Source organism: Hemicordylus capensis, chromosome 2 (assembly GCF_027244095.1).
Source record: "Hemicordylus capensis ecotype Gifberg chromosome 2, rHemCap1.1.pri, whole genome shotgun sequence".
NCBI classification, from domain to species: Eukaryota; Metazoa; Chordata; class Lepidosauria; order Squamata; family Cordylidae; genus Hemicordylus; species Hemicordylus capensis.
The window spans coordinates 268,076,049-268,148,137 of NC_069658.1; the positions used below are offsets into that span (position 1 = coordinate 268,076,049).

Below are 72,089 nucleotides of genomic sequence, written 5' to 3' on the forward strand. Positions count from 1 at the left end.
ATGTGGACTATAACCCTCAGACTAGTAGCCATTAATAGACCTCTCCTTCATGAGGTTATCCAAATCCCTCATAAAGCCATCCAGGTAGTTGGCTGTCACATCTTGTGGCAGAGAATTCCACATGTTGAATATGCATTGTGTGAAAAAGTACTTCCCTTTGTTGGTCCTAAATTTCTTGGCAATCAATTTCATGGGATGACTCCTGGTTCTAATGCTATGTGTGAGAGAGATAAATCTCTATCAACTTTTTCCACACCATGCATGATTTTATAGACCTATTATGTCTCCTTGCAGTCATCTTTTTTCTAAACTAAAAAGCCCCAGGTGTTGTAGCCTTGCCTCATAAGGAAGGTGCTCTAGGCCCTTGATCATCTTGGTTGCCCTCTTCTGCACCTTTTCCAGTTCTACAATGTCCTTTTTGAGATGTGGTGACCAGAATTGTACGCAGTACTCCAAGTGTGGCCGCACCATAGTTTTGTATAAGGGCATTATAATATTAGCCGTTTTATTTTCAATCCCCTTCCTAATGATCCCTAGCATGGAATTGGCCTGTTTCACAGCTGTCGCACATTGAGTCGACACTTTCAACGAGCTGTCCACCATGACCCCGAGATCCCTCTCCTGGTCAGTCACTGACAGCTTGGATCCCATCATCGTATATGTGAAGTTGCGGGTTTTTGCCCCAATATGCATCACTTTACACTTGCCAACATTGAACCACATTTGCCATATTGTTGCCCACTTACCCAATTTGGAGAGATCCTTTTGGAGCTCCTCACAATCTGATTTGGATTTCACTACCCTAAATAGTTGAGTGTCATCTGCAAATTTGGCCATCTCACTGCTTACCCCAACTTTTAGATCATTTATGAATACATTAAAAAGCACCGGTTCCAGTACAGAGCCCTGGGGGACCCCACTTCTTACTTCAGTAAGAAGTAAGTTTCAAATCAGTAATGATGCACATTGAGTTTGACTGAATAATGAAACAAATCAAACTTTTAATAATAAAAACAAATGGAGAAATAATTTTTTTTTTCTTACACACTCGTAGATGGGGTCCAGGTAATAATAGTGACTCTTTAACACTGCCCTCCAGTCATGTAAATCTTCCAGCTTCCTGTTTTTGCAGACCCAAGATAGCAACAACAAAACCAGAAGGTTTATTAAACCCCTGCCAATCCCAAGTGATAAGCAGTATTTGACTTGTGGTCACAAGTTGTGCAGGCTTCTGTTCAATAAATGTTTAATAGAAGTAGTAATAACCCTAAACAAAGAGTAAATCATTCTAGCTAGAAGGGGTATAAAACCATCATCTGAAGGAAATTTAAACATGGGTGAAACTCAAACAACAAAGAAGACTGACTTAAATAAACAAGAAATTGTATAGTTAAATTCCCCTTCTTATCTAAAGAACCACGTAAAGGGACACACAATGTATTGAGAACTCACTGTGCTATGAATGTTCCATGATTTCTGTTTTCATGTTAATGTCTGTCTTTAGCATGTCAATGAACTGAATGCTGATAGGTTAGTCTTCCCTTCCCTGCAGACTCATCTGCATAGCCACTACTGCTGCTGCCAATTCCTCTTCCTCTGGCTTTGAAACAAAGCGCCTGCAACCAGATAAACTGAGGCTTCACCTAGATGTGCAGTGGAATGAGGTGGTTGGAGGCTGAGACAGTGGGGTGTCCTGTACCACCTCAGGCTGCAGGTGGGAGATACCACATTGTACATTTCCACCGCAATACAAAAAATGCAATGCTAGTAGAAAATTAGCTCATAAGGCATAAAAAGTCCTTTGCCTGCTGTGCGGGTTTTCTATTTGCAGTGAGTTTTTAATATAAGGCAGCATTTTAAAAAATGTGTCTCCATCAGCAACCTGTAAGCGGTGCATCCAATTCCACCAACTCCTGTCTTAGGCACCCAGCTCTAGGATGCGTGGATTCCCAGACAGAGGAGGAGGAGGAGGTGTTGGTGGCAGCCATAGCAGCTGAGCAGGAAGAGGAGAGACCTAAATATCAGTGCTTGATTCATCAGTACTCTAAGAGACAGATGTCAGTATAAAAACAGAGTTTACTGTACATTCTTAGCCCAGTGGGTTCACTCTCTAGATTGTGTGTGTCTTCAGCCAAAGCAGCTCTCCAAGGCTGAAAATGTCTTGCTTTTCATAGGTCTTGGAGCTTCCTGACCATGGGTCTTTTGCCTCCTCTCAGAAGTGCTAGACAAGCTGAAAGCAGAATGCTTTTTACCAGGCTTGCTTCTCCTCCTCCTCCTCCTCCTCCATAGAACCCATTATTAACATGGACAGAACAGTGCACTTAAATCCTATGGGCCACAAGCTACTCCTTTTTGTAATCGCATTTGAAATCAGCACGGCAGCTTGTACTGTATGTTCAAAGGCTTGTAGGAACGAGGGTTGAACCACCAGGAATGACACCCCCCCCCTCCCCAGCCACACCCAAGCAAAGAGAAAAGTCCATTAGTTAAAGCCACTGGTGTCTGTTGCTCTGAATTTAGCTCATTGCTAGTCCAGCTTCTTAGGTACACAGCCCTCCATTTCTAGAATTTCAGGCCAGCCGTCATATTTGTTTGTCTCTCTGTCGTTTTTCAAGTACTGTAGAAACAAAAAAGAGACATAGTTAACTGTGTGATAGTTATAGTGGGAGCTGCTGAACACACACAGCTGCCTTATACTCGGTAGAAGCCAGTAAAGGTGTAGCTGGGGGAGAACAAAAGAACAGCCCTGCTGGATCGGGCCCAAGGCCCATCTAGTCCAGCATCTTGTTACACACAGTGGCCCACCAGATGCCTCTGAGGAGGCCACAGGCAGGATTTGAGGGCATGCCCTCTCTCCTGCTGTTACTGCGAGGCATGGAGAATGAGTCACAGTTGCCACTCATCTTGCCCCATCCCGCCTGCCCCAGTATAGTACTAAACTGGAAATGTGACTGTCCGGTGCGTGCCCCTGTGTGCCCCTGTCCGGTGAGTGACCCCGGTGTGAGACCCCGCGGGAAGCGCCGCCAGCCTTACTGGCTCCAGCTGAGGCGTGACCGTGAAGGAGGACGCCACGCGAGACACGATGTTTGGGTCTGGAGGATGGCTGACCAGGGAGCTGGGAGGTTGGACAGCTCTGACTGGACCTCCACTGGCGGCGGGAGGAAGGGAGTTGCCTCGCAATGACATCAGAGAGGCGACATGGAGCGACGGGTGCGGCCAGGAGGGAGATCAGGGAAGGGAGACACAGCTGTACCTGCTCAGGGAGAGATGGGGCTAATAAAGCAGGGTGACGGCTGCCTCACCTGCCAAGGGCTATTTAGGGAGTGAGTTGCTGGGGATGAGGGGTGTGTTGGGTGAGTGGAGAGCTCTGCAGGTGCCAGAGACCAGACCATGGCCACCCCTAAGCCAGGAGGAGGGGGAATCAGGTGAAAAACCAACCCACTCCCCTCTGAGGCCTCGTGTCAAGGTGGCAGGACCTCCACGGGGTGCTGGGACAGTGACAAGCAGAACCAACAAGAGAAATGCAAAGTTTTGTAGCTTTTATACACAGTGGTGGTCCAAAACCTCTGGGCACCTGAGGGAGGCTGTCCAAGGCAAATCCCTCCCCATCACCTCCTCCTCCTCCTCACCTGCTGCCCTCCCTCTGCTTATTGTTGCTGTCTGCTGTACAAGGGTTGCCAGCTATTCCTGGAGATTCCCACCATCACCACATTTTCCACAGTATCAAGCTATACAAATCTCCAGGATTGTTTTTAACAGACACCTGGAGATTGATGCTGGTTTCTGGAGATTCCAAGGCAATCCTGGAGGGTTGGCAACCCTATGCTCTGTACTTCCTCCTTGGCACACTGCTGTATTTGAAAAGGTGGAGGGAATGGAAGTATGGGGAGGGGAGGGGCGGAGAGATGCTTTAGCTACAGAGTTTCCCCCACCACTCTTCAGTGTTCCACTTCCTTGCCATTTTCATATCCAGTGGTCTGGAGGAAGAGGAGGACTTCAAGCAGTGATGCGGGAGGGAGAGAGGAAGGCAGATGAGACAGTGGAGGTAGCAGTGAGCATTTTGCCACCACCACGATAATCTGCCACTGGAGACGACTGCCTCACTGTACCTGTTCAAATGGGCTTTTGTTTTTGAGCCCCTTCCCACCAAGTAATATCCAGTTGTCCCGAAAATTCAGTTTGACAGCGTAGCTGCTTCCTAGTTCACTGAATATCGCCCGTGCTTCGTCATTTAGCCTGAGAAAAAGAAAAGCTTTATTCTACTTATTGTAATTTTTTATTTTAAAATTTTCTACACTACTTTTCATAAAACCTTCCAAAACTGTCAGCAATAATAGACATTTTATAATAGACAAGACCTATTAAAACAATTATAAGTACTGTATACTTATTTTTCCAAGCATGGAGAAATAAGGATTTGTTTTGGGGATGCTGAATGATATGTGGTGTTGCTTTGATGGCTTCTGGGAGGTGGGGGGAACAACACTCCTGGCTCACAGGGGGGGATACCGTTTCCCCCCAGAGGCCTTTGTCACAACAAGACAATGTCATTTTGTAGTATCATTCTAGGCAGTTTCTGGGGTGGAAATGGCCTCTGTGAGTTACAGGCTGTGGGAAGAAGTGCCACCACTCAGGGCGTAGCCACCATTGGGCAACGAGGTTCAAAGAACTCGGGCCGCTGCCCCTCAGGGGCCGCACCTTGCGGCCCTGACACCCCCACCCCCGGCTCTGAAGTCAGACGTGGTGGGTGGTTTAGCTCCTGAGCAGGACTGCACGGCCCCATTCAGGAGTTAAATGGCCAGTGCTGCATTTGCAGTGTGGCCAGGAGTGGCTCTTCCCTGCCTTAAAGGCAGGGAGAGCTGCTTCTGGCCACACTGCAAATGCAGCGCTGGCCCTGCTCTAGCTCCCAAATGGGTTGCACAGCCCTGTTTGGGAGCCAGACCACGCCCCCTGCATCTGACGTCAGACGGGGGGGCGTGGCAAACCTCAGCATCTGACATCAGACGTAGGGGGCAGGGTGAGCAGGGCTGCCACGGTGGCTGGACACGGGCTGCCCACGGTCTGGCTCCACTAGTGACACCATTGCAAAATGATTTCATCCTCACAGGCACCCGGCATTTCAAGCCATCGGTTTTCATGAGAAAATGTTTGGTTCCTCCGTCTTAATTCTGACTCAGTGTTAACTGTCAAATCAGTAATCATACTCTAGAGCGGGGCTGCATAACTTGAGCCCTCCTGAAGATGCTCGACTACAACTCCCACCACCCCTGACTATTGGCCACTATGGCTGAGGATGATGGGAGTTGTAGTGCAAAACCAGCTGGAGGGCTGAAGTTGTGCAGCCCTACTTTAGAGACATGGAAGAGTCAATTCTTATAAAAACATGTGAATGATTAATGAAAAGCGGAATGGTGAGCAGACACTGTCATATTAAGCTGTATCATATGCTAATAGCAACTGATAGTCAATTCTTAGACTATTGAACAACTTAGCCTCTTTTTCAGTCTCCCCAAGTGCCTTTAAATGTTTGTTGCCTCCTTTGGAAGGCAGGCTTCTTTCAAATCCCCGTCTCTATTCTCATCGGTCTACTGGGATGCTAGCTACTTAAATGGGTTACAGAAGCAAACATAATCAGATAACAGCTAATTGTATATTGTAAATAATTGTAATTGTATAGGGAATAGCTCAGCAGCAAAAGAAATCAATCAGTAAACTCAGAGCCTTCTTGAACAGGAAAGGTCTTCACCTTCTTTTGAAAAGAAAGCAGCAGTGGCATAGCCACCATTGGACTGGGGGAGACAAACATCCCTGGGTCGCTAGGGGCCTTTGCCCGCCCCCAGAGCACCCAGCTGGCAAACTGACCACTCACTGCTTGGGAGACGTTGACAGGCAGTGCCTCTCTGTTCCAATGCCGGACACGTCCTTATGCCACTATCAGAAGCACATTGATGCCGGGGGAGTGGCCAGCCCTGGGCCATGCACACACTGCCCGTTGCCACCTCTCTCCCAGCTGCTGAGCACTTTGATCATCGGTTGGGGGCTTTTTTCCTCTACCTCACTCTGAGCCTGGGAGGAGGGAAAGAACCACCCAGCTGGTGAAGGAACCACTCACTGACTGGGAGAGGGCAACAGGTGGCCTGACCATGCTCCAGCCATGTCCCCCTGTGTCAATGTACTTCTGACACCAGTGTAAGGGGAGTGGCCAGTATTGTAACATGGAAGCAGATTGCTTAGGTAGGTCTAGCTTGGCCAATAAGACTCTGGCACCTGGATTTGCCTATATTTTGTCCTTCTCCATGCCAAGGGAGAAATTGTCTCTGAGAAAGAGGCTTTGAAGTCACCCTTTCAATCTGGCTAAAAACTATGATCCATTTACCAAATGGGTCCAATCTTCCAGCTACCATCAATCTGAAAGAACTCATATTCAGTTCAACAAACCTCATCTCACGCTCCATGAAATAGCATCTCTGATACAGAAATTATCTTGTATATCAGAAGTTAATACAGAAGTTAACAAATCAGTTACATTTCTTAGATGTTTTGGGGTCATTCAAGTAATACTAGCTGAAATTGGTTGATGTTCAGTGAAAATGGGAAAATATAGAACACAATGACATCGCCTCCTACAGGAGAGGCAGGTTTTTGGTTTCAGTGGCAGCCATGTTTCTCCTGCAGCAAGCATCCCACCATGGCCAGAGAAGGAAATCTTCCCTGGCTGTCCAAAGAATTGGCATCTGGATTTCCAGACAGAGTTGGTTGCATCCAACCCCACTTTCTCCCAGATCAAATCCAAAGACACCAAGAGTATGGACACAAAATAAACTAAAATTTTGTATCCATCAGTAAAATGCATGTTAAATCACTGTTTTGTTTTGGTGAGGTTTTTATTTTTATTTTTATAAAAAATGATTCATTTTGAACCCTATATTTGTAGTTGTCAATATCTGCAACATATTTAAAATAGTCTTTTGTGGTGGGGGAGCAGTGATGTTCTAGCCAAAAGAAATAATTCCTATCTATTTCTTTTTCATAAAAAACACTTCCCTTCTCTCCATTGCTTCCACATTAAGTTTTGAAAGCACTGTATACATTAAAGGTAAAGTATGCCGTCAAGTCGATTTCGACTCCTGGCACCCACAGAGCCCTGTGGTTTTCTTTGGTAGAATACAGGAGGGTTTTATCATGGCCTCCTCCCGTGCAGTATGAGATGATGCCTTTCAGCATCTTCCTATATCGCTGCTGCCCAATATAGGTACCAGCGGGGATTCAAACCGGCAACCTTCTGCTTGTTTTCTGCATTTTCCCACTGCGCCACTTAAGGTGACATTACTGCTCTCTTTTTTTAATCGTCATTAAAAATATTTATACCACTTGCAAATGTATGTCCTATTCTATTAACAAGAGCAGCTAGCTAATGACAACAATTAAAAAGTTAATACAGTATCTCAGTAATCTTTACAACAGCCCTGGAAGGAGGGATGGTATAATCTCCCCATCACAGGGACTGAGGCCACCATGTGAATTCCTTGTTGAGGGGGAGATTTAAACTGGGGATCAGCCAATGCACAGTTCACCTATTATGTCATTGTTTGAGAAATTCAAACCTTGTACTTCAGTAGTTTACTTACTTTGTTGCTGGGTCATCATAAGAGGCTACAAGCACTAGAGCACCTCTGTCAATGCCTTTTAGAAAGTCCAATAAACTCTTAATATCTAAATTAAAGGGCGGGGGAGGAAAGCATGAGAGTTATTTTCCTTCTTATCCTGCCATCTAGTGGTCATGCTGTGATTGCAGCTTCTGCACTATCCAAACTGCTCAAAATATGTGCAAAATAACAGACAAGGAAAAAACAACAGCTTGCAGCTTCTGGGCAGAGACAGACAGACTGGATGAGAGATAGCAACAAGAGCTGATTAGAAGGCACTTTGGGGTGAAAGGGTGTGTCTCTGGTGATCTAAGATGAGGCTGTTTGCTTCCAGCTCATGCTCAATGCATATATTTGTAAATAAGCCAAATATTACAAAGACACCATAAGTCTCCAGTAGAGCAAGGAAGCCAAAATCCAGGTAGTGCTGCCTGTGGAACTTTTCATCGCTTGGGAAGTGAGAAGCATGCATTTATTTAAAAAATAAAATAAAATAAATAAAGGTTTTAATTTGTGGGTGATTTTTAAAACGTTAAATTGTTTTACGTTTTTGTATATATTTTAGCTTGTTTATGCTATTGTTAACCACCCAGAGACGAATGCTGGGGCAGTGTACAAATTTGATAAACAAACAAACAAACAAACAAACAAACCTACACAATTAGAATCACATTTCATCACACTACAGTTTTTACAAGTTTGTCTGCCCAGGCATGCCTCTTCTGGTCATTTGCGGCTCATCAATAACCCAAAAGAAAAGAAGAACCAACTCTCTTTCCCATTCCATGCTACTGATAAGCCCCATTTCTTCCAGGCTGGAGTTTAAGGCAGCAAAGATGGGATTCTCAGGCAGTCTCCCAACCAGGCACTAGTTAGAGACCTGTTTAGTTTTTGGCAAGGCTAATGCCTCAACTGCCTTCAGACCACACCCTGGGACCAGTTTATGGAAGTTTCTCTGTCTGTTGGCCACTGAGATAAAGGCATCAATTTGATTATGTTAGCCCTTTAAAAAAACCAACCCAACTTCCTAGTTCCAGTGGAGGAAGGATTGGGGTGTGTGTAGATTTTGCTTCCAGGGATTCATCAGCCAGTATGTTTCACCCCTCTTCCTCCCCAGTCCTGCCCCATGTTACAAAGTCTCAGACACTACATAAAAGAAACAGGCATTCTGCAGCCAATATAGATTCAGACTGGAGTCAGAACAAAAGAACATAAAAATACTCCTGCTGGATCAGGCCCAAGGCCTATCTAATCCAGCATCCTGTTTTACACAGTGGCCCACCAGATGCCTCTGGGAAGTCCACAGGCAAGAAGTGAGGGCATGTCCTCTCTCCTGCTGTTACTCCCCTGCAACTGGTATTCAGAGGCATTTTGCCTCTGAGGCTGGAGGTGGCTTATAGCCACCAGCTAGTAGCCAATGATAGACCTGTCCTCTATGAATTTGCCCAAGCCCTTTTTAAAGCCATTCAAGCTAGTGGACATTACCATATCCTTTGGCAGAGAATTTCATGGGTTAATTAGGTGCTGCATGAAAAAGTACTTCCTTTTGTCGGTCCTAAATTTCCTGGCCATCAGTTTCATGGGGTGACCCCTGGTTCTAGTGTTGTGAGAGAGGGAGAAAAATTTCCATGCAGGCGCCAGATCTCTGTGTCTACATCCTAATGAACTCTTTATCTCTCTCTGCAGTTTTCGGTACTTTGGCCAGATAGAGAATACCTTCCAAATGCGATTTTTGAGGTGCTACCTGCCAGCCAACACTTACCTTTTCAACTGAGACAGGAATGAAAGGAGATAAGAAAGGAAGCACTGACCTATAGGGGAAGAATGGCAGTTCAGTCTCCAAATAGCAAAGCAAAACCAGTTTGGTGAGAAAGCAGCAAAGCAAGAGGGCTTGAGACAGTTCTTTAGTATTGAAGAACTACAAGGATTTATATAAAGAAAAGGTTACAAACAAATGTGGAAAAGCCTGCAGCTTAATTTCAGCTGTAGCTCATGGCTGAAGAGACAGACCAAAACAAAGAGCCATCTCTGGAAAGATAAAATGGAGACTAACACTGGAAGAACAAAGAGGGAAGGAGTCGTCCAGCACTTTTATCCATGACCCTAAACCCTCCCCCCCCCATTGGTCACTATGAGACATTGCAGCTGAGAGTTGATGCTGCCAGGGTCCTAGCTCCAACCTGGCCAACAGGCAATGTTCAAAAAATAGCCAAGGGAGGTGCTCCACATCTGGCTGAAGCACCAAAAATAGTAGAGAGAGAACAAATTTCTTCAGAAGTGGACACAAATTTCTGAAGCCTGCACAAATGTCCATCATTAACTGAGATGGGAGCTTTAAAAATACTCGATAAAAATATCTGGAAATGTCCTAAGCTGGGAGGGATTTCAGGATGGCAGGGAAAGCAGTGGGCAGGGAACCGTTGCCCATCCCTTGCAAACTGCCTCTTGTTGGATGATGAGCATGGGCTTGGGTAGCCCATGCTTTGCTGCACGACATCTAGTTCTGGACTTTAGAAGCAGGGAAGAAGAAAACAACCAAAGTAGCACAAAAACCAAAAAGAGGAATACTCAGAACAACCCCCCCCCCCCGATTCCGGCTTTCAGTAACTCATATTATATTCTAAGTGCTGAACAATGTGCTGCATGTCACTACCAAGTGAAGAAAACGACCTACCTCCAGAATACATATCAAAGGAAGCTGTTTTGATGAGTTTCGCATTGGTTCCTAGATATTTGAGAACACAACTTTGAATGAAACCAATTTATATTTATACATTGCTCAAATCTCCCACCCACCCACCCAACACTTTTGCTACAATTGCACTTCAAAATTCTGTGGTTCAGAATAGTCACAAAAATTACTTGTAAGAGAGATGAAAGGTAATCTATCATTAATTCCTGTAATGTACACACTTGTGTGTTTGTCCCACTATCGATACTGCTCAAACAAGTTTTACAGTTTTTGAAGTGCAGCCAAAACTGGAGAAGAGATTAGAAAGCAGGATAAGTGTGCACACCATGGGGAAGGATGCCTCCGTTATCACACTTTCAAGGGGTTTATCTGGATAGAAATTTATTCCAACACAGACACAAATTCTGACAGGAGAGTTTAAAGGGTATCTACACACCATTTAAACACATTGGGGCCATATGACTGAGGGAGTGAGGATGTAGGAAAGCTGTTCCAACTCACCTTCCCCCCAGATGATCACAGAAATGTTGCTGGGAGCACAGACTGTGCTCCCAGACGATCCACATAGTGCCATGCAGCGTGGCACTCCAGATAGGATTCCCCATCAATCGGAATCGGTGGGCAATCTAGGCTCCACACAGTCCGAGGAGACACACGATTCCGGCAACCAGGTTAAGTGGGTGCTTCCTCCCTTAATCTTGGCTAAGAGACGGCTTAGGAGCGAGGCTGGGCAGGAGCACTGGGATCTGTGTGGATCTCAGCACTTCACACGAACAACCTAGTCAAGGCTAGGCTGCCCTACCTTAGCTCATGAGCACAGCCTCACTTGTGATTTCTTAGAGCCATCTGCTGACAATTTGTGAAAACCCCATGCCTTTTCCAAGTCAGAATAAAAGTTGTACTGAAAAGGCATGGACATTTCCACCGGTTGCCAGCAGATGGCACTAAGCAATTACAAGACATGTTTAACATTCTGTAGATACCCTGCAAAATTTCCCGTTGGAATTTGTATTCATGTTGGAAATACTTGCTCTGTAGACAGACACAATGATTCAGGTGGCTGATACTCTACAGGGATGGGGTTATAATTCAGTGGTAGAGTGCCTGCTTTGCGGGTTCAGCCGCAGGCATCTTCAGGCAGGGCTCAGAAAGACTCCTGTCTGAAACCCTGGAGAGCTACTGCCAATCAGCGGGTGGGCCAAGAATCTGACTTGGTATAAGGCAGCTTCATAGGTCCATGTGATAGATTTTCCAGAGAGCTGAAGGCACTTTGGAAGAAGTACTGATTGCTGCTTGTGATGCATTGATTGATTAAGTACCGTCATACAGCTTCCCATTTTTGCCTCTGAACAGGGTCAGTCAAAAGAGGGGGAAGGAGGGCCATTGGGCTTGGGCCTCAAGCTCAAAGTGGGCCTCAGAGACTCGTTTATTTTTTGACATTTGATAATATGTGACATATTACAGCTCTCCACTTAGAGCTGTAAATCTAAGCAAATAAGAGATGTGATTTGGTCAAAGTTATAATTGCCATTGCATTGTGCATTTTGGTCAGTTTGCCTGCATCAGTGCCTTCCAGTGTACTGAATCAGGTAAAGAACTATCACCATTCAGCCATTGTATAAGGGCATTTGGATGGGCTCACCAGGTTTAATGTCATTTGTGACAGTGCACAAAAGCTAGATTTTTCCTCAATAATTAGTGCATTTGCACAGAAAACGGCTAGAAAAACATTTGTTAAATATAAATATCCAATATGTCTCACTCTTTTTTTGGCGCCTTCTTTTGTTTCCATGTGTTATCATTTTTAAATTTTTATTATGGCTAGGGGTCTCAAAAGCTGGAAGTGCCCTGGGCCTCTCTGAACTTCTGAGAGGGACCGCCTCTGAACAAGGAGGACTGCAGATTTTGGTATTGTTCCAAACATCTGTAAAACCTGTTTGACCAAAGGCAACATTGGGACAAACAAAACATTCTTGTAGGTATGATGGGAAGTGATGCCTCCTGAAGTCACATGCATTCAACACTCTGAAAAATGCAATGCTATATATTTTGTCTCCATCCTTAGTGCTCAGTTACCATAAACCATCCCATTATTTTAATCTTCCAGGCATCTGAATTTACTGCTTCCTGAAAATTACATCCTCCTAGTGCAACCCAACATAAATTTGGGGCATTGGGAATAGAAAAAGTAAACAAGGGTCTTCCTCTTTATTTCCCCACTCTAGTTCTCTCTCTCTCTGCTCTGGCTTCTGATTGGTAGATTGATACTCTCCCTCCTCTTTGTACTTGCTTGTTGCATTTTACCTTCCTTCCTTGTTCTGCTCTCACACTATGCAGACATACATCTCAGGGACACAGGCTTTCTATCCAAGTATGTAACTTCCTTAATAAACCTTTACAAGTATTTGGACCTTAAATGTCTGCCTCAAAATACTCTTAATGGGCTTGGTTCTTCTCTCACACACTTGCTCTGTTATAAATGAGATCATTGAAATATTTTAACTACATTAGTGATTCAACGCTCAAATTCTATACCGGACAGTGCCAGCAATTCTAATTTTTCCTAATTAAGCCTTGACTGTCTACTTGGTGGATCATCAACAAGAACATAAGAACACAACCCTACTGGATCAGGCCCAAGGCCCATCTAGTCCAGCATCCTGTTTTGCACAGTGGCCCACCAGATGCCTCTGAGAAGCCCACAGGCATGAGGTGAGGGCATGGCCTCTCTCCTGCTGATGCTCCCCTGCAACTGGTATTCAGAGGCGTCTTGTATAATGATTATACGACAATGATCACTCCCCCCGACCACCTAGGTTTTTCCTAGCTCATAGTCAGAAATTGGAAATGCACATAGCTCTCAAAGCTGTGTAGGATGCTTGTCTTACTCTCTTAATGATCACGTGAACTGCCTTAATATTAAGGAAACTGGCTGCCATTAGCAGCAGAAAGGAAACTGCTTGTATCCTCTTCTCCTATGCTCTCATGCAGTCCATGATAGGCCACCATTTCTTCTCTTTGAATGCACTAAAAGAAGTAGGTGTTCCAAAGAGTGTATTCTCAGTGTATCCAATGCAAGAGAAAGCAACAAGGAAGACGAAACAGGTAACATTTATGCACAAGGGAAAGACACCGTGGAAAGCTCACCATTGACAAGAGCAATGTTTAAACCTCGGCCAACGTTATTTTTCACGCTGCTCATCAACCTGCAAAAAAGTAATAAAACAAGACAGATCAGTCAGCAAAGGCTGGTACATAAAATGCCATCAATTACACATGAAGAAGCATGTATCATCAACCTGTACTGTGCCATGCATGGTTTATAGAACTTACATCATGTCCTCAAAGCACATGGAAGGTCCAACGACATTGGCTGCACCACTGATTATTCTGAAGGAAAAGGTATTGTCAGGGCAGCTATTTTTGGAGTTGCACTTGTTTCGGACTGCGTGTGGTTCTGACAAGAAGAACAAAAGAAAGAAAATCCAGACTGTACAACATTACCAGTATTAGTTTGTATTGCAGGTATGTGCCACAACAAAAACCCAGGCACTGAACTTTTTAGGGCTGATTCAAAGTTGTTGTCAGCCTTTGAGCGATGCCCCTACTCTTTCAATTGCTTTCAGTTTTTGCTTTCCAGAGGGCACCTCTCAGCTGGGAGGCATGTGGCAGAGAGAAAAGCAGGAGGACATTTAACTTGGAAGGTTCCCGCTTTCCAGCCTCTCCAACTGGACCACACCTATTTCTGAGTGTTCAGGGCAAAGGCTCCATCTTCACTCCTTCGGCAGCTCAGGCTCTCTCTGTCCTGGCAAGTGGTGATGGCAGTGGCAGGACCATGCTCACTCACTGGCTCCCTCTCCCTCCTTGGGGCTGAGCATTTGCCCTCGCAGGCCCCCTCCTCCCACGACGCACGCAGGCAGCCAGCCAAGGAGTATAGCCGAGCACAGCTCTGGCGGGCGGCGTGGGGCTGGGGCTTGTCCTACCCCTGCCCCCTCTGCTGCACTGCCCCAGCTACCAGCTGTTGGGGGTTGTTAATTTTACCCCCAGTAGGTAAAACAGCAGAGCACAAAGGAATGAGCACACTCTCCAGTTACAGAGTAGGTAGCAGAGGACGGTTTAGTTGTTGCAGCTATTTAGAGAAAACGCATGGTTTTCCTGTAGAACTAAATACTAAGTATTTATTGGTTGAGTATACTTGGATAGGAAAGACCTAAACCTAATCTAAAGAGCTACATAATGAATAGGTAGTTTAAACCTCATCCCAGGAAAAGTGAAACCCAGCAGGAAAAGCCCAAATTTGGTGCTTCCAAAGACATCAAATTGACCTTGGTGGGAATCTGGCTGTAGTGAGAACACACACCCTCCCTTCCAGAGGAGATTTGGGGTAAAGCTCCTGAGTGAAAAAGCTCCTGCTGGTCTGGTGGCCACAGGGGGGCAGGCCTTCTCTATTGCCACGCAAGACTCTGAAATGAGCTCCCTGCCAAGATAAGAGCCTCCCCATCTCTGACAACTTTTTAGAAGTGCCTAAAAACTTCTCTCTTCATCCAAGCTTTTTAATTTTTCTGTGGTTTTTAATTGTTTTAAGGTTTTTATTTTCTGTGTTTTCTCTTGTTTTATGGTGTTGTAAACCACCCAGAGACAAAGGTTTGGGGCGGTATACAAACTTGACAAACAAATAAATAATGTCTGTACTTAAAGGTACAGCTGTACCTTTATACAGGTACAGCTATGCCTTTGTACCTATATACAGCTGTACTTAAAGTATAAAGCTATAAAGGGATGATTCATAAATTGACAACTTCAGTTAAATGACGATGACCTAGATATGTGGGTTTGCAGAAGTCTTCCTTCCCCTCCTCTATCAAAGAGTTTAGCAGAATGTCAGGGAGTCATTCTGCCATAGTTCCTAGAGCAAGTGGAAGAAAGAGACACGCACATAGGAAGCTGCCATATACCGAGAGACCATTGGTCTATCTAGCTCAGTATTGTCTTCACAGACTGGCAGCGGCTTCTCCAAGGTTGCAGGCAGGAATCTCTCTCAGCTCTATCTGGAGATGCCAGGGAGGGAACTTGGAACCTTCCGCCTGCAAGCATGCAGATGCTCTTCCCAGAGAGGCCCCATCCCCAAAAGGGAATACCTTACAGCAGAGATCCTCAACACTGGGCCCCCAGATGTTCTTGGACTTCAACTCCCATAATCCCCAGCCAAAGGCCACTGGGCCTGGGAATTATGGGAGTTGAAGTCCAAGAACATCTGGGGGCCCAACGTTGAGGATCCCTGCCTTACAGTGCTCACATGAAGTCTCCTGTACAAACCAAGGCAGATTCTGCTCAGCAAAGGGGACAATTCATGCCTGCTACCACAAGACCATATATTTCCCAGACTATGGGAAACACCTATATTGGGCAGCAGTGATATAGGAAGATGCTGAAAGGCATCATCTCATACCATGTGCGACATGGCAATGGTAAACCCCTCCTGCATTCTACCAAAGACAAGCACAGGGCTCTGTGGTCGCCAGGAGTCAACACCGACTCTACGGCACACTTTAAAGACCAGCTCTCCTGGACAGATAAAGGCAGAACTGCAGTAGCTACCTCCCCTTCTTCTTCGTGTACATGCCACAGTAAGGGGAAAGGGAAATGGCAGATGCCCAGTATTTGGGGCTGGGGGAAGGACACTAACTGGAGCTGGGGGGTCGGGGGAGGATCCATGATAGGATGCGCCAATTTATTTATTTATTTATTTATTGTTAAATTTATATACCGCCTTTCATTAAAAACAATCTCAAGGTGGTTTACAAAAGTTAAAAAACATACAATACATACATACATTCCCTCAAGAGATGCAAATGAAGGACTGAAATCCCAAATAGGGGCTGCACAGCAGTGCCAGATCATCATTGGTCAAAAAGGTGTCGTAAAAAGGTCCAATCAGAAGTCTGAGTTAAAAGCCCAATCCATAAAAGACCTGATGAGAAGGGTTTTGGGACACAGGTGTATAAAAAGGGTCTGACTTTTGGCCATGTAATTGAGGCATCCAGAAAAAAGTCAGCACAGAAGGCAGAGGATCAGAACAACCCAGCAGAGAAGCAAGAGAGTTTCAAGAATAGCAGCTAAGAGAGATGTCCCTTGAAGCGATGGGAGAAGTAGCGATGTGCATGGAACTGGGCAGGGGAAATCTGAAGGCGGGGTTGAAGGTTGACTTTAAGGGCGGAGGAGGGTGCACTTACCCCTCCCTCCGCTTTCTCCCCACCGGCCCTCCGCTAGAAAAGGGTCCATCAGGGCAGCAGCGCACCTCCCCGCCGCCCCGTCCCCCTTTGGACCCCACGTCACCAGAAATTGGCGATTCGGCTGTCCGGATCGCAGGTATCTCCCTTGCTGGCCATGCAAATGGTCATGGTGCATGCACAGAGGCCATGTGTGAGCCGGCACCTGGGAGATGCCCCACCGGCATGGGGGCAGAGCTGGAGGGTGCGCTGGGATAGCAACAATGGCGGCGAGTAGTGGAGGAGCAGGTACCAGCCTACTCTCCTCCGCTTTAAAGAGGCTGTGCAAGCCCTCGAATTTAAAGGGAGGTGCTAGAGATTCGGACAGCCAAATTGCATTTGGGCACTTTCCTAGTCCATGATGTTTGTCCTCTCTGTGGCCCAACATTTCTTCTCAGCAGGCCTAGGTCTGTTGATGAATATTCAAACATCTAACTACAGATCTCTGTAAAATTGGTACACTATTAAACGGCTGCCATGCTATAAAATAGAATACTAATGATAAAATCAGTATACTCACTCGTTGGTGTTTTGGGTGCAGACCCTGTGTAAGCAAGAAGAAAAAACAGAATGAAGTATCCAGGCTTGATCGTTTCATAAACATATTCATAAAGAGTAACAAATCTGTGACAGGTAGAAGGGGCCCTACGGGGCTGGGGTTGAGCAGTATGGCACTTGCTTTGCACACAGGAGGGACAATCCCTGGCATTGCCAGGTCGGCCTGGGAAAGACTCCTGTCTGAAACTCTGGACAGTCACTGCCAGTCAGTGTAGGCAGTATAGACTAGATGGATCAATCGTCTGACTCAGTATAAGGCAGCTTCCTGTGTGCGCTGGAAGCTTGTAGCACCCCTGGCTGCACTCAGGCATACCCTTTGCAAGCTGGGTACAAACAGCTTATTCTTCAGGATTTCTGACTATTTGCCTCCATTCCAGGACCTCAACACGTAATCCATAGAAAAATTATTTTGTAGAAGGCACAATGAAATTACAGAGAGCAGCAAAGAGCACTATTGGTCCCATTCATTTCCAGTGAAGATTGTGCATGGAGATTTCCTGCTGGATTGTGTCCTTAGTTTCTGCAGCATAAGGTGGGTCTCCTCAACAACTTGCCGCAGTTGCCACAGGAGGAGTGAACCCCCCTCCCAAATTCCAGTTTGTTTGGGCTACAAAAGAGAAGACATTGGCCCAGTTCAGATGTCTTGGCCAAGAGCTGCTCAGGTTCATACACAAAGGATTCCCCCCACACTTCCTGATTTGAATCACTTCCTGATTGGATACTAGCTCCTCCTTCCTCACACTGAACCATCAATTGTTTGCGAAGAAGAGGAGGAAGAGGCAGCTAGCGGGGAAAGGCACCATTGCTATCTTCCAGTTCTGGTTTGGAGGCAAACTGGTTTGTGGTAACCACAGTTTGCCTGATCTGGGTGCAATGGCCTGTTTTATTTATGGTGAACCAGGAAGTGAGGGAGGAATCAGAGTGCACAGTGGGAGGAGAAAGCATGAGGAATAGCTCTAATGGACAAGTCCGTTTGGCCATGTTGTTTGAACCAGACCATTGACTCTGTACCCCCTAGTTATATTGCTGATCAATGCTGCTGGGGACCTCTGGGACACCTTGCTATGTGGGGCGGGGGGGGGGGGGCACTGCTTGTATTCCATAGCTGGAGATAAGAGGGGAGAGTTGTCGAGTCACAACCGGCATTCTAACCCTTTTGCTGCACAGCAGGTGGCTGACAGGACTCCAAGGGCCTAGATGAGCCCAGCATGAGATGTCAAATGCAGCACTGGCCCCGACAGTTTTCCATTTTCTTTGTTAAGTAACAACCAGATTGAAACCCTACAGACTGGGATGATCATGGTAGGAGGTAGGGGCACTTTAGTCCTACCCCATCCCTGCTGCCACAGACCTAATCCCCACCCTGCCTTTGACTTCAGGGCCAAAGTCCAGGGCCTCCACACCCTCTGGGGCTCCCCAAATCCTCTTTACTCTGTCCTGGTAGTCTGTGGTCGCCGCTGGCCTGCACTGCCCCACCAGGGCAGCTGTGTGATTATGATCTGTGCTGGGTGCTTTAGAGACAGAGTGGGGAGTGGGGAAAGACCTATGTGGGATGGGAGTATGTTAAGTTGCATGTTGAAATGTTTCTGCTAATGCATATTTGCATGAATATACCTGTTTCACATTCTTACATTCTTGTGAGTTCAGTTGCTGTTTGTGCCCTCAAGAACCTACGTGTGTGTGTGTGTGTGGGTGTGTAGGGGAATGATGCTTAACTTGCAGGGGGAGGGTGGCTCTAGCAAGGGGGGCAGGATCCAAAGGCCTCTAGGACCAGGCTCCAAAATTACCTCCAAAGTGCACCTCTGCCCCTGCCCCACCCCCCGCCGCTGGCTGTTATTTGCTGAGGAATAAAAGCTTCCATTGTGGGAACTTCTTTTCCTTGGCAAACAGGAGCTGTGGTGTGTGTGTTTGTGTGTGATCTGGATCAGGACTGTGGTGAGAGTAGCCTCCTACCTCTACCACAGGGGCCCCAGTTTGGCTACTGCTAATGTGCTGAACGTTATACGATTTCAGCCAATTTTACTTGAATAAGCCAAGCATCCAATAAAGTTTAAATGATCTTTTTAACGTCTGACATGCAAGATAATTTGTGTATCCGAGATGCCATTTCATGGGGTGTAGGTAGCGAGGCTTGGAGATTGGTGGTGAACTCTTTCAGACTGATGAAGGCTGGAGCTTAAATTCATTAGTGCTGGAGCTCGAACTTACTAGCACTGGAGCTTGAACTTATTAAGTAAAAGAATCATCGTTCAGCTGGAGATTACAGGTCTCTTCCTGTCTTTCTTAGAGAAGACATTTTCCCCACTACAGGTAGGATCAGCAGGGAGAAAGCGAATAACAAGGCAAAGGAGGCACCAGCATTTTCATTGGCTCGCAGACTGAGACATAACAACCATCATGAAACCAGTCTCCAATCATAACCAAGATTTGGAATGAAAAGTATTCTATTAGGGTCAAAGCATAGCTGTGTTTTGATCTTTTCTTTTGCAAATAAACAGCAGCCACTCTTAAAAAAAATAGCAGAACTGAACTACAACATGGGGGCCACAGGTTTAACTCTTCCCCCTATGCTGCAGTCCTCCGTAGCTCCTCTCTGCCCCAGGAGGGAAGCTGCTATTGGCACCAGTGGCAACTTCTCTCTGAGGGCAAACAGCAACTTCAGGATTATGATTGCTGTTGAGACTGTAGAAGATCTGAACCCCATATAGCTAACGCTGGAGAAGGGGGTGGGGTGAGGGAAGAGGGCCCATCACACATACATTTTGCAATGGTTCCTTTAGCTTCTCTGTAACCTTCTAAACAAAGCGTTTTGAATCGTAGGGCTGGGGAAGTAGGGATTCTTAATGAAATCCACAAGGCTCTCCTGTAGCCTTCCGGGCAGTCATGATATGGCTAAAATTTAGAACAGTTAGGGGTTAGGGTGAGGATTTCGTTAAGGACCCTTACTTCCCACATGGTGCCCGCTCATGGGTTCTTGGGGGCAGTGCCATTGCAGCAGGAGGCTACATGTGGCGGCGGAGGGCAGGTAAGGACCTGCTAAACTGTTCTCTATGCATTGGTTCTAAACAGGCTCTACTTACTGTTCTCTGCTTACATAATCAGCACAGCTTCTACTTAATTCAATGACATAAGACTAAATAAATCTCCTAGAGTTTCATAGACCAACAGGAACAGACCAGCAATATTAATCTGGATTACTGCTTTGCATGCATACTAAACCCATGATGCTGTTGAGGCTGCACAGCTATTTCCCAAACTAAACTGAAGTATGTTAGGGCCAGAGACACATGTCACGTCACATGTAGTCTGGCCCAGGCTAAGACGACTTCCTGGCTGCTAAGGAGACGGAACAGTCCTCTAGATTGTGACCTGGGAATCATGTGGAGATATCCTGTGCTAACCCCTGGCATACTTCCCATACTTCCAGTGTCAGTCTGGGCTGGGACTGTGGGAACCTGAGAGAGATCCTTTCCCTCCGGCTGCTTTTTCATGTGTAAAGCCAGGGAAACTTGGCAGGCAAAGGAAAAGAAAAGACAAAGCGGGGCGGGGGGGTGGGGTGGGGGAGAAGAACAATAATTAATCACAACTTACCCAGCCAGCTCCTCAGGCTGACAGATTTCAGGCTTGTGTGGCTGAAGTAGGCACTGGCAAATAGCCAGGTTGTGACTAAAGTGAAGAGCACCGCTAGGAGCCTCAGCACACCTGTGACAGCAGGGAGGAAGGGTCAGCTGGAGGCAAGAGCGGGTGAGAAGTAAATACTGTAGATTGCAATGCATCAGGACACAGCTAGGTGTGTAACGTCATAAAACTAATAAAGTAGGAGCCCAGCCCTGAATTTAAATTTAACCAGCAGTTCAACTAAATGATCCTGTGTATTTCTGAACTCTGCAATCAGATAGAGAGAGAGACCAGATGGAAACAAGAGAACAGAGACTCCAGTACCTTTAATAGCTGTGCAAAGGCAGAAAGTTCAGCAAAGTCAGGGCCAGTTCCAGATTTCAAAAGGCCTCTGAGAAGCGTTTCATTTAGGGGCCCACTCCTACCTGGATGGGCCTCAAGAGAGTCACTTTGTTACCGCTCATTCAAAGGGGCTAAGGGCACTAAAGTGGTCTCAGGGATCAGCAGTGGGCCCTTCTGTGGGTCCCGAGCAGCTGCCTTTCATGCCAGCAATTCCCACTCTGGAACAGTATTTCCTGCAGGATATGCCACACCTTCACAAACGCCATCTTCTGCACATCTCTTGTTAAAGATACAGGAGGTTCTGTCCTCTGTCCCTTCCCCAACTCTACCTCTGGGCAACTGAAGGGAGTTCAGCCCTGAATGGAGGAGAGAAAAGGCAGAAGAGCCTGGTGAGCTCCCTACCATCAAGCTCCTGCCGTTCCAACGGAAATGACTCCTCCCTGCCACAACTGCCATCCAAAGCCTACTGAAGAGCCATGTGGCTCTGAGCGGAGAAGAGACTGAACCTGATTTAAAAGTGCATCATGAAAAGATCTGGCTTTTAAAAAGGTTTTCTGTCAGTTGTCTTTGATGTTTCCTTTTTTAAAAAAAAGATGGTTACTGTTAAAATAATTTTATGTCAACTGCTTTGAGAGGTTGGTCTGAAAAGTGGTATTTAAATACCTTAAATGAGTTTTCAGATGGCTGTCCTATGGAATTACCATGAAGCCATAACAACCACCATGAATCCAGCATTTTCATTGGCTCGCAGACTGAGACATAACAACCATCATGAAACCAGTCTCCAATCATAACCAAGATTTGGAATGAAAAGTATTCTATTAGGGTCAAAGCATAGCTGTGTTTTGGTCTTGTCTTTTTTTTTTAAATAAACAGCAGCCACTCTTTAAAAAATAGCCGAGCTGGACCGCAGCATGGGGGAGGGGCACAGGTTTAACTCTTCCCCCTACACTGCAGTCCTCTTTAGCTTCTCTTTGCCCCAAGACGGAAGCTGCTATAGGCACCAATGGCAACTCCTCTCTGAGGGCAAACAGCAGCTTCAGGAGAATGATTGCTGTTGAGACTGTAGAAGATCTGAGCCCCATGTAGCTAACTTCAGAGACGTGGGGCGGGGTGGGGGAAGTTGTCACTGGTGTCCTCAGAGAGAAGTTGCCATTGGTGCCAATAGCAGCTTCCCTCCTGGGGCAAAGAGGAGCTAAGGAGGACTGCAGCGTAGGGGGAAGAGTTAAACCTGTGCGTGCCCCCCCGCCCCCATGCTGTGGTTTTTAGGTCTGCTGTTTTTTTTAAAGAGTGGCGGCTTTCCCTTCCCTCTCCTCTAGTAAGGAAGTGCACAGATAAAGGGAGCCGAGTTAAAACACCTGGGAGGAGGCCCAGTCAGGGGCAGCCCTTCTATGCGGCAAGGAAGGCCGTTGCCTCAGGCAGCAGATTATTGGGGATCCAGCAAGGCAGCAAGATGCCCTTCCGCCCCCACTCTTTAAAAAAAAAGGGGGAAAGAGAGGGAGGAGGGTGTCAGCTAGGGGGCAGCATTTGGAGCCCGCCTCAGGTGCACAGAGGGATTGAGCTGCTGCTGCTGCTGCTGGGCATGGTTGCCTCATCTCTCACTTCAGAAGATTTAACAGTATGGAGGGCATCTTCCCTCCAGCCTAAATGCCCTGCCTGTTTCTTCCTTCCCTGGGTCTTTCAGATATGCTGCCAAGAGACCTAACCCTTGATCCATACAAGCAGAGGTTTGCCTGTGGAACTGGGCTGTAAAGCTGCGCAAAACTGCAGACCTTCACAGTTGCAGAGCTATGTATTGATTCATTCTTTATTTATTTAAAATATGTATACCCCACCCCTCCGGTGCACTATTGCAAACTGGCTGTTGCAGCAGTGAGTCCCCAATTGCCACACTCTGGATGGATCTCAAAAGTGTGCTCACTGGACCCAAATGAATGCGCAGCCATTAAGAGGAAAGTGACTGATGAAAGCAGCAGCAGGGCTTGTTTGGGCACATTGTTCCTTTTCTTTCACAGAGGAGGCCGGATTTAAGGAAGGATTTATGCTTGCCTGTTGTGAAAGCATAAAGGGAACTCTCCCCATCTGGGCACGAAGCAACCTTTGGACATAAGGGCACCATTCTTGCATTTTCAGGAGCAGTCAGGATGGCGCTTGGGAAACAATGGACCTTTACATCCATCTCAGCCGAAGATAAGCAGGACACTACCATTCCATGGGAGCACAGGGAAAAAATGCACAGCTGGGTTTCAACTTCAACTTCCTGAAGAAGGATTCAACTTCATAGGAATCTTGGCAATCAAATATTATGTTTCTAGTCCTTATGGCGGAAAATATATGCTTGAAAGGGTGTTGGCCACAGCTGCTGAAATCTGACAAATGGGTGGGATGAGGGGATGAGGAAGATTTCCAGAGCTCTGTATAGTTCCTTGTCCCACTAGTGGGGAAGGTCACAAAACCAGAGTATGTTTTTTCTCACAGAACCAGAGTAAAATCATACAAAATAGTAAAAACTGCAGAATAATGCCCAGTAAGAAAAATCATGCAAATAATTTGCATAATTTATCCAGATTGTAGAATCCAGACTTGTCTTTGTGCAGATGACTGTGGCATTCAGTATGTGACCAACCAACAGCAATGGAGTTCCATTTATGTGTGGCACCTTTGTAACAAAATAAACAACTGTCCAACCAACCAAAAACAAAATTAAACAAAGGCAGCTGGAATCTTACAACATGATGGCAGGACTGTTGCCTTGATGCTCTGTGGGTGAGCTTCTCAAAAGCATCTGTTTAGTCACTTTTGGAAACGGCAGACTTTTGGTCCAATCCAGCAGGGCTTTTTTATGTTCATCTGAAACCTGCTCACAGATAATGGATTGAAAACAGTCTGAGAAGCAAAGAGCCAGACCGTTTCAGATGTAACTATGACTCAAGGCAGCTGAAATTTGTTAATGATGACCCAAACTACTTAGAACCATACTTGGGGCTTTTTCACACATTGGGCTTAAAGTGGCTATTGCATCAATTGCTTTGTAAGGCAAATGCAACGCCTTCATTGACAATTTGTTTGTATTACAATGCCACTCCATCACACTGAGAAAAAGAAAGGGCATGTGTACTACAAATGAGCATTTTGGTTTGCATTTGCCTTATAAACCCAATGAAGCAAGATAAATTTTGGTGATTTGAGCCTTATATGTGAAAAAGAATGAAACTATCTACATGTCTGAACCTTAGATTTTTCATTCATCATCTTTGAGTGGGTGTACGAAATGAGATGCTGTTGTTGGGATGAGCTGCAAGAATATAAAGAAGCGAGCAAAGAAACTGGTTTTTTGCCATGGAAAGTCTCCTCTTTTCTTACCTGACACTCTCATCCTTTTGCTTGAGTGTAGTGAAATAAACACAGAGGCCTGTCAAAGGTCACTCACCAGCCTGTTGAAAGCAAAAAGGCCAAGAATCTTAATTTAATTCAGTTTTTAAAATAGTGGTAGTAGATTTAAGTGCTATAAAGCAGATTTTTTTGTGTGTGCAAAAGAATAAAAACCAACCAACCAATCATTTGTGTAATTGACCCAGCACAAGCAACGGGGGAAAGGTTATTGCCTGAGAGCCTAATGCCAAGAGGCAGTACATTAATAAGATGATGGAATGTGGCCATTTGAATGTTCTTTATAATCTCCTGTCAAACAGCTCTTGCTACACTCTCCAGCAAAATCCTTGAGAAAACAAAATCCTGAAAGGGGATGTTAGGACTTACTTTTGATACACCTTGTTGCCATGCCATTATTGGGTTTGGCACCATACAATGGGTGGAATCATCTCTCAATTTTTGCTTCCTGATAAACACTTTGCAAGTGCTTTTGCAAAGTCTAGGACTGCAGGTGAAACCATACATAATATATATGAGACCTCTGACTAGTCTTTATTAACATGTAGCAGCTAGAGGCTTTGAATCTGACTGAAGCAGCTTAATCCTTCCCCTAACAGGCCGTTTTCTGGTCAAAAGCTTTCCTCCCTCACCCACACCATTTTTGGAAGGGTGGTATAGAAATCAATCAATCAATCAATCAAATAAATAAATAAATGTTTTCCCACTCATGGGGGAAATGTCTGTTTTCCAACTCATGGGAAGAGTCCCTATCCTTACTCACACCCCCTGTAGGTGGGGAGCAAGTTGGAAGGGCAGGGGTGGAGCTACCAATGTTCAAGGGTGCCCCTTGAACATGGGCCCAGTCTCCGGTAGGGGCCCATCCACAACTGTCTCCCACTACCCCCCTATAGCCTGTCAGTCTCCTCCTCTTTCCCGCCCCTCCTCCTTTGCCTGAGCAACGCTTAGAAGCACTTCCAAGTATCATGTGGGCAGAGGAGGCGGAGAGGGAAAGAGTCTCCTCACCCCGTCTGTCTCCTCCTCTTTCCCCCTTCTCCTTCTACCTGGGCAACGCTTGAAAGTGCTTCCAGGCATCACACTGGCAGAGAAGGAGGAGAGGGAAAGAGGAGAAGTCAGATAGAGAGAGGGGAGGTGGCAGCAGGTGGAGGTGGAGGCAGGTGGGCCATAGAGGTGCCGGAAGGTAAGTGGGCCCCACTGTTGCGGTGAGTGCGAGGCACATGCTTTGCACGCACCACTGGTGAGCCATTAATATAGGGAGTGTTATAACAGCCCTGTAATGCAATTGACCCCGTTATTATCATTTTGCAATGGGTGCTCAGACTAAGTGAAAAGTGGAGAGGGGGAATGGGTTCAATGGGGTAACTTCTAAATTTGAAGTAATACTTCTAAGCTGAAGTATAGTATAGAGGTTTCTGATGCCCTTGGCAGGAAAGACTTTATTGTGACTCTTTCCAAGAATACATCGGGAAGACAGCAGACTACAGTGGAAGTTAACTGTCTTATTGCCTTACAGATTTCAACATGGATGTGCCATAGACACGAAAACATGGGCAACATGATATTTCTTTATGATCTCTGGTTAAAATAATCAAGAATTCAATAATAACACATTAACTATACACCAGCATTTTAGCTGTGGGATGATTTAAATCTATTCCCTAACAGTGATGGTGTCAGGCTTTTAAAAAAATACTGAAGATTGTATTTTCACCCTAACAACAACAAAACCAATAAGAACATGCCATGTGGGCAAATACTGACAATGTATCCATCCTAGTCTGCCTGCACACATTCAAAACTACTTAAGCAAAAAGCCCTGTTCTTGAAGAAGTGGTTTAGAAAAAGAAGAGCAGAACTTACACAAGCTATGCCAAAATGCACAAGATGTGGGTCTCTCTCTCTCTCTCTCTCTCTCTCTCACACACACACAGAGAAACTGCTGTCCTTTCCTCCAACCTGCTTCCTCTAGCAGCTACAAGCCTCTTTCTCTATCTTCCGGTGGCCATCTTATTTAGAGAAAAGGCCCCGCGCAGAAGAGTCAAACTGGGCCGTGAACATAGGTTGCACTCAGGGGCGTAGCAAGGTTGGAGTGGGCCCAGGGACAAGATTTTAAAATGTCCCGCCTCACTGAAGCTCAGCTCATGAAGTAAAGAAATCTTAAATGAGGCTGAACAGTGGTAACAAAAAGCATAGTAAAATTTTTATATATATATCACCTTTGTGCCACAATAGAACATCATCCTAAATTATTTGTTAAAAGGTTTTGTAAATTGTGGACAATGCAAGTCATTTAATGGTACTAGAGAAAGACATGCTGTTCTGGTAGCTCCAGGTCTTAACTCTCCTATCAATTTCGGACGATAAATACAATTGAAGGAAGCCCCGGCGGGTGCGCGGCTGGGGGAGTCAGTCATGTGACTTGCCTCTGGGGGGGCCCCCAAGGCAGAGGGCCCCCAGACAACTGTCTCCCCTTGCCCTCTTATAGTTAGGCCCCTGCACTAGTTGTCAGTGCTAGAAAAGTATTAACTTACATTGCCTTTTAAAAAGCTAATAACTTGAGAAATACAAATTGGATTGTAATCAAAACAGCAGGGGCAAGTCCTCCACTATTGTCACATTTCAAGGGACAACCCTGCACACACCAGTAGTATGATATGGGTGGGCAACAAGATCACATAGAGGAGAAAATGCACAAAAAGAGAAATTTTGAGAATGGCTGTGTCTCAGCCACTTATTTATTTTATTTTATTTTATTTATTGTTAAATTTATATACCGCCTTTTATTAAAAACAATCCCAAGGCGGTTTACAAAAGTTAAAAAACATATAATTAAAATGACAGTTAAAAGTATTACGCTAAAAATATAAAAACAAATCTAATTTAAAATATATAAAATACAAACACAAAAACTGTACACAGATAAAAACACACAGAAGCAGCAATAAAACAATCATGTAGAGGCCTGAAATTTAGCCAGATTATGACATCCATCATCTAGATGCTCCATGACAAATTTCAGACAGTTTGGACACATGAGCCCTATTCAGACATTATGTTCAACACTTGTGAGTGTACACTGTACACAGGTAAATGTATTCATACGTTATATTGAATACAGGTACATCAGTACACTTCCTATGTGTAGCATGCATTTGTGGGACCTGTACCCAGATTTACTTCTAAAATGAATGCAGGTACAGTCATTCACACAAAAACATGTACGAGTGCACAGACATTGCTGCTGGAGAGAGATCATTTCATAATTTCAAACTAAGTAACAAAATACCATGGAAAGCCAATCCGTTTCATCACTGTCGTTTCTCAGCATTATTTATTATTTATTAAAATTTCTCAGCATTATTTATTATTTATTAAACCAAGCATTAGAACTTGGTTCTAGCCAACAAATAAATCCTGCCCCCAAGAATTCCCAATCCAAATGAAATATTACCTTCCCCAATTGTTTTTGTTCTAAATATGTTCTGAACTTTGCCATACCCAACTGTTTTATGGTTGTATTAACTGCTTTGAGGTGTCCATCAAGAGCTGCATGCGCACATTCTTTTAGCTTGGATTCAAACAGTAAAAACCAAACAGGTTCTCCCTCTTTAGCAAAGGACTAATGAAAATGTCATCCTCTAAAACACTTGACATTTTTTTTTATCCAGGCACAACGAGCTGAACAGTAACTTTGAGCTATGCTTCTCAAACTTCCAGTTCTGAGGGTAACACTTTCCCCCTGAATTAAAACCGTAGGCAATTAATTCTCACCCTACAAAACACTTACTTTTAGAGCCTCAGAGTATGTCACCAATGTGATGTGTAATGGTTCTGGCTAGTGGGTCAAACCAGACATGACATTAAATGCATCAGTAGAGCTTCAGTCTCTCCCCCCTGCCCCCCCCCCCCCACTATTTCTTTCATATAAGAGCAGCCATGGGGTGACAGAATAGGGGAGCTGATCAGGATCAGCCGGAAAGGAAGAGGTTCCTACAGTCCCTAAGAAATGACATCCTTGTTGCTATTTGCTTCAGGAGGGCAGATACCAGTGGTGACCATGGGAACTTCCCTTCCAAGACTAATAGCAACTTCAATGGGGTGGGTGAGGTCTTTATTGGAGCTGCAGTGTGAGAGGAAAAAGTTAAAAATAGTCTCTCCATATGACCAGATCCTGAATGCCCCATTCCAATGCAGCTACCAGTGTGTGTGTGTGTGTGTGTGTGTGTGTGTCCAAATCTGTAATGATGCTTCTAACATTACATGACCCTAGGACAAGGAAGACCTGAATTCAAATTCCTACTCAGTCATGGAGTTTATTGGGTGACCCTAGGCCAATCACTAGAGCCGTGTTCCAACATTAGTCCGAGCACTTAGAGATTAGATCCCAGGTACTGGCTCCATCCCATATGCATGTTTGGCTGAATGTCTGAAAGAATCTACATGTTTAGGCATTCCAATAGTGCAACTGGAAACCTTGTCTGTACAAAGGCTGGATTGCATGTGCAGTATCTAGAGCTGAGTTTTCAAGTGGGGATTTGCAGGTCAAAGAAACCCTATTCATATGTTATGTTCAACACTTGTACAACTGTACCCAGTGCAACTGTACCTTGTACAACTGTACCCAGATTCCCCTCAGGGGATGGAGCCGCTCTGGGAAGAGCAGGAGGTTCCAAGTTCCCTCCCTGCCTTCTCCAAGATAGGGCTGAGAGAGATTCCTGCCTGCAACCTTGGAGAAGCCGCTGCCAGTCTGTGTAGACAATACTGAGACGGACCTATGGTCTGACTCAGTATATTGCAGCTTCCTATGTTCCTATGCGGGGGGGAGGCTTTGTTTTACTCACCTTCCCCCCAGATGATGGCCAAAATGTTGGTGGAAGCGCTGTCCACACTCCCACATGGTATGTGTTCAGAGAGTCAGGATGATGCGTCCTGGCCTCCGGGAATCCCACAGTGCACCGCATGCCAAGCACAGGGCATTGGGGGATTCCTCCAGGAGACAGGCACTCTAGAAGCCCATCTCTTTGTGTGTACATCTCTTTGTGTGTACAGCTGGGTTGGAAGCAGCCCGGGCTCGCACATGAGCAGCAAGCCCAGATTAAAGGAGCGCCCACTCCCTTAACCTTGGGTAATGGCCGGGCTAAAAAGCTGTGCTAGGTGGCACTGCCCCCGCTGAGATTGGGCCTGATCCCGGCGGTCTCATGTGCAGCCTAACCCAGGCCAGGCTTCTCTAGCCTGGGTTAGGCTGCATGTGAGAACAGCCTCGTTATGTTGAACACAGGTACAGCAGTACACTTCTTATCTGTACTATAAATTGGAGGGCCCTGTATCTTCACTTTTAGAATGAACACAGGTACAGTCATTCACACAAACACATGTACAATTGTACAGACATTTGTATACTCGTATATGTCTGAATAGTGCTAGATATATCCACTATACTGCACCTGCTTCTTATAGTGTTGGAATAATCCCTCACCACATGGTCTACAATTATGGTAGCCAAGTTTCAAGCAGGCTGCCTCTGAACATGTGCAGTGTGCCTTTCTGTAAAAAATAAAATAAAATAACTGGCACTGGAATATACAGTCTGCCTCACCAGCCAAACCAGCACTCATTAATGAAAGAATCAATCAACACATACTTAGCACAACCAGTGACATACATCTTCAATCAGAAGGACTTGCAGGAAAGATTGAGACTGCTAGAAAAATGCCAAATGGGGGTTGGCTGATGAAGGGAGTTTAAAGTTGCAGTCTTTTCCTGAGTATTTGAAGACTGCCTGTAGCACTGGACACACAGTAATCAAGTTCATTCTCTCCTTGTGCCCATTACAGATCAACTTGAGGCTGGTTTGGATGATACTTCAGCTGCTGGCCCTTACACATGCAATAAGGACGTGTGTGTGTGTGTGTGTATGTGTGATGTGTGTGTGTTTGTGTGTGTGTGTGCCATGAGCACAGGAACATAGGAAGCTGCCATATACTGAGTCAGACCATTGGTCTATCTAGCTCAGTATTGTCTTCACAGACTGGCAGCGGTGTCTCCAAGGTTGCAGGCAGGAATCTCTCTCAGCTTTATCTTGGAGAAGGCAGGGAGGGAACTTGGAACCTTCTGCTCTTCCCAGAGCGGCTTCATCCCCTGAGGGGAATCTCTTGCAGTGCTCAGACTTCTAGTTTCCTATTCAGATGCAACCAGGGTAGACCCTGCTTAGCTAAGGGCACAAGTCATGTTTGCTACCACAAGACCAGCTCTCCTCATGCATGTCCTTCCACCGTCTCAGTGTGTCAGGGAACATTTCCCTAATTGCATCCCATTACATACATTACAGATTATAGTACAGGCCAAACCTGCCCTTGGCAAATTCAAAAGTCTCAGGTTTCAAAGCTTCATTCTTATGTACTCTGACATAGGAGCAAGTCCCATTGGACTAAATGGAACCTGCTTCTGGGTAAAGGTGCTTAGCAGCATTCTGACGTTTACAGGCCTTTTCTGTGGTTCTACTTTCTGTGACATCAGAGGCTCTCAGATTATATCAGGGTTGCCTACCACTCACCATGAAAGCCACCCCCCCCCCACCACCATCAGTTCATTTCTCCCCCACCCGCTCCTTGTCTTAAATTATTTCCAATTATTTCCTCCTGTTCATTTCCACCTCCGCTTTCCTCTCACCCTTAGCCAAATTAATTTATTTCCCGCCATTTTTCTGCTCTGATATATTTCCTTTATTCCTCCCTCCCACCCCATTCATTTATTCTCCCCCATCTACCAAATTAATTTATCTTGGCACCCCCTTTCCCACATTTTTGGGGGTAATATTTGTCTGGTAATTATATACATGAAATACCTTTTCTAAGATGCTGCTGTTGAGCTAGGATCCATTTAATTATTGTCTCAGACAGTCAGTGAGGCCTAGCAGACAGTGAAGCCTAAACACCAGAGTATCCAGTGCTCTCCAAAAGATTTACACAAACAACGCAGCAAGATTTTCTTTTCTTTTTCAAAAGCTGACCTACCACACACTAGTCAAATCAGCAATCACTCTTGTCACTTAAAGGTACTGCTTGCTTCAGTCGCGAGTGGCAGCACTAAAGGAGGACTGTCTATTACTGCCTGATAAACCCTCTCCACACACCTAACCACACACACAGCCCCAGCCCCCTGGCAAGCTTACTGGCATTCCCAGATGCTGTTGACTACAACTCCCAGAATCCCCAGCTGCAATGGCTTTTGCTTGGGGATTATGGGAGTTGTAGTCAACAGCATCTGGGAATCCCTCTTAGAGGGTACACTGGTGCCACCCTGGGTCAGGGAACCCGGGCCATCTGGGAAATGGTGCAGCCATAGGCCACGGTGCCGAAGAAGGATCTGCCACCACCGCTTCCTGAGTCCGATGGGGTTGGGAGCTCACCGAGCAGTGACAGCTGTGGTAGCCACAGCAGCAGTGGCACCTTATTCTTCAGTGCTGTGTCTCACGGTGGCGCTGAGGAACATGCCTCCATGGCTGCCCAGTAAGCATGGCAGTTCAGTCCCCAAATAGCAAAGCACAACCAGTTGGGTGAGCAAGCAGCAAAGCAAGAGGTCTTGAGAAAGTTCTTTAGTATGAAGAACTATGAGGATTTTTTAAAAAAGAAAATGTTACAAACAAATGTGAAAAAGCCTGCAGCTTAATTTCAGCTGTAGCTCATAGCTGAAGAGAGTGACAAAACAAACAACCATCTTTGGAGAGACAAAATTGAGACTATCACTGGAAGAACAAAGCGGGGAGGAGTCCAGCACTTTTATCCATGACCCCAATCCCCATTGGTCACTATGAGATATTGCAGCTGAGAGCTGATGCTGCCAGGGTCCTAGCTCTAACAGGTTTCACAGTGGTTTTCAAAGAAAAATAAATAAGATGCTTCCTTGTCTCTAAAGGGCTCAAAGTCTAAAAAGAAACACAAGGTAACACTAACACCAGCCACTAAAGGAATGCTGTGCTGGGGTTGGATAGGGCCAGTTGCTCTCCCCATGATAAATAGAGAGATTCACCGCTTTATAAGGTGCTCTTTTACTCAGCAGGGGTAGCTACTAATTGAGTAAAGTTAATTAGCTAACTGCTAACTTCTCATTGCCGCCACCACACGAAAGAAGCAAGCTGCACCTGCTGGGTCCACCTATCAGTTCTGCTGCATCGTGTGGCTCTGCAACCTGCCACTGAAGCAGAACCTCCCCTCTGGCTTCCCCATTGGATGGATGGTCAGTAGGAAGAGGAAGGAGACAGAGGAGGAGAAGCTGCTCATGAGAGCAAAGTGCTCTGAATGAACAAAATGTTCCAGCTTCTCCTCAGAACTTTAGACACCACCACACATGCAAAAAAAGTTGTTTGGTCCCCAAAATAACCTCTATTCCTCCTAATGCAAAAAACGTCATTGGGTCCCCAAAGTAGTTGCATGTCCTCCTCTTAAAAGTCCCTAGCTTGCAACTCTATCACACATTATGTTCAATACTTGTACAATGAGTGTACATAGGTACAGATCTGTACAAGGTAGGTACAGTTATTCTCATATTATGCAGAACATAGGTAGAACAATACATTTCCCATGGGCCCTGTACCCAGGTTCACTTTTAAAATGAATTCAGGTACAGCCATTCACATTAAAAACATGTACAAGTGTACTGACATCTGTGCACTCATACAACATAATGTCTGAATAGGGCTGGTGTGTGTGTGTGTGTGTGTGTGTGTGAGAGAGAGAGAGAGAGAGAGAGAGACAGATTTTTGGTAGGAAAATGACAGAGTTAAACATCCTCTACCTCTGTAATGTGGTCCAAGGCAGACTGAGCCTGCATGTAGCTGCTACTTTAAAGTAAGAAGAGCTCCCCAAACTAGACAATGATGTGTTTAATCAAGATTCAAGAATGACATAGTTTAATCTATGATTAAACATAGTTTAATCTTGTAATCTGAGTGGCAGATAGTCTTTTTCCAGGGAACTGAAGGTGATATGATATAGACATTTTCCTGGAGTTTATTTATTTTTCCTGGAGTGATTTTTTTCTGATTTATTCCTGTTCTGTTGTCTCTGATCAAAATCAGTTTGCAAGGATTTTTAAAACATTCTTTTTAAATATAAGTAAATGAAAAATAGGTCAATAGGTATAAGTAAGTAAATATATAAGTATAATTAAAAGTATAAGTATAGTATAAGTAAATTAAAATAGGTCAATAGGTATGCAAATGCAGTAGGTCAACGAAGGTCAGAGAGCAACAAACAAGAACACAGAGCAGCTTAACAAAATAAAAAGTGAATGTTTCAAATATATTTTAAGTATAAACAAACAAACCTGCAAGCAATTAATATGTGTTTTTTAAGTTCAATATTATGCTGGTGAAGCATATTTGGGAGGACATCAGAATATTTTAACAAGTTGTTCTAATAAGAACCCTAAGTAAGAATTCTCAATTCAAATACATAAATAGCTTAGATCATAAAATACCTCAATTTAATCAAATATAAATGTTAAATAACTGGCAGAAAGCGGGAGAGGCAAAGGACCATGATGTGTCCCCATAAAGCAGCTTCTGCACAGCTTACAGAGAGTCACAAAGTTTTACCTAGTATAGTGTTGCCTGCCCTGAGTCTGTTCTGGCCATCCTATACCAGGCCATTTGACTCAAGGTGACAGGGATTGATCCTGGATCTAATACAACAAACTTGGGATCTAATACCACTGAACTAGGGCCCCTCCCCAGGGAGAGCTGGTCTTGTGGTAGCAAGCATAACCTGTCCCCATAGCTAAGCAGGGTCTCCCTGGTTGCATATGAATGGGAGACTTGATGTGTGAGCACTGCAAGATATTCCCCTCAGGGGATGAAGCCGCTCTGGGAAGAGCATCTAGGTTCCAAGTTCCCTCCCTGGCTTCTCCAAGATAGGGCTGAGAGAGATGCCTGCCTGCATCCTTGGAGAAGCCGCTGCCAGTCTGTGAAGACAATACTGATCTAGATAGACCAATGGTCTGACTCAATATATGGCAGTTTTCCTATGTTCCTATGTATATTTTTGACTCTCTCTCTCTCTCTCTCTCTCTCGTCCCATCCAGTGCCCATGCTTCTCAAGTTACCTTATCTGATCCTAAATCAGATTCTTTGCCCAAATTTCACAACTTACATGCTGATAATATTTTAACAGCACAGTACTGTGAGTTGTTCCACAGGATGTCCGGCTGCATAAATGATTATCTTAGTTAAACAGTTAATCCAGGAACAGGAAACAAAGTTAGATATGTTTACTGACCAAATCAAAAGCCCCTACCTTGTCCAAATAAGGATTCTGGAATGCAGATAATTAGACAAGAATAGTACCTAGGCTTAGACCATAAGTACTCAAAGGACTCATTCGTCCTTACATTCGTCCTTTAAATGTATTTAAATCTTCATTTGATTGAGGGTGGGAGCTGAGAGAACAGTGGTTTGCCTAGGGACACTTGCAGCTCTTCCAGACAGTGATGTATTCCAACTTCAGCACAAATTCTGATGGGAGATGTAAGGAGCTGTCCACATGATGTTCAAGTACAGCAATTAATTCACTAGAGGCTCTTCTAATTGGTGATTTATTCCAGTTTCAGCACACGCTTTCAATGGGAGATGTAGAGAGCTGTCTACCTGATGTTCAAATATGTTGTATAAGTTCTTAGTACCGTCTGCTAACAATCCATGAAAAAGCCATGCCTTTTTTGCAAGTAGTATTGAAAAGACATGGCTTTTTCATGGATTGTCAGCAGATGACACTAGGTTAGGTGGACAGCCTGCTACATCTCCCACTGAGAGCCTTTACTGAAGCTAGAATAAATCACCATCTAGAAGAGTCTCTAATGAATTAATTGCTGAGGCTAAGAAAGTGAATTATAAGCTGTCTTCCCCTCAACTTACAATTCATTTTCTTAGTCACTATGCTGAGCCAATTGAATGGGTTGAATCTAATAGTATATTGAATCCAACAAAACCTTATTCAGGCATTATGCTGTATATTTGTATAAGTGTACAGTGTACACAGCAGTTTTTTGTATCTAAAATACTTTCCAGAAAAGTATTTTGCATTTTGTATCTGAAGTACATTTGTTCAGGTATTTTGTATTTTTAAAATACATTGCCGAAACCAAAGTACATCTCAGCCAATAATTGCTTTGCTTTCTTGATTCAGGAGCTGCCTTTTTATTGCAAGCAGGCAACCCATTGGCTTCCAAGCATCCTCATGTGTGTGCCTTGTTGCTCCCTCTCTGCCCCCTGAATAGTTTTATTCTGCTGCTGACTGGTTGGTCAGCCAGCCAAGTTTGAAAATCATAGTGAAAAAAGAAAGAGACTGTCCCTGTGAGTAAAACTGGAAATGAGGGGCGAAGGTGGCGTGGAAGTCCATGGGAGGGGGGCAAGAGGGAGCAGCTTCCCTCCACCCCCAGATTTTAGATGCAAGAGAACTCCCTACCTCACAGCTCACTTGCGTTAAAGCTTCTCTGCCCCTCCAGCTGCAATGGGAGCGCTGGGATCCACAAAGATCCTGATGGTTCACATGACCAACCTAACCCAGGCTGGGCTTTCCCAGCCTGCATTAGGCTGGTCATGAGGACAGCCTCAGTATCACTGTGGGACCCCTCAGAACAATACAGGAAATTAACAGCCATGCTTGCTTTACATGAGCAGATGACTCCATGTACAGCATCCCAAGTTTGTTTCCCCCCATCTTATCCTCACATCAATCCTTTGAGTTAGGCTAGGCTCAGAAATAGTGAGTGGCTGAGATCACCCAGTGATCAGACAGAGTGAGGGCTTCAACCTGGATCTCCCAGACCTCAAAAAAGAAGAACTCCAAATAAGAGTTCTCAATTCAAATACATAAATAGCTTCGATCATAAGATACCTCCATTTAATCAAATATAGATGTTAAATAATATCACTTCATTAATTCCAAAATATTGATCCCAACTACTAAATATCCTATCAACTGATCACACGTTAAAAACATACATAAAAAGCATAAATAGATACATAAACAAAGTCTCTAAAAGTCAAAAGGTTATATTTTGGGTATATTTTGATCCATACAATCAAAATCCACAAATGGACTTTACTTAAGTTCCATAGACATGTCTAAAACTTCCATTAGAAAATACCAACAAATGCTGGAAGGTGTTTCCAATGATGTTTTCTAATGGGGCAAAATCCATATGAAAACAATTGCTGTTCTGAAGAGATGTATCCAACAGTTCTTAGAACTATGCCAGACACGTTTCAGCTGCCCAGCCTTACTCAGTGATGTTATTTAGAAAGTTCTTCAGTGCAGTTGAGTACAGGCCATGTGTCATTCTTATACCCCAAAATGGAGACATCCTTGCGTGTACCATTGTACGCATGTTGAATTTAATGTGTGAATAAATTTACTGTAGTGCGATCAACAGCCATGTGTACATAATTTGTATGTGCGTTGAACATACGTGAATAGGGTTATTGTTTTACAGACTCAGGTACTTTAATTGGAGTAATCAGAAGTTGAACTTGGGACCTTGCATATACAAAGTTATGTTTACTACCACTCAACTATAGCACATTTAAGTATTTGCACATGAATTACGCATGCTTCTTTCACTGCAAAAACGAAATTGCCTCCCATTCCTACAAGAATTGCTTAGTATTCTTGTTCTGGTGCTCCCACAAATTATGATGTTAGATATTTTATTCATGTTTACCACCTCAGAAATCAGACTGTGTTTTTATTTTGTTTTTGAAGTATTGTCTCTATGTTTCACCTTGCTCACCAAATTTATTCTCCCCAGTATTCAATTTACTTATGTTTTAAACAATGATATTCAGCGTTCTCCTCAAAGACATCAAAGAAACAAAAAATAATAAAAACAAGAACAGAAACAATCTAAATCGTGAAACCAAAGTCAAAAGTAACATAGCAGCAAGTGGAAAAAACAATTTAACAAAAGAGGCATAGCCTCATGAAAGCATTAAAAAAGGCAACAAAAAGGCACAAAAAAGCAATTAAAAAGGTGGTCAAAAGGGCCAAAGTTGTCCTCAACAGCTGTAGAAAAGACACAAGCAACCAGTAGTCAACTTGCCTCTTGGAAGATGCAGAAAGGAACATAGGAACACAGGCGGCTGCCTTATACCAAGTCAGACTTTTGATTCATCTAGCTCAGTATTGTCTACACTAGGGATGTGCAAACAGGTTCGATGTCAAATGTATTTGACGTCAAGCTGGTTTGGTTCAACTGTTTAGGGTCAAACCGAACCACCCCCTGTTTGGTCGACCCCAGACCACAACCGCACCAGGGGTTCAAGAGATTTTTTTAAATATCTATTTTTTTAAAAAAATTACCCCCTCTGGGGGAGTTGTCCAAAGCAGCAGCGGGGTATGCAGAGATACCCCCTCCTACCTACCAGCCTCCCTTATGCCCTAAATCGGCCGTTCTTCAGCTGCTCTTCGGACTTTCCCCATTGGCACGGTAGCCATTTTGGAGACCACCGTAGCCATTTTGGAGACCACCACAGTCAGACAGGTGTTATTGACTGGTTTGTTTTATCCAGACATCGAGTCCTTCCCAAGGACCTCGGATGGCTGAATTTTATTATCAATATTGTTGCTGTTATTATTATAGATATCGTGACAAAATATAGGCTGTTCCCAGTAAAGTTGCTTTTTGTAATTGGCTGATGGTGATTTCTGTGGCCCCTATGGTGTTGAGGTGCTCTTCAAGGTCTTTTGGAACTGCACCCAGGGCGCCAATTACCACTGGGATTATTTTGGTCTTTTTCTGCCACAGCCTTTCAATTTCAATTTGTAGATCTTTGTATTTTTTTATTTTTTCTATTTCTTTTTCTTCTATTCAGCTATCACCTGGTATTGCTATGTCGATTATTTTGACTTGTTTTTCTTTCTTCTCAACTACAGTTATATCTGGTGTATTGTGTGGCAGATGTTTGTCTGTTTGTAGTCGGAAGTCCCATAATATTTTTACATCTTCATTTTCTACCACTTTTTCAATTTTATGGTCCCACCAATTTTTGGCTACCGGTAGCTTGTATTTTTTGAAGATGTTCCAGTGTATCATTCCTGCTACCGTGTCATGCCTTTGTTTGTAGTAAGTCTGTGCAATCTTTTTACAACAGCTTATGATGATGATGATGATGATGATGATGATGATGATGATGATTGTAGTTATTATTATTATTATTTCAATTTCTATACCACCCTTCCAAAAATGGCTCAGGTCGGTTTACACAGAGAAATAATAAATAAATAAGATGGATCCCTGTCCCCAAAGGGCTCACAATCTAAAAAGCAACATCAGATAGACACCAGCAACAGTCACTAGAGGTACTGTGCTGGAGTAGATTGGCCTTTGTATGGCCTGAGTCAGGAGGGTTTATGAAATGTCCTCTCCTTTTGTTATAAGGGCATTTCATAGGCTGGTACTGCAGCTGAAAAGTGCTACTCCTCTTATCTACCTGCCACACTTCAGTTGATGAGGGGAACATGCATCAGGACATCGATGACAAACACATTGAGGCTTGACTATTGCAATATAGTGGTGTGCACGGAACCGCGGCATTCCGGTTCGCAGCTGGGTGGGCGGGGGGGCTCTTTAAGGGCAGGAGAGGGTGCAATTACCCCTCCTGCCACTTTCCCCCCGCCACTGCTCCTTTTTTGAAAAGCATTTGGGGTGGCAGCATACCTCCCTGCCGCCCCTTCCCCCATTCCTCGGCAAAAGGCTTCAGAATGTGTGATTGCGCATGTGCACGGTGTGCATGAGTCACATTCATGTGTCGCGTGTGTGCATACATCAGATTTGCGCGCGCGACATATGCATGTGACGCGCATGCATCATGCACACACTCCATCGCACATTTTGAAGCCTTTTGCTGAGGAACGGGGGAAGGGGCGGCAGGGAGGTATGCTGCTGCTCCAAATGCTTTTCAGAACAGGAGTGCCGGCAGGGGAAAAGCAGCGGGAGGGGTAAGTGCACCCTCCTTCGCCCTTAAAGAGCCATCCCCCAGAGTCGAACCATGAACCCCGCCTCAGCGAACCAGTTCACAGGCCTTTAGAATGGCCTGCAAACCAGTCAGTGCACATAACTATTACAATGTGCTCTATGTAGGGCTGACTTCGTACGTAGTTTGGAAACTTCAGTTAGCTCAAAATGCGGCAGCCAGACTGATCTGTGGGGTAATCCGGAGAAACCATATTATGTGTTTTTTCAAACAGTTGCATTGGCTGCCAATATGTTTCCAGGCAAAATACAAAGTGCTGGTTTAAAACCCTGAATGGGTTACCTTAGAGAGTGCCTTCTTCTGCGTGATCCCCACTGCACATTAAGGTCATCTGAGGAGGTCTATCTCCAGTTACCACCTGTGCGTCTGGTGGCAACTCAGAGGTGGGCCTTCTCTGTAGCTGCCCTGGAGCTGTGGAATGCACTCCCTGCAGAAGTCCATAATCTGAGTTCATTGCTGTCCTTCAGGAGAGCCCTTAAAACCTATCTGTTTGGCCTGGCCTTACAGGTTTTTAAACTGTTTTAAATGTTTTCATTGTTAATGGTTTTATACTGTTTTTAAATTGTTTTGTAATCATTGTTTTTAAAGGACTGATTCATGGGTTTTATTTTTGTTGCTGTGCACCACCCAGAGCCGTTTGGATGGGGCAGTATATAAATGTAAGTAAGTAAGTAAAGCTTTATTTCGGTCATAGACCAGCAATACAACAATATAAAACAAATAAGAAAATAATAATAATATAAAATCAGACTACATTTATATGCATTTGGCATATTATATAACAATATTTGGCCACAATATGAATAACATCCAAATTAGGATTAGTGAGCAAATATTTAAATAAAAATCATCTCCACGACCCGGAAAATTAATCAAAAGTGGGGCAATTAGTTGGCGTCTTATGTCTCTGTAATAATCACAATACAGAAGAACAGGAGCAGTTGTTTCAGCGTTACGAGATCCACAAGGGCATAATCTTGATGCATATGGTATATCCTGGAATTTCCCATGGAGCATTATATAAATGTAACAAACAAAATTATAGACTTCCAAGGTAGCTAACAACTACAGATAAAAGCAGTCCACAAATCTACAGTAAGAATGCAGGGCTCATTAGGGAAAGGATGAGTTAATTCAGAACCTTTTGTGATCTTTTCTCTCTGAACAAACAACCCATTGTACCAGACAAACCAAGAATGTAACACCTTAACTCCAATTATCTATAGTTTTTTTAAAAAAGTTGATATCCCTTGTTCTTGAAACAACTGCATCACAGGCAGAAATGTTGTTCTGCTGAAGAGATAGGAAGGTTTCACCAGATTCCTGTTTAATGCAGCTGCTAAAGGCACATGCAGAACACATCTAGAGGAAAGGCAAGGGACATGTGCTTGGACACACACACACACACACACACACACACACACACACACACACACACACCAGCACTAATATTGTAGTGTGCCCTCTGAGCCATTCAGCTCAGACTAAAGTGCCCAACATGTCTTGCCTGGGGAGGTGGGAATCCAAAATGCTGACATATCATACCTAATCCCTGAAATCAAATCCACCTGCCAGTGACTGAAGAGCCATTTCTGCACAAAGAGAATTGGATGGATTATATGCAAATTTGCACAATTTGCTCATGGCGGTCTCTGTCACAAGAGGGAGCAAGGCCAACCCCAATATAAAGTGAAGTGAAGCCACTGGTTACCAATAGGTTTAAATATTGGAAATGTTGGACAAACCCATAAAATCACTAGGTAGTGCCACTAGCCCCTTACAGGTCCTGACAGGACCTTGCCATGGTGCTGCTGATACTGTCAGCATGGAAGGGATATTGCTTAGGATCATAGAGTTGCAGACGGTCTTGCAGGCCAGCTAGTCCAACCCCCTGTTTGATGCACGAATTCAGGAGCTAGAGCATCCCCAACAGGTGGTTGCCCATCCTCTGCATGAAGACCTCCAGAGGGAGAGTCACCCACCTCTCTAGGTCATTAGTTCCATTATCAAACTGTTCTTACTCTTAAGAGGTTTCTCCTAATGTTCAACTGCAATTTATCCTACTATAACTTAACTCTTAGATCTAACCTTGCCCTCTGGAGGAGCCAGGAACATGTCTTTGCCCCTTTCTATATGACAGCCCTTCAGGTATTTGAAGAATGTTATCATGCCTTCTTTTCTCCTGAGCGTTTTTCACACAGCCGGCTTTACTGCAAGTTTACTGCCAGGCTTTACTGTGAATTCGAAGTTGCCCGCAAAAACCGACACAAAAAGTAGATTTTTTTAAAAACCATGGATATAATTTGGGCCAGACCCAGTTGCTTCAACTTTTCCTTATAGGGTTTATTTTCCGGACTGCTGACTATCTTTCTTGGCCTCTTCTGAATCCAGAGCTGGTCTTGTGGTAGCAAGCATGACTTGTCCCCATAGCTAAGCAGGGTCTGCCCTGGTTGCATCTGATGGGAGACTTGATGTGTGAGCACTGCAAGATATTCCCCTCAGGGGATGAAGCCGCTCTGGGAAGAGGAGAAGGTTTCAAGTTCCCTCCCAGGCTTCTCCAAGATAGGGCTGAGAGAGATTCCTGCCTGCAACCTTGGAGAAGCCGCTGCCAGTCTGTGAAGACAATACTGAGCTAGATAGACCAATGGTCTGACTCAGTATATGGCAGCTTCCTATGTTCCTATGTAATTTGTCCACATCCTTCTTAAACTGTGATACCCAGAACTGGACTCAGTACTCCAGATGAGTTCTGACTGATACAGAATAAAGTGAAATTATTCCTTCTCATGACTTAGAAACTATGGTTCCATGATGCAGCCTAAAATAACTTTAGGCTTTTTATTTTTTATTTTTTGGCAGTGGCATCACTTCACTGACTTATAAAAAGAGGTGCTCTTACCCCTGGACTCCGGGGTCAAAGTCCAAAGGCCTCCACAGCCCCTGGGGGTCCCTAAATCCTCTTTAGTCTGTGCTGGGTGGTGTGGTTGCCCAGCCAAGCATGATGATGCTTAATTTTCAGGGGTGGGGGGCCTCCAAAGGCCTTTAGGTCCAGGCTCCAAAATTACCTAGGTGCACCTCTGCTTATAAAGGCTATTCACACGAATGGGAGAGTGGGCAGGAGGGTGCATGAGGGGAAAGGCAGCGACAAGCCTACCTTCCTCCAGATGATTGTTGTCCCATTCTTAGGCACGCCACTGCATGCCCACATGATACACACCGCTCCTGGAAGTGCAGCTCTCCGGAGGCTGGGACAGTGTGTCCAGGCCTCTGGATATCCCACAATTCACTGTGCGATGAGCAGGGTGCATTGGGGAATACCGCTATAAGTCGGGCACTCTAGGCACCCAACTCTGTGCATGCTCAGGCTGCAAGCAGCTCAAGCACACACACAGCTTGGCGCCGGGGTTAAGGGCACCCTCATGCCCTTAAACTTCAGTTAAGGGACGGGGTTAAAAGTAGGGTAAGGCAGGCATATCCGTGTGGATCCTGGCGCTGCAGACGAGCAATCTAACCCAGGCCAGGCTACTCCAGCCTGGGTTAGGCTGCTCATGAGAATGGGCTTATATTAAGTATGTGAACTGCAATTTCAAAATCCTTTTCAGATGTGATACTGCCAAACTGGGCATTTCTTGTCCTATACTGACACATTTGATTCCCACCCCGCCAAAAAATATAAAACTTTGCATTTATCTGTGTTGAATTTCATTCTGGGACGAGGAGCCAAGATGGTGAGAGTGAAACATTCTGAAGCCGTAGCTCCTCCAGTTAAGTTTAGATTTTGGTTTTATTTTGTGTTTTTATATCTTGGTTTTTGTGTTAATGTCCTTTAAACCAAATATTAGACTGCCCCATCCACTTACCTATTGCCAGCTGGCATTGTGTCTATCTCCTAGAGGATTATTTTTGTGCTGCAAAGTTATTTCTTATGCCGGAGAAAGCCCAAAGGATTAATTATAAATCTACAACAATGGGCAGGAAAAAGCTGGGAAGATTGAGCCTGGTTGCCCAGATACCCCTCAAGTCTAAACAGCTTCATATTGATAAGCTATTGGAGCTGAAGGAAACTGTAAGTGATTTATCTGCACTTGCCTCCCAAACAGATATGACAGCCTGGAAGCGGAATCTCTTCCTTCACCCAAGACTTCTTCTCCCTTGGCTGGGGGTAGTTCTCAAGTGACTGAACCTCTGTCCGCCAACTCATATTGTCCCTTAAGAGACCAAGATAGGGCCAGACTGCCCAGAAGGGTCTTCCTTTTGATTATTCGACACAAGACTGTTTCCTTATGTGTGAAACTGTTTTGTCTGTTTGGGGACAGCTAAATACAGTTGCCAGCAAAGTGGACTCTCTTAGGGCTGCTTTTGGTGCCTTTTCTTAAGAGCATTTGTTTTCAATGAGGGTTGAAAGAGGGAATTTGTTTTCAAACTCTTTGTTTTCAATGAACCTTGGAGAAGCCTCTGCCAGTCTGTGAAGACAATACTGAGCTAGATAGACAAATGGTCTGCTCAGTATATGGCAGCTTCTTATGTTCCTATTCACCATTTTTCTTCCCATCACTTGGGCTTGCTCTGAGACAAAGGCTTTAATCCGCTACAGGGTCCCTTCCTTTTCTCTTTTTAAATCTATGCTAAACGGGTTTTTTTAAAAGACAGTACAGCTTCTCCACTACTACCTGAGAGATTGTAAGTGTCTGCAGCCAGCTGTGTTGGCTCAGAGCCTAGAAATAGAGCTAGCAGCATAATGAAAGCAACACAGGTTTATCTTATGACCTTGACAAGTGTAACTCATTTAAACAAGCAGCTCTCAGTAAGCAGGAGGCCATAGGAGCCTTAAATCAGTCTAACCTTATTAACCCCTTAGGAATGTTACTGAAGGAGGGCAGCACCCATATTAATTTTGTTTCTAACCTGGGGGACCTTAGAATGGCCATACAAGATGCCCATGTGATTGTGGAACACTTCAGGGACTTCATCTCTGAGATAAGCTCTTCGAAGGGACCCTCCAGCAAAACAGACAACTCAGAAATGTTCACAAGGTTCTACTAAGTCAAATAATATACAATTTCTGAAAGTTATGCCATCCTTGTGTCATGATGCTCTTTATAGTACTCTCACCCCCAACAAGAAGCAATACAACTGCTCAGGACACTATGTTGATAACAGCCTTCAAGCTGAATGATAACATGGAGATGGAAGCAATAGATAGAGTTATGCCTGGGACAGACCCTATCCATCAGAACTTTGGCACTGTAGACTTTGGAGATTTTGATTTAAACAACACCATTGTGCCTTCCCAACACACTGGCCTGCTAAACTCAACTTCCTTGCAGGAGAACTCGACTGACTGCTGACAGTCTCTGGTGCTCGCCCACAATGGTGCTCTGGCTCCAGCAATATTTACCCCACTGGATTCTCAGCAGCTGCCCTCTGATCTATGTTTGAATATAAGCAAAGACCTTTCCTCAGTTTCTGAGGACCTCTTGGAGGGGACTACCCCAGATCTTACGGACCATGAAAGATCCTCAACAGTCTCTATTGACTGACATCTAGCACAGGGGCATAGCAAGGTTGGAGTGGGCCCAGAGACAAGATTTTAAAATGGGCCCCTCACTGAAGCTCAGCTCATGAAGTAAAGAAATCTTAAATGAGGTTGAAAAGTGGTAACAAAAAGCATAGTAAAATTACACACACACACACACACACACACACACACACTATGTGCCACAATAGAACATCATTCTAAATTATTTTTAAAAAGGTTTTGTGAATTGTGGACGATGCAAGTCATTTAATGGTACTAGAGAAAGACATGCTGTTCTGGTAGCTCCAGGTCTTAACTCTCCTATCAATTTCGGAGGATGAATACAACTGAAGGAAGCCCGGGCAGGTGTGTGGCTGGGGGAGTCAGTCATGTGACTTGCCTGGGGGGGGGCAAGGCAGTGGGCCCCCAGACAATTGTCTCCCCCTGCCCTATTATAGTTACACCCTGATCTAGCACAATATGGCTCTCTCAAGTTTCTTTCTTGGAACATCTCCAGATGGGCTTCTCAAATCACAGATCCCTCTTTCAATGATTACTTCAGACTATTTGATATTGTTACATTGCAAGAGACATGGGTGCATGGGAAAATATTGGCTGAAGGCTTCATCTCATTTGCATTGGAGGCAGCTGAGGGAAGGGGAAGGGGTAGACTTAAGAGTGGATTGATTACTCTTATTTCTAAAAAACTACAGGCTCGTGTTAAGCAGTTAAGCAAATTGCCTCAGCATGTTCAGTCAACCTCAGTTGTCATAGTATTTTGTCTATTAATATATACCTCCCTGTACTTACTATACAATCTCAGGCCCAGGAACAATGGCTAGCATTAGAAGAGTGTATCTCTGAATTGTCGCAGACCTTCCCCAATGCCTCGGTAGCAGTGGCAGGTGACTTCAGTGCTAGAATTGGTCTTAATAATGAGATGCTATAGGCACATTTTATGCTGTCCCTCCTATGTATGAGGGAGGAAGTTAATAAACACAAGCCTCTATGGACCCTAAAGTTAACTGGTGGGGCCACCATCTGATGCAACTTGTGTGTACATTAGATCTTCAAAAACTAAATGGAGTGATCACCCCGCCGAATTTACCTATTGGTCTGGGCATGGTGCTTTCTCCATAGATTACATTATGGTCTCATGTGATATACTGAATAATGTGGCCTCTCTCTCAGTTGAGGCTCATTTGGATAGTGATCATTTGCCCTCATTCTTTGAATTATGCTTAAAAGGACAAGACATTCATATAATGGACACATTTCTAGAGGTCCCAGAGTAGACTCAGGCTACCAAAGAATTAGGTAGTCTGTTAGACTGGAGAAAGCAGTATCAGATTCCCATGCTTCTGAGAATGCTCACCTCAGTTATAATAGAATGATAACAGCAGAATCACCGCTAATAGTTATTCAGTCCTAGAGTGCAGGATGGCTAAGCATTCTCTGTTGGCTAATTTTAAACAATATAGGCTGAATAACTGCCCCTTGATTTCTCCTACTCTGCAGATGCAGAAGAAACAGTATAAGGAACTAATTAAGAGGTAAAAAGAGGAAGCACAAAAAATGGTCTAAATTGATCCAGGCCTTTAGACAGAGAAATTTTGCCTCGTTTTGGTGTATTATAGCAGGCGGATTTCCAAGAGACTTTACTAAGATAAACTGCCATGTATCAGCCAATGTTTGGGAATCATATTTTTCATCAAATTGTGCAGTTGATTCAGTGCAGATGACATCTATTACACCCAATCTAGCTGATCTGCCTCCTTGGCCCCCAGTCACCACTTCAGAAATAAAAAAGCTAATAGCATAGCATAGACAGGGAAAAGCACCCGGGGCTGATTACATCTCTATTGAAATGATTCAAATGAGCCCCTGGTGGCGCAGTGGTAAAACTGCTGCCCTGTAACCAGAAGGTTGCAAGTTCGATCCTGACCAGGGGCTCAAGGCTGACTCAGCCTTCCATCCTTCCGAGGTCGGTAAAATGAGTACCCAGAATGTTGGGGGCAATATGCAAAAATCATTGTAAACCGCTTAGAGAGCTCCGGCTATAGAGCGGTATATAAATGTAAGTGCTATATATTGCTATTCAAAATAGTGCTGACTGGTGGGCCCCAATTCTGGCTGCTCTTTTCACTGCTATTGATAATGCCATGCAGATTCGCAATGACTGGGACCTGGCGATAATAGTCCCACTCTATTAAAAAAGGTGCAATGACTGAACCTGCAAATTATCGACTGATTAGTTTACTTAGTATAGTGGGGAAGTTTTATGCTAGACATTTATGTTGGAAATTTTATGCTGGTCGTGGTTAGACAGTGAGAACATTCTGGCTGCGGAACAGGCAGGCTTCAGGACTGGCTGATCTACGATAGATAAATGTCTAGTCTTACAACATTTGGTGGAGAAGTACAGCTCTGGGCCACATGGAACTCTGTTTGCTGCATTCATTGATTTCAAATCGGCCTTTGATTCTATTTCCAGGGATAGATTTGGGTAAAGTTGGAGACTACCTCTATTGACCATAGAGTGCTCGCTCTTATTCATATGCTTCATCAAAATTATTACCTGAGGGTGAGGTGCAATCAGCAGGGCCATTTATCAGATCCAGTTCCAGTCCAGAGGGGTGTAAAACAGGGCTATATTTTTAACCCCACCCCCTATTATTTAACTACTGCATAAATTCCTTGGTGCAAGTCTTACATAATTCTAATTTCCACTCTCCTAATTTGGCCTCTCATTCAATTCTTACACTTCTATCTCTGGACGATATGGTAAGTTCTGAAATAGGTCTGCGAAGAGCCCTTGTCATTTGCTGCCTATTGTGCAGAGGAAAGATTACAAATTAACTATCAAAAAACTTAGGTTCACCAAGAAATATTCCAAACCTGTATGGCAGATTAATGGCCAATAGAGCAGGTTAAAATTTATAGATATCTAGGGATGGTTTTCCAATAAAATGGCTCCTGGAAGGCTCATGTCACCCAAGGTGCACATAGAAATGCAACTGCGCTGTCTAGATTCTATTTCTCCAGGGGAGGTAAATATATACCAGCAACTGTGAAAGCCTTTCAGGGTTTATTATTTATTATTTACTAATAAATTTCTTATTTACTAATAAATTTCTTATTTACTAATAAATAATATCTCAATTATTGTATGGTGCTCAAATTTGTTTTTGTATTGCATTGTACCCAGTTTTTCATTCTCTGGAGGCAGTACAATCCAAGTTTCTTAGCTCTATGCTTGGTGTTCCACACTGCATACCAAATGCTTTACTGAGAATTGAAACCATGTTAATCCCTACTGAAGATCACATTTGGTTGCTTATTTTCAACTATTGGCTTAATTTACAACCCTTCTGGTTTGGCCGTCTTCACCTTAATGGATAGCTTTCCTCTAGATGGGAAAATGTGGTGGAGAAGAAACTTGGGTGTTATGGCCTCCTGCTTTCAGATCTGTTTTGTATAGGCCTTCTTAAGGCCAAAGAACCAGTTTGTCAGAGCCTCTGGGATATTGTGCTTCAAAAGGACAGAGCACGAACTACACACTGTGTGGCTGTAAGAAATCCTAGGCAAACATTATCCCCAGCTAATTACTTATACAAACTTGCTTTCCCTAAGTTCCGCCATGCCTTTACTTTGGCCCATTTAAATGTGTTTCCTTTGGCTGTTTTGGAGGGTAGATCCCCCGCATATGCCGTATTCCCAATAGCTCTGCCCCTGCCACTCAGGCATGAGCGAGTCAGTGGAGCATATATTACTGTTTCGTGTATTTTATAGAGATATACATTCTCTGCTTTTTGGTCCAATTTTGTTACATTATCAAGGCAGGCTGGATGACTTTTATGTAAATTTTCTCCTTTCTGACTCTGATGCCGAGATTACCTACTGTGTAACCATATTTTGTGCTGCTGCTTGTAACATCCAGAAACAAATGGTTACCCCTTATGTTATGTAAGGTACATGTGTTATTCTAGTGGTGGGTTGGTAGTTTAGTATTATTCAGTATTATGCATTATTATTTAGTATTATTTAGTATCGGAGTATTAAGTTATGTTGCCTGTAACTGTTGATTATTGTAATTGCTGGCTGTGGTCCATAATAAATGAATGATGAATTTCATTCTGTTAGTTTCAGTCCACTGTTCTGTTCTGTTGAGGTCATTTTGGATTTTATTCCTATCTTCTGAGGTATTAGCTACAGTATCCCTCCAAGTTTTGTTTTGTTTGCAGAGTTGATGAGGATTCCCTCCCTGACATTGTTCAATAAAAATAATGGAGATTACTGGGTCCAGGACAGAGTCCTGCAGCATCCCATTCAAAAACTCCCTCTAGATTGATAAGACTGATTGGCTCTGTTTGAGTACAGTTTTAGAACCAACTGAGAATCCAACTGATGGTATAGTCATCTGCATTGACCATATTTGACCAGTTTGCTTACCAAAATTTACGTTAGGTAAAATTTCAGTTAGGTAACAAAATTTCAGTTAGGTATCGGTTAGCTGCTTTGTTGAAATCAATATAAATTATGTCCACAACATCCCATAATTCACTAAGCTAATCACCTGCTAAAAAGGAGACAAGATTAATCTGATCGGATTTATCCTTGACTGGGGTAATCCTTTCATGAAGTGTCAGCTTTAGGTGGCAGATTAATGGGGCCCCAGAAGGCTGGCAAGATGCCCTGCCCGGCCTCTACCCTCAGAGCAGCTCTTCAGGATGATCTGACCCTTCTAAAGCCTGCAAGAAGCATGGAGAGAAGAAGAGGCTGCTGACAATCTTTCCTCCTCTTTATCTCCCACAGCACTATAAAATTGACTTGCAAGGGTCAATTTTGAAAGAGGGCTGGCATCCCATTAGTGGCATGGAACCAAAGAGCATTTGATGGCTTGCCGCAGGCACTGCAACACCTTAGGCCACCCTGTTCTTGTCAAATTCATCAGTCTGACTCCTACAGATCACTTCATTGTTATAATACTGTATCTAGATGCTTACAGACTGACTGCTTTATAACCTGTTCTAGTATCTTACCTAGTATCAGTGTTAGACTGACCAGTCTGTAGTTTCTTAAATCCTTCTTTTTGAAGGATTTAAGATGTATGGGGCAATGTTAGCCCTTCTTCTTCTTTTCTCTCAGAATGACTGCAATCAATCAATCAATCAATCAATCAATCTTTATTATGGTCATAGACCAGCAAAAAGTATAAAGGGTGATTACATATTACAATATTAAAAGTAAAAGTAGATATTAAAAGCCTAAGGGTGCATAATACAAGCATATAATGAAAGACTATGATAAAATACTATAGCAGTGGTTCACAAACTGGGAGCCTCCAGATGTTGCTGAACTTCAACTCCCATCAGCCCCAGCTGGCTGGGGATGATGGGAGCTGTAGTTCAGTAACATCTGGAGGCTCCCATTTTGGGAACCACTAAGAATCAGAAGTAGAATTTAAATAAAACTATGGCTGTCTAAGACAGAGCAAGACCGCAAACTAAATGACCCTTAAATGACCGAGATTTAAGAATTGCAGTTAACAGTCGTTAATAATGGTGAAAAATGGGTACAAATATTTGTAAAAGTATCATAAAATCATCATTTAAAAGAGGCATAAAAGAGAGAGTCATGAATGCTTAGAAGTTATAGGAAAAAACATGAAGGCATATAAAATCATGCAAAATTGCAGTTAACAGCAATTAATAATGGTAAAAAATGGGTACAAATATTTATAAAAGGCATCATAAAATCATAATTTTTTTAAAAGGGCATAGAAGAGAGAAGCACGAATGCATTAAAAATTTATTTGCAAAATGTGGAGATATATAAAATCATTCAAGAGCAACTATAAATATGGTAAGAGTTTTATCAATTTAGGGCAAGCTGTGGGACTATAGAACTGTAGGAACATTGGGCTGCCATTGAACACTCTGAGGCAGCAGGCAAAGGTGTGCTCGAGTTAGTCCATAAAGTTGGAGACTGGGCACAAACAAGAGGTCATCATCGGCCGGATTTTAATCGCTGCCACACAGAGCCTGACAACACTGTAAGTGATGGCGGGGTTGCTATCAGAAAGCAGTAAGAGGTGTAAAATTGTTCCATATGGATAGTTATGTAATATTGGTAAAATGAAGGTGCCACGAATGTCCCTGTGATACAAACACTGAAGGAGGACGTGCCCTGTTGTCTCTACCAGCCCCAAGTTGCAGAGGCATTGACATTTCAAGAGTGGAATCTTCCTATATCAGCCCTCTAGCACAGCTGAGGGAATAACATGGCAACACGCCAGCATGAAGACCCTCCTGTGCTTTGGGACTTCCAGTTGCATTAGGTATGCCACAGGAGAGGTAGTATACCTGAGTCCTTCACTGATGAGGAAGTTCGGGGCCTTGCCTATATCAGATTGTCGCTCTATGTCTATAATATGTTGTTTGAGAAGTGCTGGCTTGGCTGGATATTAGCCCATCTTCAGTCTTGTGGCACCTTACCCATTCTCTATGAGTTCTCAGCAATGATGCACAATGATTCTGAGAGTACACCAGAAAGTTCTTTTAGTATGCAAGGTTGCAATACACCCAACCCTGAAGATGAACTCAGGATGGGTAAATAGATCATAATCAGTTTTGAGCTGCATTCTTGACTCCTTAATGTTCATGCTGCTTTTGAAAGATTACAAATACACACAGTTTGTTTTTTGGGAGAACATGCGGGCAAAATAGGAGTTGAGCAGTTGTGCCTCTTCTTTGCCACCTATTAACATTTCACCATCCTTACAGATCAGTGGGCCTCCACGTTTTCTTCCTTCAAACATACCTGAAAAGCCCTTTTTGTTGCTTAGAGCTTCCCTTGCCAGGCTCAGCTTATTCTGACCTTTAGCTTTCTTGAAACCCCACCAACAAGTCTAGGCCACTTTTCTGTATTTGTCCTACGTGACTTGATTATACAAGCCCTTTTTATTGTCAGTTCATCACTAAGCATTGTGTGCATTCCTATTGGCTTTTTAAAGATATCTCCCATTTTTCTTTTCCCCCCCATTGGAATTGCTTGTGACTGCACTTCTAGTGACTTCTGTTGAGGCCTTCCTAGACATCTTGGGCTCTTTCCCTTTTAATTTATCTACCTAAGCTTCTATGAGCTAATTAAAATCAGTTTTCCTGAAACCCAAGATACATGCTTGACTTTGCAATCCTTTAGCTTTCCATAAGATCAAGAATTCCAGCATTACATAGTCACTCCACACACCCCACCCCCAGTTCCCACTACTTCAACCTCAGTAACCAGCTCTTCCCTATTGGTTAGGATCGAAAGGATTGCTGATCCCCTTGTTATTTCCTCCAGCTTCTGAAAGAGGAAGCTGGTGGTCATATCAGAAAAGGAGATACCAGCAAGGAAGGTACATCGGGAATTTGTTGGAGATTTTATGCTTAGCAGAGTTTGTCTTGCAAAATATATGAGGGTAGTTGATGTCCCCCCATTACTCCTAATTTCTTAAAAGCATCTGTAATTTGTTTCGGAAAAGCATTATTCACATCCTCTTCTTGGCATGACAGTCTACTCTACTACAATGTTGTTTTTATTTCGTTCTCCATTTCTTTTTACCCATATGCTCTTTGGTGAAGTGACTACCATGTTCATCCTCTTGGATTTGTGTGCAGATGCACACATTTTTGACAGACAATACTATCCCCCCTCCCTTTGTGTTACATCTGTTCTTTGTGAGCAAGATTTACTTTTCAGTTGCTAGTACATTCCAATCATGGGAGTCATCCCGCCAATTCTCAGGCATACCTATCAAGTCAATTGTAAGTTGATTTTGACCACTCCCAATTGCTGGTGAGTTTCAGTAGCTTCACTCAGTGACAGGTGGGGTTAAATGGTCTGTTTCCTCCTCTCTGCCCTGCATACAAGTTATAGCCACAACAAAGGAGGAACTTGTCTAGGTTTCTTGAAGTCATCCATTGCTTGCCCTGAGGTGATGACAGTAAACTGTGTGAGTAGGGTATTGAGGGAGATGTTTTCATCCATCCCATGGTTTCCTGACTGCCTGCCACCTCTTTGAACTGATGCTTCTGGAGAACATAACCTAAAAGTTACTTTATTAGATAAGAATCTAATAAAGATGATCTAATTCCCTGTTAACTGGGCAAGGAGACACCTTCTAAAGTGTTGGCTCTCTTATACTGAATAGGGGGAGAGAAACTGTTCCTCTTCATCCAGGCATAGTGTCTCTCCAGTGGCTATTGCTGGTGTTTATTTCCTTTGGGTTTTCTTTTCAATTTGTTAGCCCTTTTGGGACAAGGAATAATGTCCTCATTCTTTTTGCTATGTAAACTGCTTTGAGAACTTTTTGTTGATAAGCGTGATAATGATGATGATGATGACAATGATGCAGCTGTCTCCAACAGAGACCAATCAGCTGCTGCTGGAAATTAATAAGCAGGGCATGATGGAGAAAACCATCACCTTAATCCCCAGCATGAGCTGGTCGGAGATATACAGCCCTTGAATATGAGGACTCTGTTGACAGACTCATCCTCATGAATTCGTCTACTGACTACACAAGCAGAGGGAGGCCAGCGGTGGCCCATGTCTGGCCATGGTGGCAGCTCCCCTCACCCCACCCGCTACATCTGACATCAGATGTGGGCAGTAAGCCACGCCCCCACATCTGACATCAGATGCGGGGGCGTAGTCTGGCTCCCAGCGCTGCCAGAAGCAGCTCTCTCCCTGCCTTTAAGGAGCCACTCCTTTAAGGAGCTTTAAGGATCAGGAGCCACTCCTGATCGCACTGCAAATGCAGCGCTGGCCATTTAACTCCTGAATGGGGCTACGCAACCCTGTTCAGGAGCTAAACCACACTCCCACTTGTCTGACGTCAGACGTGAGGGCAAGTTGGGGCCACGAGGCATAGCTCCTGAGCGGAGGTGGCCGGCATTCTTTGAACCCTGTTGCCCAATGGTGGCTATGCCCCTGACTGAGTATTAAAAGCCATCTAATCTAGTTGTGCTACCACATGTTATAACAGTGGATTTGCCACATTTACTTAATTCAGGGATTCACAACCTGAGGTACTCCAGATGTTGATGAACTGCAACTCTCATCATCATCATCAATAAATTGTATCCAGGGGTTATGGGAGTTGTAGTTCAGCAACATCCAGAGTACTACAAGTTGGGAACTTAATTAATTAATGACTTAATTAATGTTAACTTTAAGCAGAGGTGAGTTGTTGCATGTAGCTGCTTGAGGCAAACTGCAACACACCACCTCACCCCTCAACTAGCCCCACCCCCTGGAAAAGAGCCCGGCACTGATGCCACCCCATCTCACTGCCCCCTCTCCCCCTGCACAATCCAGCCACCTGACTGAGTGCTCTGCCTCTGGACTGGAAGTCCAGCACTGACACCATCCCTCTTTCTTGTTTTGTTTGTTTCTCAATTAAATTACACCATGCATGCATAAAACAGCCATCTCAGATAAAACATCCTAGAGAAAACTTTCATATCACCTCAAGCAGAAGACTTTTCAGTGAAGACAGTTTATGCATTCATCCGCCAGTTGTTCAGTGATATGCCTGGACAAATCAGCCCTTAGACTAAAGTTGAATGAGACTCAGGGAAATCATAGTGATTCATTCATCTCAGGAGTGTAGCTACAATTGAACAAGTGGGTGAGGGACAAATGCCCACAGGCTCCTGGGGGAGGGGCCCCACCAGTTGGTGGACAGCTTGCTCCTTCTCTTGCTCTCCCCTTTGCGCTTCTATGAAGAAGGTGGCAGTGGGGGGGGGAGTGGCCCATCATTGCTTTTTGTCCCAGGGCTCACTCCAGCCTTGCTGCACCCCTGATGGGTCTACAACCACACACCAACACATTCTCTATCCAGCAATACAAAGTTCTACCTGTTCTCTGTATACTTGCTGTTCTGAAGAAGCTGTTCAGAGTCTCCTCTCAGGAAAAACCTCCGACAGGTGTCTGCATTTCCTGGTCGTTTTGACGAAATGGGGGTTGGAGGAGAGAAGGAGAAAGGACAACTTTATGACTAAGTCATAAATCTAATGGCCCTGATGGCTAAATGCACGACTAAGCCCAGCCTCTCTCTAAGTCACAGCAAATACCTCCCTGCCTGCCCCATGTGTTATGTGACTGTCCTCGCATATGTTAAACAAATAGTGTAGTGCTTACATCAGAATGAGGAAGTATTTGGGGTTGTTCACAAGGAAGTGCAGCTTGGCACTGAACGGCAACATTCATTTGAACAGAGAAAGCCTGATGTGATGTCCCAATTCAATATCTTACATGTAACTAATGCCTTTTCTATGAATGGCTTCCCCCCTCATTTTTATTCCTCTTTAGAAACAAATTTTAAGAAGACCAGAAATATATGCTGATTCCCTCCCCCCTTTTTGAGTCTCAGGCACCTGTTCCCGATTTGCTTTACAAGTATTTATGATAGGAGGATACTCGACTATAGAAGAGTGATACAATGCACAAGCCCAGTAGGTAAACCTAATTAAACCTGGCACTGTCTGATGGGAGGCTAAAAGTGAACTCTAACTAGCTCTGTGGAACAAAGCAACATTTGAAGTCTTGGAGGCTTGTCAGTCTTTTAATGGCATTGGCCTACATGTTGAGGAAAATTACTCAAAGTAGTCCAATTGAAATTAAAATAACCAGTTAGTCATTGGCTTCCTTAGCCTTTTGATTTAAGTGAGACTACTCCGAGTAATTTTACTCAGCTAGTCACCCATTGATCCTACCTGGAGGTGCCCCCACCAAACAGGGAGTAAAATCAATTCAATCAATATTATATTGAAATCCCACTAAGAACATAAGAACATAAGAGCAGCCTTGCTGGATCAGGCCCAAGGCCCATCTAGTCCAGCATCCTGTTTCGTACAGTGGGCCACCAGATGCCGCTGGAAGCCTAAAGGCACGAGTTGAGGGCATGCCCTCTCTCCTGCTGTTACTCCCCTGCAACTGGTACTCAGAGGCATCCTGCCTTTGAGGATGGAGGTGGCCCACAGCCCTCCAACTGGTAGCCATTGATAAACCTCTCCTCCATGAAGTTATCCAAACCCTCCTTATAGCCATCCAGATTGTTGGCTGTCACCACATCTTGTGGCAGAGAATTCCACAAGTGGATTATGCGTTGTATGAAAAAGTACTTCCGTTTGTTGGTCCTAGATTTCCCGGCAATCATTTTCATGGGATGACCCCTGGTTCTAGTGTTATGGGAGAGCAAGAAGAATTTCTCTCTATCCATTTTCTCCACACCATGCATGATTTTATAGACCTCTATCATGTCTCCCTGCAGTTGTCTTTTTTCTAAACTAAAAAGCCCCAGGTGTTGTAGCCTTGCCTCATAAAAAAGATGCTCTAGGCTCCTGATCATCTTGGTTGCCCTCTTCTGCACCTTTTCCAGTTCTACAATGTCCTTTTTTAGAAATGGTGACCAGAATTGTATGTAGTACTCCAAGTGTGGCCGCACCATAGTTTTGTATAAGGGCATTATAGTATTAGCCATTTTATTTTCAATCCCCTTCCTAATGATCCCTAGCATAGAATTGGCCTTTTTCACAGCTGTCGCAACACTTTCAGTGAGCTGTCCACCATGAACCCAAGATCCCTCTCCTGGTCATTCACCGACAGCTCAGATCCCATCAGTGTATACTGGATTTGAGGGTTTTTGTCCCAATGTGCATCACCTTACACCTGCCACTTTGTCGCCCACTCCCCAGTTTGGAGAGATCCTTTTGGAGCTCCTCACAATCTGTTTTGGATTTTACTACCCAAAAGGGTTTGGTATCATCTGCAAATTTGGCCACCTCACTGCTTACCCCTGATTCTAGATCATTTATGAATAAATGATTCATAAATCATTTAAAAAGCACCGGTCCCAGTACAGATCCCTGGGGGACCTCACTTCTTACTTCCCTCCATTGTGAAAACTCTCCATTTATCCCTACCCTCTGTTTCTTGTCTTTCAACCAGTTAGCAATCCACAGATGTGCTTGTCCCCTTATCCCATGACTGCTAAGTTTCCTCAGGAGTCGTTGATGAGGAACTTTGTCAAAAGCTTTTTGGAAGTCCAGGTAGACTATGTCAACTGGATCACCTTGATCCACATACTTGTTGACACTCTCTAAGAACTCCAAAAGGTTGGTGAGGCAAGATTTACCTTTGCGGAAGCCATGCTAGTTCTCTCCCAGCAGGGCCTGTTCTTCTATGTGTTTTACAATTTTATCCTTGTGGATGCTTTCCATCAATTTGCCTGGAAAGGACGCTAAGCTAACCGGCCTGTAATTTCCCAGTTCGCCCCTGGATCCCTTTTTGAGAATTGGTGTTACATTTGCTACTCTCCAGTTCTCTGGTCACTAACTGACTGAAATAGAAGAGTTGAGCTCCTCTTAACACTCTCCCATCTAAATTGTTGTGACTTAAAAGTGTGCAGTACTTTGGGTTGGATTGTACCCATTAGATTTAATTCGCTTAGCCAGCATACGTGCCCAGGATTTGGTGGTGGATCTCTCGCGACAGGTTGCGAGAGTTCCACTGCCAAAGGGCGAGAATTGCAGGCAAGAAAAATGGTAGTGGGTGGTAGCGGTGGGCTGTAAAACGTCCTGAAGAGGTGGGCTCAGCTGGCCACCGGGAGGTGGCGGGACGGCCTGGCTAGGTCAGGCTGTCCCAGGTAAGGACAAGGAGGCAGCAGCGGCCCAGCCTGGTCGGGCCATGGGGAATGGGAGCGGGAGGTGGTGGAAGGACAGCCAGAGGAGGCACCAGCGAGAGGGGTGAGTGGGAAACAGGTGACGGTGCAAAGCACTGGCTCCCATTGGAGGCCGGGGGTAGGAGGGAAACGGGCGGCATTGCCACCCGGGAGAAGGTTCCCTATTCACCACCCACTGAGGTAAGATGCACTGTGTGAGTGGGAGGGGAAGGAGGAGAGGAACGGAAGGGGAGGGAGGACAAGAGAGAGGGGACCAGGAGGGAGGGGGAGGGAGGTCAAGAGAGTGTGTGGCAGGAAGGGAAGAGGGGTGGGAGGGGAGGGCAGAGAGCAAGAGAGAGGAGAGCAGGAGGGAGGGGGCAGGGGGAGGGAGGGCAAGAGAGTGTGGGGCAGGAGGGAAGGGGAGGGAGGACAAGAGAAGGGGCAGGAAGTAGGGGGAGGGAGGGCAAGAGAGAGTGGAGGGGGAGTAGGGAGGGGGAAGGAGGGCAAGGGAGTGGGGCAGGAGGGAGGGGGGAGAGGGTAAGAGAGTGTGGAGCAGGAGGGAGGGGAAGGGAGGGCAAGAGAGTGTGGAGCAGGAGGGAGAGGAAGGGAGGGCAAGAGAGAGTGGGGCAGGAGGGAGCAGCCAGCCCCAAAGAGCGCATAGATGCTCTGTGCGGGTAGGCTAGTATATTTATTATAATTATATACATCATATATATAATATACATACTGCAAATTTCAACACCAACACCAAACTTCAGAACACCAAGCTTCAAACAAATAAGCAACAGTCTCTTCTCTTCTCTTCTCTTCTCTTCTCTTCTCTTGGAAAGATGGCCTCTCTTGCTGCCATGATTCAAGGCCCTCCCTGGAACAGTTGTCTACTAAATTGTAGTCCTTTAAAATCATGTCAAGGGTTTGATGTTTACTTAGTATTAATTAGCCTATTCAGAAGTTGTCTTTGTCACATTTCCTTATCTTTAGTGCAAATATGAAGTGAAAAGAAATACAGCTGAAATGAATTTGTTTTCCCTCTCCTCAGCACTGCTCTTCTGTGAACCCTGACAGTGAATATTCTGGGAATACCCTCAGGGGTAGACAACGTGCAGCTGTCGAAACGTTGCTGAACTACAACTCCCATCATCCCCATCTACCATAAATTGTGGCTGAGGCTGATGGGAGTTGTAGTTCAGCAATATCTGGCCAGCTGCACACCTGCTTAGTTGCACAAATGGTCATTGCATATTCACCCAATATTTGATATTCAGCATTTGACAACCAATGATTTTTCAGCAGAAGCTGCCCCACAACCATTGATCAGGGGTTAGGGACTTTCTGGGTGAGGAAAGATCAGTGTTTGCACAGTAGGCATGTGTTTTGGGATATCTATATCTATCTATATTTATCTTTCATTTATCTTTCATATTGAGTTCTTATCTTTCAAGAACGTCATAATAATACAGGGACAGTCCATCTATTTTTTCCCTTTGATTTTCAAACTTGGCTGGCTGACCAGTCAGCAGCAGAGTAAAATTATTCAAACTTTAGGGGGCAGAGAGGGAGAAACAGAGCACATACAAGAGGATGCTTGGAAGCCAATGGGCTGCCTGCTTGCAATAAAAAGGCAGCTCCTGACCTGAAGCAAGAGAGCAAAGCAATGATTGGCTGAGATGTATTTTGGTTTCAGCAATGTATTTTAAAAACACAAAATACCTGAGCAAATATACTTCAGATACAAAATATAAAACACTTTTATGAAAAGCATTTTAGATACAAAATATTGAAAATACACATTTCAAATACTTGTATTTAGATCTGGCCATCTCTGCCCTATGGTACTTTTAGTAGTTTTGAAGAACTACCAGTCATATACTAGTTTAAACTTGTTCAGAGAAACAGCCCCCTCACTCCAATAAAAAGATGTGTCAGGAGGGCACTGGGACATCTATGGAAGTTGTCATGATAGGCATTATCTTAGCTCAGAGATCATCTGAGGGGGCTCTGCTCTGGGTGCCGACAATGAGGGAGGCTCGGTTGTCGTGCACGCGGGACAGGGCCTTCTCTGTTGCTGCCCCCAGGCTTTGGAATGCTCTCCCAGTGGCCATTCGCTCCTCAGACTCCGTCACAGTTTTTAGAAAGCTGATTAAATCTTGGCTTTTTATCCAGGCCTTTACATGATTGTTTTTATTGCTGCTTCTGTGTGTTTTTATTCATGTATAGATTTCTGTGTTAGTATATTATGTATTTTAACATCAGTTTGGTTTTATATTTTTAGCTAAATACTTTTAACTCATTTTTATTATGTGTTTTAACTTTTGTAAACCGCTTTGGGATTGCTTTTAATGAAAGGCGGTATATAAATCTAACAATAAACAAACAAATAAATAAATAAATAAATGAAATCCCCTTTCTAATTGTGTGGCCCAGTAATGTATTGTCTGAACCAGCCCTCTATGTAGCATTTTACCATCTCAGTTCCTCATTGCTTGTGACGATTCCTGCTTTTGTTTCCAAGTGCTTCAATTTTGGTCTGAGCAGGTCAGAAATAGCACAAATCTGAAGCCACACTTTCTACCTTAATGAGCTGCTCTCGGTTTGCGCAAAAATGCAGGAAAGATGAGATCTGAGCTTTGAATTTGCACTTGAGACTAAAACATTTTGTTCTTAGGTAAGAAACTATTAATCCCAAAGACTATAACAGCTCTGGGGTACTCTAAGTAAACAGTAGGTATATATTTAGCCAAGATTTTTGTAAGCATTAGTTGTTATTATGCATTTTTTGGACAAGAATGGCTCTTTGGAGAGCACCTTTTTTTCAGTTACAGTTTTGTGCACTGAATAAATATATATTTAGAGCTTCATTTGCCTGGCACAGTAGAAACAGAAGTATCTCCTCCTCCTGCTCCATCACTTCCCAAAATACTAGACTATCAAAGATTCCATTAGGGAGTTCAAAACACAACTACTCAGGGCAAGTGTATATATCAAAGATGCCACTTAGAAGAAGTTCCATGTGATAGCCACAATATGTACAGTACAATATGTGGCCATCACAGGCCACATGTCCCTCTCCAAGTAAAATGTGTCCAGCTTTGAAACCAAGCTGGCATTTGAAACAGAAGGATTACCAGTGAGACAATGCATCTGGTGACATTATTTACTTTTCCCACAAGGCTCAATCTGAAGGAAAAGTTCTTTCATGAAGGTTTTCTCTATAGTGGGCAGGATCCAGACTCAGTTAGTGTTAACGAAGTCCTGTTGAAATTAATGGGATTTAAGCTGGCCCTGTCTCATTTATTTCCATGTCTTCGTTGTGATGAACGTAGTCTGGATTCGGTCCATGGTTCGTTGCATAACAAGTCTTCTCCTCACTGTCTTAGTCTATCCCACCACACACACCAAGTTCCCACTCTCAAGCCCTTTTCAGCATTCTCAAGCACATTCAAGAAAGGCACAGCTGGGAGGAGTGGCAACAAGCTCTGGCCCGAACTCCCTTCATACCTGAATGGATCCCCTGGGCAAAAGTGGCTCATGGAGAGGCTAGGTTAGGTTTCATGGGTGAGGTGGTGGAGCCTGCCACCACGATGCCACCCTCAGCCACATTTGAGGGATGCAGTTTGTCTGCGTGCAGGTCTGCTAAATGGGCATCTTTCTTTGGTGAGGGCTTGCATTTGTTTCTTCACTAGGTATCACCCGATAGCATTACACAGTGTTAGAGAACCAACCTAAAGAGAATAATGAGGGCAGGGATACAACAGATGGGTTGAAATTACAAGGAATCAAATTTAGTCTAGACATTAGACAGAATTTCTTAACTGTAAGAGCTGTTTGACAGTGGAGAAATCTGCCTCATGCAGTATCTATATATTTAATTCTCTAAGGCATACCTGTGGCTAATCCCATGCATGGCAGCTCTCACAAGGGTTTGGAGAGCTGCCAGATAGCCATGGGTATGGGCGAGAGGGAAGAAAATGGCGGCTGCAGCAGTGGCCGGTGAAAAAACGGCAGCCGGCCAGAAAGCAGTGGAGGGGGGGAGAAGCAGCGGAGCAGTTGGCCGGAAAGCAGGGGGGCGGCCGGCCAGGCAGGGGGGAGAAAAAGAAGCAGGCCTGCTGGCCTGCCAGCCTAAAAGTGGCCAGGGGGGAGGGACAAGCGGGTGGGAGGGAGAAGAAGTGGGCCAGTTGGCCAGCCAGCCTAAAAGTGGCGGGGTGGGGGGATGGAGAAGTTGGCCAGCCAGGTTGTCAGGCTAAAAGCGGCAGGGGGCAGGCAGAGAAGCGGGCAGGAGGGAGAAGAAGTGGGCCGGCTGGCCCAGCAGCCTAAAAGGGGCCGGGGGGGGGGGAGAAGAATCGGGACAGAGAAGAAGCAGGCTGGCCAGCCAGAAAGCCACAGGGGCGGGGGGCGGGAGAGGAAGGAAAAGGTGGCGGCGGGTGGGTGGGCTGATGCTCTGCGCCTGGCCCAGCTAGTTTTATTTATTTATTTATCAAATTTGTAGACCGCCCCAAACTTTTGTCTCTGGGTGGTGATCAAGTGAACTCTTTTTTGTTAAAGGCTTTCAAACAGGGGCTGGATGGTTATATGTCAGGGATACTCTAGTAGTTTCCTGAGCAGGGGAGTGGGACCAGAAGACCTCCAGGCTCCCTTCTCACTCTAAAATTCAATGGTTCCATATTGTTTCCCCTCTTTCACATCTGTGCCATACAGCATCCAGTACATGGTTGGTGCAGCCACTATGTTAAATGGTAGCTGAAGTGGTGGCACCTGATTTCTGATACAAGGAAGAATGAGAAGCCAGATTGGGAGGAAGCTCAGAAGTACAAGTCTTTTTATGGCATTCCAGGTTGAGTGATTTGGGGCTTCATGGCAGTCACCCACAATTCACACCTTTACAGGGTTGATCCCTATGCTGACCACAAGAATCATGGATATCATCATGCCAAAATGGTGACTATACTCTAAATCAGTGTTTCCCAACCAGTGTGCCATAGGATGCTGGCCAATGAGTTGTGGCTCAGCTCCAAAATTGGGGGGTTTAAACTTCTCCCTTTTGGAGCTGGCTCACTACCTTGTGCACCAGGAGTGACATGTCCTTCCTGGTGCATTATGGAATGAATAAACTCCAGGAGGGATGCGAAGGATCTCTTCTTATCTATGGATAAGAATAAACATTATATAAGAATAAGGAGGAGGAAGGAAGCTAAAACAAACAAACAAATATTGCTGGCACACATACATATAAATGATATGTGCTTTGGGGGCAGTGTGCCTACACATACGCACGTGCGCGCGCACACACACATACGTAAGTGGCTTGGACTTCGCAAGCATTCCATCGGTGCCAGTGGTTTCTAAGGGGGAAAGCAAGGGATGGAGAAAATACCTATGAGAAATTGTGAATGTCACCGCATCTAGCACCTGCTGTCCTGGGGGAAGCCTGGGAGGCCACAGGGAGGCCGCCCTGCTGCCCAGCTGTCCTCTGCATATGTGTGGAGGCTATTTGAGTGGTCACTGTCAGCATGGCATAGTCGAGCGCCATGCTGACTATTTAAATGGCCGCAGCACAACCGTGGAGGGCAACTGAGTTGTAAGGTTGGGGCGGCCTCCCTGCGGGATCCCAGGCTTCCTGCAGGATCCTGGGTGCTAGTGGCAGTGATGTTCATCATTTTAACAGGTATTTTCCCCCACCCTCGCGGACCCCTGGAACCACTGTGACCATGTGACTCTAGTTGTTTCCTAGCTCTATGCGGCTTCATTCCCCATGCTTTTCAATTGAGGTTTTTTTGCATTTTCCTGCAAAGTAATGAATTTTGCTGGTATTTGGGATTTTTTCATACTCTGGGCAAGGTCTGAAACCTACCTGCAAAAATGACATGTTTTGATCTTTTCTGGTTTCATCTGAGAGTTTAATCTGAGTGAGTGAGTGAGTGAGTGAGGTCCAAGCAGCTTTGTATTATAGATATACTAGCTGGGCCGGGTGCAGAGCACCTGTGTCTCTAGTTTGCCGCAGCCGTTTTCTCCGCCCCGCCGCCCGAACACTGCCGGTGCTTATTTTCGGCTGGCCAGCCAGCCACCCGGATGCCCACCCATGGCCCACTACGTCCTCCCGCCCACTGGACAGCCCAGCACCTCCCACCAGTGGACACCTTTTCCCATCAGTGGCCACCTCCCACCAGTGGCCTGCCAGCTGTCCCTCTGTTTCTTCCTGCCAGCCGCCACAATTCCTCCCGGTGGCCAGCCGGCCCGCCACCTTCTCCAGCCCGCCGCCGCACTTCCTCCTGGTGGCTGGCCAGCCTGCTGCCTCCTCCAGCCCACTACCGCGCTTCCTCCTGGAGGTGGCCCACCGCTGTGCTTCTTCCTGGCAGCCGGCCACCATCACTGTTTTCTTCCCTGTCACTATCCAGGCAGCTGCTTGCAAATTCTCACAAGAGCTGCCACACATGGGATTAGCCAGAGGTACTCCAAAGATAGATAGATAGACAGATAGATAGATAGAAACGTGCCTCAGGATTAAAAGGGTTCGGAAACACTGCTGTTTCCACTAGGGAGAGTAGAACTTCAGTGTTACTGCTTGGGGTATCATCTGGAAATACCCTCATTACTGTTCCAGTTTTCTCACTGGTAGTTGCAAGGACAATTGGGTGCTTCCACACTAGGTGTTTACAATTCAATGGAACTGCCATTGTTTTTCATTCATTCCATGAGGCATCTTCATAACACTGTTGTCAGATAATTCCCCCTGTGTTTTCCATCTGCCAGACTAAAAGACCAGAAGTGGAAGTTTCACATAGCCATCACTGGTCATTAGACATGGTGGTTATGTGAAACCTTCACATTCAGAGGCAATATACCTCTAAATACCAATTCTGGGGGGGGGGGGAGTCAGGAGGCGAGAGTGATCACCTTTATGTGATTCTTGTGGGTTTCCCAGAGGCCAATGTGTGAAACAGAACCCATCAGAGCTCTTATATTCTTATGTAGTAAACCAGTAACACAATATCCACATAAGGCAATGCAAATTGCCTTAGTGCTACTTTCTCTACTTTCTCTAAAAGGGGGCAGGGGGGAAGAGGCATGATCCTGAAAACTTAAACAGTTTAAAAAATATTTTTGGATGTTTTGAAATAATGTTTTAATATGCATTTAAAAAATGGATGCAAGAAAACCATGGCCTTTCATGTTGGTGCTTTGTTTAGCAACCCCCCGCAATCTTTTAATTAGCCCTAAAATACTTTTTAACTTTTAAAGTGAATTATTAAAGTAATTGCATAATAGCACCTATATAAGACAAAGCATTTGAGCACAAAATTTAAAATTCATTTAAAATTTGATGAAGTCGTATTATAATGGCACATGCACATGAATTGCCCCTTCCTTGTCTACACAGCTATGTCATACCTTCTACTGTAGACAGAACACAGTGGAATGTACACACAGAGAAAGCACTATAGCCCACAAAGTGTGGAAATTCCATTGCAATTCATGCACTTTGCAGTAGAAGAGTAATGACTGGGTAGTGCTAGGAGACCTCACTCTGGAAGTACCCAATATACAAATCTGCAATAGAGTTTAGAATTTTGATGCTTCTTGGGATCCCTGGAAGACAATTTAGTGACACTGAAAAAGAGCTGGGTTTAAATTAGCACAGGAAGCTCTCGAGTCTCTGTGGAAATATCCTTGCTATTACTTTCTTTAGCTTCTAGTAATAACTGGTTCAGCTCAAGTAACAAACCACCTTATTGCTACTGGGCTCCATTGTTTGTCCACAGAGGCAGAGATGCTTGTGGGTTTGGGGGGAAGTAATTACTGTTTCCTACCTCAGCTCATCCCAGGTCTCCTGTGCTCGGCCTGGAGCTCTTCTCTACCTCTGTAATAACATATTTACTACTTGGAGATAAGGCCCACTCATTTCAGCAAGCTTCTTTCCAAACCTAGAATGGCAAGCCTGTCTCTGTTGCTGTCCATGTGAGATATATTGAGCTTGCTTAGAAAATGTAGGGGCAGTTCCTCTTGTGCCTTGAAAAAAAGGAACATTAGACAGAAGTGAACAGAGAAACAGGAACCAAATTGGAGAATCAGCCACCTCTGTGTATCTCATATGGCAATTAGGCATGTGCACGAACCATTCGATCACAAAGCGGGCTGCCACAAACCAGGACGGTTTGACTGTGAACCAGACCGGCCCTCATGATCAAAATGAATCGAGCTGGGTCCACGAAAGACTGGTTCGAACTGGTTCAATGGTTTGAGGGGCTATGTTTGTAAAGGGGAATCTGGTGAGGATTCCCCTTTACAAGCAAAGGGGGATCCTGGCTTTAATAAGGCTTCTAAAGGGAAGGCGGAGAGAGGGCATCTTTAAAAGTAGATGGAAGATGCTTGGCGGTCCAGTGCTCACCCCAGCAGCCCACCTGCCCGTGTGGTGCATTGCGGTTCAAAACTGACCTGTCCTCTGTGAATGCCTGGAGGCCAGGTCAGTTTTGGAACTGCACCATGCAAGTGGGAGCAAGCATCTTCCATCTATTTTTCAAAGTGCCCTCTCGCCACCACCCTCCCTGGCTGCCCTTTAGAAGCCGTATTAAAACCAGGATTCCACCTTAAGTGGCTCAGCGGGGAAATGCTTGACTAACAAGCAGAAGGTTGCCGGTTCGAATCCCCGCTGGTACTATATCGGGCAGCAGCAATATAGAAAGATGCTGAAAGGCATCATCTCATACTGCATGGGAGGAGGCAATGGTAAACCCCTCCTGTATTCTACCAAAGGAAACCACATAGCTCTGTGGGCACCAGGAGTCAAAATCAACTTGGTGGCACACTTTACTTTTACCCCTTTGCTTGTAAGGGGAATCCCCTCACTGGATTCCCCTTTACAAGCATATCCCCTCAACCAACGAACCGGTTCTAACTGGCTCAAACTGGTTCAACTGATTGAATGGATCGGACCAGCCTGTTGGTTCAACCGAACCGGATTGTGGACCAGCAGTTCAATTCAATTTTGAACAAAGAACAAAATTTGGGTGTTTCGGATTGGCTGATTTCGAACAAAAAACAAAATGGGGGTGTTTCAGATTCGGGCCAAAAACAAAACAGAAAACAAAACAAAACACACAACCCTAGATTACACATCTAATCTCTAAGAGATCTAATCTCTACAAAGATTAGAATTGTTTGGACAGTGGTTTTCCTCGTGAGACTCTACGGATGCGAAAGCTGGACTTTGAAGAAGCAAGATAGAAAAAGCATTGATGCTTTGAACTTTGGTGCTAGAGAAGAATTCTGAGGATACCATGGACAGCCAGGAAAACAAACAAGTGGATCATAGAACAAATCAATCCAGAATTTTCACTCGAGACACAGAAAAAGACTTTTTAAATGGAGGGCTGGTGGGGAAAACACGGCGGGAGGGTTAAGGGCACCCTCCCTCGCTTTTAAAGGTATGCACCCCACCTTCGAACTGGCGGAACCACTGGTCTTTCAAACCGTTTTGGAGGCCCATAAAGAGCCTCCCAACTGCACATTCCTACTAAAAGATAGTTAGGGGTTTTTTGGTGGGGGGGCGTGTTATAATCTTGTTCGCACCTCATGATAGATTTCCCAGTAATTCTGTGTGTATGGTTTTTGGGTGTTTTTTTTAAACACTTTTTATAATCGTTTAACAAAATGGCCTGCAGTATAGGCATGAATTCATTCCCTGTTATTTCCCAAATGACTTTTGGTACCAAACTTCAGTGATGTTTAATAACTTTAAATTACCACAAAATAATAAGAAAACAGTCTTCTTAGCATGTCACCTTTCAGTGACTTCCAGTGGTGGTATTATTACAAGGTAGACTTGCTTAACATGAATGGTCCTATCGCTATGGTTTTGCTCAGGGCTGCACAACTTTGGCTCTCCTGCATATGTTGGACTACAACCCCCATCACCTCTGAATATTGATCACTGTGGGTGGGAGTTATAGTCCAACAACAGCTGGAGGGTCAAAGTGCTACAGCCCTGATTCTGCCTAAAGTGTTGCCTGATGGGGATTAGGGACTTAATAAAATAATAGACTGCCTGACACTAGAGCCTTTGGAGTCAGGCAGCATATAAATTAAATGCATCATCATCATCATCATGTTCCTTGATAGTGAGAAATCTCTCTCTTGGCCTTTGGAATGTGACACCCACAAGACTTTTGAGGAGGAATAGAGAACGATAGCTGGAAGCAGTTGCAAGCTGAATTGCAACTCTGTACTCTGCACATTCTACCAAAGAAAACCACAGGGCTCTGAGGGCGCCAGGAGTCGAAATCAACTTGATGGCACACTTTACTCTGTACAAAGACAGAGTAAGTGGAATTGAGTGAACTGGAGGCAGCCAGGAGGTCCCAAGTGGTCAGCACTTTTGCTTTTGGAATCTGTTGCCATCACGGTTGTGCTGCCCACTGTAGGAATTATGTAGCTTCCATTATGCTTGGCTTGTATATTTGTAACTAAAACAAATCTTACAAAAGATACCATAAGTCAGATTCTCTCTTATCTAAAGGAAACGGTGCTACCCAATGACTCCTCACTGCTTGGTAAAGTAGGGCATACATAATAGGATTATGTATTCTTTTGATTTTTGCAGGAATATGGTACCACTTACTTTTTAGTTTGAAATGCATGCTGACAATTTACAGCCTTGAGGGGCAGGCTGAGAAACATTCCTCTGGTAGACACGTGGGTGTTGGGTAGCTTGGGAGCTATTGCTAGGTTCCAGAATTATCTGAAGTAGCTCTCCAGTCCTTTGGGCTTCCCTTCTCCTTTTCTTCCAGCTAACACTGCAAATCTGATTGGCTGGCTGAGTCTCTCTCTCTCTCTCTCTCTCTCTCTCATACACACACACACACACACACACACACACTCAAGGATGCTTTAACTTTCTCTCCCATTCAGTTATTTCTGTTTTCTTCCCCCACAAAAGCTGACCCTTCTTGCTTCCCACCTGTAGCAAAGTCCTGCTTCACACACCTCCTGGACCTCGCTGGGATTGCAAGGCGTGCATGCCTTGCATTCCCAGCTGGTTCCAAGAGGTACAAATCAGGAAGAGCTGTTTGGGGCTTTCCTGCCTTCCCACTGTTGGCGGGCCACCTCCAACCTCAAAGGCAGGATGCCTCTGAGAACCAGTTGCAGGGGAGTCACAGCAGGAGAGAGGGCATGCCCCTTTCAACTCCTGCCTGTAGGCTTCCAGCGGCATCTGGTGGGCCACTGTGTGAAACAGGATGCTGGACTAGATGGGCCTTGGGCCCAATCCAGCAGGGCTGTTCTTACGTTCTTATGTTCACGGGCCAGGAAGGGCCTGGAGAGGGGGTGGCGGGAGTGGCGCCTGTTCTTTGGACCCTATTATAGCTCTGCCCCTGGTATATTTCCCCCCTACAGGTTGTTGTTTTATCGAATAATCTGAATGTAATTTTTAATTTAAAAACAAAAACAAAAACATCATGGCTAGCTTTTCTTTCAAATACATATACATAATACTTTAAGGGTCTACCATTTCTTCTTGCTCTAGAACTTGGTGTTGCCATCTGCACACCCACTTTTGAGAGTTTGGTGGCTATAGGCCACCTGTTTATTTGATGGCTATAGGCCACCTGTAGCCTCAGAGGCAAGATGCCTCTGAATATTAGGCATACGTGCTGAGGAGCAACAGCAGGAGAGAGGGCATGCCCTCACCTCTCACCAGGGAGTTATTTGCACATGGCTTCATGCTGTGGGGTAAATGTTGAGCGAAGCTACTTTGAATTACACTCTTGGCATTGAGGGAAGCAGCCTCTCCCCTCTGCTCTCAGGTTTTGTTTTGGTGGAAGTTCACATTGCATGCCTCTGTGTTTTCCTTCTAGCCAATGCAGCGCGGGGGTGGGGGGAGATTTCTCAAGAGCTATATCTGCATTTTTAAAGAGAGTATCCCTCTTATCATGCTAATGATTTTATGCCAGTGTCTCTCCCTATTTGCTCCAGTGTTTTCAGAAAAAGTAGCTTAAAACCAGCATTTTAAAAACCCGTAAATACATTGAGATAAGCTAGAATTCGGAAGACAAAGCCCGATTCGTGTGCAAAGTGCTTCTAAGGATCTCCAAGGGACTTTGGGGTAAGTTTGGCTGGTGTGTGAACGCACACACTCTCCTCCGAAGGAGATTTGGGGTAACAGCCCTTTCTGTAAAGTCTCCTGTGGGCTTCTCAGAGGCATCTGGTGAGCCAATGTGGGAAACAGGATGCTGGACTAGATAGGCCTTGGGCCTGCTCCAGCAGAGTTTTTCTTATGTTCTTATGTTCTCATGTTATGTAGTTTTCTCCCATTACTGCGTATCTGACTTCCATAGCTAAAGCCACATCCTCAGTTACAGCAATTAAAATGACACATGACGTTACTCAACAATAAGTTAATATATCAAGCTCTGGCACAGATAATTAACTCGATCAGGAGAGAGTAAGCAATAAACTATTAGTGGTGCAATAATATCACATCCATCACAACTTGTCATCTCCCCAGTTGCTAGATATAATTTTCATGAGCTTCGCTGGGAACAAGGAAAAGTCTCTTCCTTTCCTAAAATTACCTCCGATATTGAAAAGGCCTGAGGCAGGTGAATAACTTGCAATTAAGAAGCTTACAGCAACTCACATTGCATTCTCATTTCATGGTCCAGCCTTTCCTCTTTCAAGACAGTGGTTATGTTGTAAGACAGAACAAACACAGGAGCAATAATGGCACAAAAGTTTGTTCCCTGCAAGACTTTCTAGACTGAATTTCCACAGGAAAGTGGAAGTGCTTGGATTTAAGCTGGCGTGGCATGCCATGAAATGGCATGGACCCATCAAAGACATCTGTAACACTTTCCCTGGATTTTCAGATTTAATTTTTTAAAAGAGAAAATCTCTGACTCTTTCATTTATGTAAAGATAAGAAGGAAATATAGAGGATCTATTCTACCCATTTGCTCAGCAACAAGTTAATCTGCTCTTGATTCCCAGTGTTCTGGCAAATGTGTACTGGGATGTCTGGCAATACAATCACCAGGATCTTTTTCACACATGGCTTTTAGCTCACATCTCCTCCAGAATGGAGAGTGGAGTGTGTGTTCGCACATCAGCCAGATTAGCGGTGAAGGCTGTGCGACTTATTGGGAAGCACTTCACATGCGATCCTGGTATCCCCCGAATTCGGGCTGTGCATTTTAGCTTACCCTGAATTATGTCTGGGGTAAAGAAATACCCTATTTGTGGTGGATTTTTTAAAAAAATAAACTGCGGTTTCTGATATGGCCCGATGTTTCTACTGCGATGTGTGGAGGGGCCATTACAAATAACTCGGCTTTTTTCAAAGTTTGCACTTTCGTGTTTGTTTGTTTTTTAAATTTCTGGGTGGACTTGAGGAATGTCAAGTGTCAGTATAGGGCGCTGCTTGGCAACTTTTCTCATCGACCTTCCACAAGGCTAAATGAAGGGGAGTTTGACAACTGTGTTTGGAATAGTCTGCTCTATGAGTGATTTAAAATTGCAAATGCTGGGACGGAGATTTGATGGTTTGTGACAGAATGAAAAAAAACAAACCTCTGTGGAGTTTTTCTAATTTGTTTCCCCTCTTGCACACAGGGTGTAGACTCTGAATTTTGGATACTCCCCATCTGACCTTTTTCACTTCCGGGACTCCCAATTGCAAGAGTGAGTGGATATTAGGAGTGGGGCAAAGAGTGGGGCAAAGAGTTGGGCACTTTGCTATATTGAAGAGAGATGCTCAACATGGGCGGTTGATGACAAATGACTGCTGGTAAGGGGGTGAGTGGGCTGGAAGAGGAGCTCTGGTGGTAATAGTCGGGGGCATCTCCTCCCCATGCTGGCACCCCAATAATCCCCCCCAGGAGCAACCACCTGACCTTGCTTTATGAAAGGACACATATAATTCCCAGTTAAAAGTAGGCATGAACCAAAATGAAATGAGAAGCTTGGTTTGTTTGTTTGTTTTTGCTGTTCTGATAGTGGAAGTCACTCTGCTAAAAGGAAAAAACCCAATATCTTGAAGGCTAATTGAGTCACGGGCATAAAATTAAAATTGTGAAGGCGGTGGGGGAGGATCAGGAATCATGCATTGTTGCTTTGAGCAGTCATTCTCGCAGAATGCTGACTGACTGACTGACTGACTGAATGAATGAATGAATAAATAAATAAATAAATAAATAAATAAATATTCATGAAAGCACACCACACATTCACCGTTTGAAAAAAAGGTAGATATGGCATCCCACCTCCTCTAGGAAGCAACTGGCCGGAGAAAAACCTGGAGCAAGCTGTGCAAACACAAACAAAATATTT

The 72,089-nt window shown here is 44.5% G+C and overlaps 1 protein-coding gene across 7 annotated transcripts; it reads right to left on the bottom strand.

Annotated features, from left to right (window-relative positions):
* Nucleotides 1–981: 981 nt before the first annotated feature.
* Nucleotides 982–32,225, bottom strand: FAM3D (FAM3 metabolism regulating signaling molecule D). 7 transcript variants are annotated; one of them, XM_053301711.1, is made up of 11 exons: nt 31,360–31,691; nt 29,960–30,059; nt 24,489–24,559; nt 20,757–20,867; nt 17,128–17,151; nt 13,672–13,795; nt 13,486–13,544; nt 10,321–10,371; nt 7,629–7,713; nt 4,110–4,236; nt 982–2,617 (listed from the first exon to the last, which is right to left on the bottom strand). In XM_053301711.1, the coding sequence occupies exons 3-11, from the start codon at nt 24,499–24,501 to the stop codon at nt 2,528–2,530; spliced, it is 684 nt and encodes a 227-aa protein (XP_053157686.1). In that variant the 5' UTR covers nt 24,502–24,559; nt 29,960–30,059; nt 31,360–31,691; the 3' UTR covers nt 982–2,527. The 7 variants fall into 7 exon arrangements, with proteins under 7 accessions (XP_053157686.1, XP_053157688.1, XP_053157687.1 ...); XM_053301713.1 differs by having other exon boundaries at nt 31,529–31,683; XM_053301712.1 differs by lacking the exons at nt 29,960–30,059; nt 31,360–31,691 and adding an exon at nt 31,924–32,225.
* Between the last annotated feature and the right edge of the window lie 39,864 nt (nt 32,226–72,089).

Coding starts and splice junctions, on each gene's coding strand:
- FAM3D (XM_053301712.1), bottom strand. Junction 7,714..10,320: donor CTTTGATATGTATTCTGGAG/GTAGGTCGTTTT, acceptor CCTTTAATTTAG/ATATTAAGAGTTTATTGGAC. Junction 2,618..4,109: donor ACAAAAGCCCATTTGAACAG/GTACAGTGAGGC, acceptor TTGTTTCTACAG/TACTTGAAAAACGACAGAGA.